The 72,089-nt window shown below is 39.8% G+C and overlaps 1 protein-coding gene across 1 annotated transcript; it reads left to right on the forward strand.

The window, feature by feature from the left end:
• The first annotated feature begins 13,574 nt into the window (after positions 1-13,574).
• LOC149258765 (uncharacterized) lies at positions 13,575-35,883 on the forward strand. Its single transcript, XM_089432289.1, has 2 exons — positions 13,575-13,662; positions 35,384-35,883. Exons 1-2 carry the CDS (start codon positions 13,575-13,577, stop codon positions 35,881-35,883), a joined length of 588 nt encoding a protein of 195 aa, XP_089288415.1.
• Positions 35,884-72,089: the final 36,206 nt, after the last annotated feature.

Consider the following 72,089-nt stretch of genomic DNA (forward strand, 5'->3'; position numbering starts at 1 on the left):
CTCACACATTCATGCAATAACATATAAACAACTAAAACTGTATATCACTTTAAGAATATAAGCAGAAATGGTCAAGAGATAAAAGTACCATTTATCACTGATCCTACTCATAAGCTTCAAGCAACAATGGTTTATCTCTCCTTGCTCTAACATCTACTAAGAGTACAAAAGTGCAACATCAGTAGCAGATATCAAATGCAAACATTAATAAACCTTGATCCATCCATTCATCAAAACCCCCTCCGAGGGTGCAAAAGTGCATGTTCTGAGGACAAGTTTTTGACAAATTTCTGGACCCTTCTCCAAATGCATGAGAAGGGTTTAAATACTGCTAACTAAATAACTTAATTACATAAATTTATGATACGGTTTAAATGACCGCCCTTCTTCTAAAGCAAAACTATTTCTAAAAACTAAATCTAATTCCTAACTATTTCTGCATTTGCTCCTTAAATGTTGCGAGCATTCAACATTTGTCTGGGAAGAGTCGGTTGGTTGCCTTCTGCTTTTGTTTGAGTTATGCAAACAGAATGGCAAGCGCTGGCACCACTTTTTAGTACACTAGAAGATATTTTTGAGAATTATCTTCTGGTTGGGCGAATTTACTACGTATATACTTGGCAACAACCCAAATTTCTCTCAAACTGCTTCTGCTTTTGCTATTTCGGTTTCCGGACTTGCGAATGACTAAGCAAGTTAGGGACTTTGCTTTCTGAACAATTTTCTCTAGCGCTAATCGCGCATCGAAAACTGCCTCTGTTCTTTATTCGGGCTTTTCTGGTGCGTTTTCCTTCTTTAGCGCCTTTTTCCTTTACCGGGTAGAAGTTTCAGGAGTTTTGGTAAACATGCTGCTTTGTGAGCTTTTTGACCCTGAATGTTGAATCACCTATCGACCTCAACATCTGTGGAGTGATACTCTGGAATCTGTGGTTCTGTTGCATGCGGCATCCGTTTATGAAGGCATCTCTTCTTTGTTCTCCGAGCATTGACGCTTTCCCCTTTTCCTTAGATGTTTCCTGCTCATTGCTTCATATTGTTTCCTGTTTTTCATTCATGCAGTTCACGCAAAGGAAAAGAGTAATGATAATAAATACTGATACGAAAGCTCTAACCTCTACGAATGTATAAAATCATGACACCCATCGTGAACTGACTCTTCGAAAAACACAAAACCGTCCTTCATTAACACTTTGGCATATGTTCATTAATTTCTTTTAAGGCGCGCGCCTAATTTTGGTTTATAGACAGCTTTTCTTGAATGTTGAGCCGAGGAAATTTGCGATGGGCGATAGCAGCATCGCGTCATCGCATTACCTAGATGTGTCATCGCAAATTTTTTCAGATCGGATTATCGCAGATCGCAGATATCGCAAGATCGCAGCATCGCGGATCGCATGAGTCATTAAATCATTGTGTGCTGCTTATGCGATATTGCGATATGCGACGTCGCACATCGGCCGTCGGAGATTTCTTAAGATTTTCATTTAAGAGCGCTTCTTAATGTGTGCGATGCGATGAATTTCGCGTCGCTTCTTCGCAGTTTTTATTATGCTCATAAGGGGATGTTTTATCTTCTCCACGCGATGTGACATAATTTCAAGGAGTATAATACAAAAAGTTATATAAAATGTTTTTTGAATTTCTTATTAAGGGTCCCAATTTGCTTAGTGTTATTGCTAATACTAAACAAAGAGGGGGGGGTTGTTGGTGGCCACAACAGCAACATATTGAATCTGTTATGTGGGCACTCTAATTATACTCCAAATCACTCCAAGATAGGCTTCTGAGTTTTCTCCAAAACCTGCTTTAAGAAGTGGTCCAAAGATTGTTTAAAAGAGCCCCAAACACGAAAAAATTCCTTTAAAAAGGTTGTGAAAAATAGCCCTTCAAACTTTCTTGAAAAACTCCTTGTTATCACAAGTTCATAAGGTATGAACCAAATCCTTTTCTCTTTATTCCTTAGATCCATGAGTTCAATTGTTTTTTTTTTTCAAATGATCTACACAAACATTTGTATTTATACACAATCTTGGACATCAACTTATGGGAGAACCTACCTATCCACATTATGTCTTAATGTATTTTTAATCTTAAATATTCTAGATCAGCCTTGAGAGGGACCCGATCTCATAGTCAATTTCAAAAATTAATTTCTCCTCAACCGTGAGGAGTTAGGAGACATGTCACCTATCGTTGGAAAGGTATTGATGAGGGCTACATGATGATATAGTCCTTTCTTGAATTTTCTTTGGATTTGACCACCTTTTCCTTGATTTTATTTTAATTATAAGTTTTACATTTAAGGGCTTAGACCCTTTTTCTCTTTAGGGCTTCTTGAACTATTACCATATGCTTTGATCACTCTAAAACTTAGGGCATCAAACTGAAGATTAGGGCCTTGACATTAATGAAAAAATAGTAGTGAATATTTATTACCCTCAAAATAAGCAACATAATGGCTTAGTTCACCTTAGCTAGTGGTTTATCAACTTTACAACAAGCACCGAGTGGTTTATTAGTCCATTTAGTAAGCACTAAGTGGTTTACCAGGTTATTCAACAAGCACTTAGTGGTTTATCAGATTACTCAATAAGCTCTCATGGTTTAGTCCTCTTGTGAGCCTCCCACTAGCTAGTCTGATATGGAAACGTATAATCTAACATCCTCAACACATCAATATAGGGGAAAACACTCCAATATAAAATCATAAGGCTTGGTTACACTTCCAACAATTTTCCTACACTCCATGTCTAGCATCTTGTGCTTCTTTCTATACTATCCTCCTTTCTCTTACTTCTTGCCTCTTACTTTTCCATGAGGCTTTTTGTATCTCATGAGACTACTAACTTCATCTTCCATCACATTATCGAACAAAACGTCCACACTTTCCTGCATACTATCATGTCTTCACAAATGTTAGGTGGTGGTTAGATTTTTTATGCCACCAAATGCCACTCTCTCTTAGATTTGGATCCATGCATCCCTCTCCTCACGCCAATATTTCATTTTCATTATTTTCAAGAAAATAGTTTAATATGTGAATTGTTTACAATATTTTCCTTTGCTAGTCATGGTTGCCACATTGGCCTTTACAATTATGACCACACATATAAAAACAGGGGGTAGAAAGGTGGGATTTTATAAACTCCAACCCCTTAAAGGAACATCATCCTTGGTGTTTTTGTAACTAGGAAGCAAAAGAACAAAACTGAGCTTTATAATCACAACTCTTACATCCACTTAGTTATTAAACAAAAAAAGTACAATACAATAATTTGTTCTGCTATCTCCCATGTTGCTTCATCAGGTCTACAGTTCTTCCATTGCACCTTGACTTGCTCTATTACTTAGTTCTAGATCATGGTCGGCCTTTGCTCCAGTATGCATAGTGGTTATGGTTGGAACTCTCCCTTGGGTTCCACCTATATCACAAACCAATCAAAAATATAATTAGTGTCATGTACATTCTTCTTAAGAAAAGAAATGTGAAAAAGATCATGCGCTTTCACTATGGGTGGTAGGGCAAATCTATAAGCCACTTGCCCCACTATTTCCAAAACCTTAAATGGTCCACAAAATCTAGGTGTGAACTTAGCACAAGACCCCACTTTCAGTGAGCTCTTCCTTGGTCTGATGTGGAATTATTTGTGAATTATTCATTGTTCTACATAACTCTTTTTCCTTTCCTGGGTTTATTTTAATTTATCTTTAATATTTATTACTTCTTGTTCCATTTCTTTCAACATGTATGGTCCAAGAACCACTCTGTTCATCGGGTCATCCTAGCTAATAGAAATGTTACATTTTCAACCATACATTACCTCAAAATGACTCATCTTCAATGACTCTCGAAACCCATCATTGTATGCAAATCCCAATAATGGTAGGAATTCTTCCCACTTCTTTGGTTGATGCATGGCATACATTCTCACCATGTCCTCTATAATTTTGTTTGCTCTTTCCATTTAACCATCTCTCTGAAGATGACATATACTACTGAAAGCTAGAATGGTTCCAAAACTAGTGAATAATTACTTCAAAAATTTGAAAGTGAACTTGACATCCCGATCGAAGATGATTTTCTTAGGTATGCCATGTAATCTGAATATATCCTTAAAGAATATATGAGGTATATCAATGGTTTTGTGGGTGGACTTGATAACCATGATGTGAGCTGCCTTACTCAAATTGTCCACTAGCACCATAATGACATCATGCTTTTTGGTTATTTTCAGTAATCCTATAATGAAGTCCATAGATATGAATACCCGCTTCTACTTAGGAATTGGGATTGCTTGTAGCAATCTTGCTAGGTTCTTGCATTGTACTTTAACTTGTTGGAATTTCAGGCACTTGGCAATGTATTCAACAATTATTTTTTTTAATCCTAGCCAATAATACATTTTATTTATGGTTGTTATCATTTTCTAATAACCAAGATGACCCGAGTATGATATCTTATGAAACACATCCATGATGAGCTTTCTTAGGTTAGCTACAAAAGGCACTAACCATTTTCCTTTGAACACCAACATACCATCATCAGTGAGCTTGTAAATCTTGCTCATTGATCCCTTTGGCTCCTTCTACAAATATTCCTTCACATGCTGGTAATTATCATTATGTAGCAATTCCTCTTTGATCCTTTCCTTGAAATCAATCCCATAAGTGCTCATGGCCGCCAAGTGGGCCATTTGTAAACTTCTACTAAGTGCATCAACCACCTTCTTTTCCTTTTCTATAATGTGGTTCATCTCAAAGTCAAAATTAATTTGTTGATCAAATCAACCATCTATCTTGTATAGAATTCAGCTTGGGTTGGTCAAACAAGTATCTCATCCCTCCATGGTCTGACATCAACACAAACTTTCTTCCAAGAAAGTAGTGCCTCCACATTTTTAAGGCATGCACTATTGTTGCAAGCTCCAAGTCATGAGTGACATAGTTCTTCTCATGTTCATTTAATTTCCTCGACTCATAACAAATCACATGTCCTCCTTGCATCAAGAATCCACCTAGTCCTTCCTTACAAGCATCTGTACAAACCAAAGAGTCCTTTTATGGATTTGATATTGTCAAAATAGGTGCACATGTGAGTATTTTTTCTTAGCTTTCTCAAAATTGGTTGCACACTCTGATGTCCATTTAAATTTAACTCGTTTCCTTTGTAAGGATATGATTATAAGCCCAATATTTGAAAATTTTTGAATGAATCGTTGGTTATATCCATCCAATCCCATGAAGGATCTAACCTATGTGACATTTCAGGTAGTATGCCACTTCATTATGGCCTTGATAATTTTAGAGTCCACAATCACTCCTTCATTTGAAATTACATGCCCAAGTATTGAACTTGTGTTTGGAAGAAATCACATTCGCTGAGATTAGCATACAACTTATGCTCCCTTAGAAATTGTAGTACTCCTTTCAAATGTTTTCCATGCTCTTCTTTGGTTTTCGAGTAAACTAGGATGTCATCCACAAAACCAATATAAATTTGTCCAAATACATCCTGAGCATGTTGTTCATCAAGCACATAAATGTGGTTGGTGCATTTGTGAGCCCAAATGGTACCACCACAAACTCATAGTATCCATATCTCATCGTGAAGGTTATCTTGTGGATGTCTTCATCCTTAATCTGAACCTGATGGCACCCATACGTCAAATCTAATTTTGAGAACATCACAACTCTTTGTTGATAAAACAAGTCATTAATTCTGAGAAACAAGTATTTGTTCTTCACTGTGGCTTTATTAAGCTATTGGTAATCAATGCACAACCATAGTGTGCCATCCTTCATTTTTACAAACAATGTTGGGGATCCCAAAGGTGACATGTTGGGTCTGTTGTACCACTTATCTAACATTTCTTGTAGTTTCATATTTAACTACATTAGCTCTAAGTACTCATATAATATGGGTCTTTTGAGGCTGACACTACTCCAGGAATAAAATCAATGGAAAAGTCAATGTCCCTCCTGGGTGGAAATATCAATATTTCTTCTGGAAACACATTGATAAAGTCCTTCAACACTGGGTAAGTTTCCATTTTGGCCTCACTCCTTTCTCATTCGTTGGTTACTTAGACCACATATAAGGTGCATCATTTTCTATTGCATCTTTTCACTTGTGATGCTAGATTTTTCTGATAATGACAAGCTTCCTTATATCCTGCAACATCACTTCCCTCCCTCGTTGTTGAGGCACTCCAATGACTTGATGTAGTAGCCAATTTTGGTTTTATAGGCCACTAACCATTTAATGTTGATTAGAATGCCATACAAGCCCAATGATAAAAGGTTGAGAGCAGTTGAAGTAGACATGTCGCTTATCATCACAAGGCATGATTCCACCATGTTTTTCAGCCATCTTTTGGTTCCCATGTTCAACTGAAACAACCATAATTTCTCATGTTTTTTTTGGAAAGCACATTTATTCGCAACCTTATGAATGATATAACTACAACTAGAATCTGGTTCAATTAAAATTGAAACAAATTAGTTAACGACCATACCTTCCATCTTGATTACTGAAGCTTGATGGCTTTCAAAACTATTGTCCAATGCACTGCAAATTCATGGTATGTTTAGAGCCACATCATTCACTATTAATTCCTCTTGCACATTTTACAACTTTGTGCCAATCCATTTTTGTTGAGGAAAGTCTCTTCGCAAATGGTTCTCTCCATATGTCCAAAACTACAAGGTCCTTTTGTAAACCTCTCGACCTCTTCTCCTACTTGTTTAGTAGGCCCATATTTGTTAGTAATAGTGAAGTTTTACTAATACTCATTCTTGGAAGGAGTGGTGAACTTCATACTCCTCCCTTGCTTATATCCTGAGGATTTCAACCATTTTCCCTTGAAGCTGGTATTATCTTTATTTTTCTAGTCTGTTCGGAACTCAACTTTGTGTTTGGATTGTTTATAACAACGTTTGGCCTTTTAAATAGTGTCCTATACTATTTTTGGCTCATCAAACTCAATCCTATCTTTATAAGCTTGTGGAAACCTAATGAGGTACCTTTGAATCTTCACCTTCTCATCTTTGATATATGACATATGCCTCAACAACTCCAAAAGTATGTTACCACATTCACCAACAATAAGTTACCCTAGCTTATGCTCATGGAATTTTTTTTTCCCCTGGGAAAAAGTCGTAATTTTCATTAAGATTAAGAAAATTACATTTTGCAAATGCCGAAGCATATTCATATGCAGGCTCTAGCCTGTCGAGTTCATAATAACTGCTGAAAGTATAAACAAGATATCTCCACGCAGGGAGCATCCAAAATAAGTCAACTGTGTTCAAAATTATGACTGGCTCTTCGCAGAGAGCAATATATACTGCTGAAAATAAACAAAAAGATGTACTGTTCTGCTGTTAACAGAGTCTATATACATACTATAAAAACAAAACTGTAAATGAATTGACTTTATAGCCCATCATTCCAGCGGTTCCTCAAAAGGGCGATGATAATACTGATAAAATGTGTCGTCAACTTCCTCTTGGATCCACCAATCTTCACCTACTCTGTGCGCTGCCTCTTTGGAGAGCTGATCTGCAATGGTGTTTTGCTCCCTGTAGATGTGATGACAGACAAAAGATTCAAATGAAGTTATCAATCTCTTTGCTTCATCAAGAATATGTCTCAAAGAAAAAGCATGACAATGTGATGCATTATTGAGCCAATTGCAAACAATTTTAGAGTCACCAAATATCTGTAAGTGTCTGCAATGATTATGGATAGCAAAATGAATTATGTGTTTGGCTGTGCTTAATTCTGCGAAGTTATTAGTGCCTCTGCCTAGGTTGATTTGGATCTTGTAGCAATGTCTGTCATCGAGATGGAGTATAGCTCCCCCCCCGCATCCATCATCTTGAGCTGAGCCATCAAAAAAATCCCAAGGTTTTGTTTTGTCAATGGGAACGGGTCTAAGAATTCGCGGCGGGTGGGAGTGGTCTTCTTCAGGTAACATATTGTAATCTGTGACCGTATGTAGAATGATCGAGGGCCAGTGAGGCACTTTGAGATTAAAGATAGACTGGTTACGGGCAATCCATATAGCCCAGCAAGCCAGCAGAGGCAGGTTTTTGGCCTTTCCTGTATGCTCAAGGCACCAGTTAGACCATGCCTCCAAAAGGTTATTCCCGTGCCAATCTTTCAAGAGCGGGATATGAGAAGATAGTGATTGCCAAAGGGATTGGGTAGAGCTGCATGATAGAAACAGGTGTTCGGTGCTCTCTTCTGCATTATGACAGAGGTGACAGCGGAAAGGTCCATAGAAGGACCGCTTCATGAGATTGGAGCCAGTGGGTATTTTGTCAAATAATATATTCCACATCAGAAGTCTCGTCCGAGGTGCTGCCTTGAGCTTCCAGATCGCCTTCCAGGTGGGTTGAATGTCTGGGGGTTTATAAGGTTCCATGAGCCTGAGATATCCCAGCTTTGGAGTGTAAACACCATGTTTTGCATATGCCCAGATGATCTCATCGGGTCCCTCAGTAAGTCTGATTTGTGCTTGAGTGAGGGCAGCAGTATACTCCTTCCATTCGTTTATCCATTGATTAGGCAGGTCTAGTGCTCTGGCGGATAACCAAGCCTGCTGGAGGAAAGAGGAGTTTGCTTGATCACCAATATGTTTGATATGAGTAATGCCTCTGTCATGGAGATGTCGGATGAGGTCAGCTGGTAATCTGTGGGTGTTCCCACATCCGACCCATGGGTCCACCCCAATACGTACTGCATTCCCTTCCTTAATACGCCATGTGATTCCATCTCGTAGCAGAGGTATGGTGTCAATGACAGCTTTCCAGATGTTGGAGATTTGGTGATTGTTTCCATGTCTTGTGCAGATCCAATCTAATACGGATTGAGGCTTAATATATTTTGCATATGCCACCCGTGACCAGAGACTGTCTGATGTGAGTAAGCACCATCCGAGTTTGGCAGCCAGTGCCTTTGAGAATATAGCCAGTCTCTTTATGCCCCAACCACCCCATCTTTTAGGCTTGGTTATGGTTTCCCATTTTACCCATGCAAATAAACGCCCCGGCTGGTGTCCTTTCCATAGGAATCTACAGCATATGCTCTGGAGCCTGTTCAGGATGCCCCTTGGAATCCAAGCAAGGGCCATCCAGTAGACAGGTGTGGCTTCAATCACAGCTTTGATGAGCACTAGTCTGCCTGCCCGCGAGAGGTATCGATGGTACCAGACCTGAAGCCTCTTCTCCACTTTTGTAATAAGCCATAACCAGTCTGCAATTCTATAGCCAGATGGTTTCAGTCGAAAACCAAGATACTTTATCCCATCGGTTAGGTTCGAGGTGACAAATGGGAAGCGTTGAGTGGCATAGGTGATTTCATGTACCGAGCATCCAACCGATGTGATAGTAGACTTATTATTGTTGATCTGCATCCCAGTGGCCTGCTGGAAAAGGAGGAAGGAGTTATGTAGAGAAGAGGAGTCACCGATGCTGCCATTCAAGAAGATGAGAATATCATCAACGAATAATAGGTGAGTGAGGAAGAAATTATCCACAATTTTGATGCCAGTTAGATGGTGCCGATCTCTGGTGGATATGATAATCCTACTCAGACCTTCCATAATCAGGAGAAAAAGCAGCGGTGAGAGAGGACATCCCTGCCTGAGTCCTCTCTCAGCAGTGAAGAAAGGTGTAGCTTCTCCGTTGAGTAAAACACTGTAAGATACATCAGTGATGCAGCTCATCGTCCATTTGATGAATTCATATGGGAAACCAAGATGCGTAAGCAGCAACCTAAGGTATAGCCAGTTTGTTCTGTCAAATGCCTTAGAGAGGTCTACTTTGAGTATCATTCCTTTCTGCTTTTTGATCTGTAGAGAGTGCATGAGTTCTTGAGCTGTAGCAATGGCCTCGTGGATCTGTCTATGATGCAAGAAGGCAAATTGCTCAGATGATATGTGCTGTGAGAGGATGGGCTTGAGACGGTTGGCAATAATCTTAGCAATGATCTTATAGAGGCAGTTGCAGAGTGATATGGGGCGGAAATCATCGAAAGAGATCGGGTCATCGGTCTTAGGAATGAGGGCGATGAAGGTGGATTTGATAGCAGATGATATCCTACCTCTTCTCCTGCTGTCCTCCACGATGTTCAATAAGTCATGGCCCAGAATGTCAAAGAAAGCGATATAGAATTCAATGGTCCATCCATCAGGGCCAGGGCTCTTATCCTTTTTAAACCATTTCAGTGTAGCTTCCAGTTCTTCCATGGACACCTCCTTCTGTATCTCTTCCGACATTTCCTGATCCACATATCTTGGAAATAGTTCTGCCACTCTCATGATTTCCAGAATGTTTATGTTCCCAGGCGCCTTGTATATACCCCTAAAGTGCTCAGTGGCAAGCCTGGCCAAGTTCTGCTGGGATGTAATGGTGTGGCCACGATCATCCTTTAATTCCCAAATAGTATTGATGGCTTTACGACCATTGGCAAACTTATGATAAAATTTTGTGTTGTTGTCTCCCTCAGTGAGCCAAATAGCCCTGCTTCTCAGTCTCCAGCTTTCTTCTCTTTCCTTCAATATCTGAGAGCGCTTGGCGAGAAGTAGGTTATACTGATCCTTACTCTCCTGAGTATTGAAAGTCCCTGATGTCGAATTTTCATACTCAGCGATGACCCTTTCCGCCTCATTGAGAGTGTGGTTATCCTGGATCCGCTTCTGGTGTGCCCAATTTTTTGTGATCTGCTTAAGGTCTGTTAGCTTCCTAACAAATCCAGCAGAGAGTTCCTCATCTTCCCGAAGGGGGTTGTTCTGCCAGTATTCATGGACCAGCTGAATATATGAGGGGTCTTGAAGCCAAGATGCATTGAATTTGAAAGGGCTCTTGATCTTGTGAGTGAGACTATCTGCTTCTAGGTAGATTGGCCTGTGATCGGATAAACCACCCGATCCTACCCATTGTCGAGTTCTGGGTAGAACATTGTATAAATGTTCCTTAATAAGGTAGCGATCGAGTCTCCTGGCCAAACTCTGTTCTCCACTCCTATTATTTGACCAGGTATACTGTAGCCGAGCAGATGGGATGTCCACCCAGTGGTGGTCCTCTAATAGGGAGGAGATGGTGTCAGAGAGTGAATCAACTTGAGCCATGTGCCCCCAGGATTCACAGAAACCCAGGGAGAAGTTTAAGTCCCCTCCCAATATAATGTTGTCCGCTTGAAGAAGCTCAGATCCAAGAAGGGATCTCCAGAAAGTAGCCCGATCGGAGCAAGGACCATAGACATTTATGATGCGAAGATCCCTCTCAATAGTATGTGCAAAAATGTCGAGGCCGATGAAACCTTTGCCTCCCCAAAAATTGCAGATGTCCACTGACCTGTTGCAGACCCCTATTGCCAGGCCTCCGGATCTCCCTGATGCATCTAGTGCGTGAAATGTCCAATTCGGGAGCCAAGAGGTAAGGGAGTGTATAAGGGAGTCCGCCTGGCAGAGGGTTTCTTGCAGGAAGATAATATCCAGATGAGCCGAGGTTAGCAACCTCCTAAGCGCTAGTTTTTTGGTTGAACTAGCAAACCCTCGACAGTTGAAAGAGAGAATCTTCATGAGGGGGGAGGAGGAGGGCCATCCTTTGCTCTAAGGGCCCCAAAGATAGTTTGTTGTCGCCCGAGGGCGACCTCCTCATCTGCAGTATGCCTCGCTTTAGTGATACGGGAGGGACGACCTCGTGAGGTCTTAAGAGAAATAGGGGAACTAACAGGGTCGAGCCCAACAACATCAGGGCCTCGGTCTTTTACCCGAGGACGAAGGGAATAACGTGGAGATGGCAGGGTAGTAACCAATGTCGATGTGATCAATGGGGGGGGAGCCAACGGAGGAGGGGGAGGAAGCGAGCATGAGAGGGATGAATGTGTGTGAGAGAGTGAAGCATGAGAAGCAACAGATGGAAAAGGGTATGATATGTCCGATGATATGCAAGATGCAAGAGATGACAAAGTGATTGGAGATAATGACATACCCGTAACCGCTGAGTCCACCGGAGGGGGCATTGAATGCTCAGGAGCCTCTGAAGATGAGGGCGGTGCAGAGGTAGCTGCATCGATGTCTGCGCCTGCGTGCCCTGGCTCTTCCTGGGGGGCATCATCCCCTTGGCTGCGCAATTGAATCTCAGGTGGCTGAACCGGTTGTTGCTCAGGGGGGGCCGTCCGAGAAGGTTCAGTGACCTCTTCCTTATCGTTCCTTTGCGATTTTCGGAGGAGTGGGCAATCCTTGTAAAGATGCCCAACTTTGTGGCATCTGCGACAGCGGTATGGAATACCCTCATAGTCGATTATCTGCCGACGAGCCGTGTCTCTCCACTGGATAGTAATGTGCTCATAAAGTCCGCCCCTGGTGTCCATGTATATAAGGATCCTGGCATAAGCCATCATGCCTGTCTGGAGATAAGATTTGTCGTAGCCCATATATGTGCCGAGTGCATTACCGATGCGCTTGAAGATTTCTTCAGACCAGTATTGTAGAGGAAGTCCGGGGAGCCGAATCCAAATAGGTCCGATCCCTATCTGCTCTGTCTCAGGATCAAACAAAGGTGTCCATCGCTTTAGAAGCACAGGCGCATGCTCAAAGTGCCAGTGTGAGGACAGAACCCAGTTTGTATGGTCAGCACGCGCGAATCTCAGTGTGAACCATCCCCTCACAAAAGTCTGCACAAATGGGATATCCACCAAGTGATGACCCCAAATCTCGGTAGCCCATGCCTTCAATCGTGCCGCCGAATAGCTGCGACCCCTGATGCGACCGACCAAGACCCGATCTGCAAAGTCCATCGCTTCGCCCCACTGAATGTCCTCTTCCAGTCTGAGGAAATAATCGTCCTCTCGTGATTTGAAGCACTTAGATTTCCTTTTAGGGCCGCCGGGATGGGGAGGGTTCTGCGGATGTCCGGGAGCCGGAGCAGAGGTATGAAATGGAGCCGAGGACTGATGGGAGGCAGGGATTCCGGCAGGGAAATCGTGACCAACACCAGAAGGGGGACCCGAAAGCGGGGGTACGGAGGTAAAACAACCGGAGGAGGGACCAAGATAACCCAAGGGACCGGATGAGGATGGAACCAGGGTAGGGTTGTGCGGTAATCGGTAAGATGAGCCAGCTGCCTGAGGGTCTAAACCTGGGTTAGGGTTTAGGCATCCAGTAACAAACCCTAGGGTCGCCGGCGAGTGAGGAGGCGTTGAGAGGGCCGGCCAAGTGGGAGGTTCATCCGGGAGGACCACAGGCAGAGATCTAGACGATTCACCAAGCGAATACTGAGAGTAATTCCCGGAGAAGTCATCGTAATACATACCTTCTGAGCTGGCAATTGGGGTTCGCCAGATGGAGACCCCCTCCAATGGGTCAGCGGAGTAATCAACGGCCTCCAGATCATCCATGGCCAGCTGCGCCTCGGAACGGTGAACACTTTGTGGAGCAGAGAATCCCGGAGAAAAGGACATGTAGCAGTTAAAGGTCCGATGAAGGGTGAAGAAACCGCCACAGGAGAGTTCGGAAGTCGCAGCTTCAGGTAATGCACATCCCCGCGGGTCGTATAGCAACCGGATGGTGACAGTAATCGGCGGAGTAGAGGACGGAGGATGCGGACGCGGTGAGGAGAAACGGAGAGCGGCGAGTTACAAGCAGCTGCAGGGTTACAGAAACCCTAACCTAACCCTGTTCGCACGATAACTCGACCCGTCTCCATCAGAGCCTCCTAAAGAATCCTCAATTCACAAGACCTTATGCTCATGGAATTATTTAGCCTTGCTATCATAATACCTCTGAAACAAGTACTACTCTTGGAAATATTTTCTCAAAATTTCTCCACGAAAACTCCTTCTCCCTAACATTATTAACATTTCTCAAATCATCCCACCATATATTAGCTTTTCCCTTCAAGCTAAAAATGGCTACTCTAGCCTTCACATTTTCAGAGTAGTCATGATCCAAGTGGATATTGGTGGTCACCCGCCTAATCCACCTGGACCTCCAGTTGGTTTCATGAATTTCCTTAATTATAGCACAATTTAATATTTTTAGCAATTTTTCGGGTCCTAAACTTCCGGAGTTGTTTTGACCCCTTAAACAACATTTTTTTAGGTCCATAGCAAGTCTATAATTGTAGTTGGGAGCCTGCCACATATCTTGTAGTACTCGGAGAGAAATTTATAGATATCGTACGCGCCAAATGAAGATCATATAACCAAGTTATGACCCCGGGAAGTCGGTTGTCATACTAACCCCAATGGGGCCCACAAACTCTTGGTGTTCCATCTCCTAGGGTTAGGGTTTTGGTTGTTTAGGATTTCGCTTTGCTCAATAATAGAAAGGCCCATGAGCCTCATTTTAACAAAGTTTAGATGCATGTAGCTGCCACATCTCTTCTTAGAGATAAGCTACCATTGCCTGAGTTAGTTTATTTCCATTTTGTATGCAATCATCTTTAAGTTCTTTGATATTAATGAAATAAAGGTTTATTTATGTTGCATCTTTCAATTAGTGGAATTTTGAGGCCTAAAATGGGCCTCCTAAGAAAAATGTACAACCAAAATAAACTTTTTAAGAACCAAAAGGATTAAAGATGATGATGTCAACCATGGGGGATGATTCACCATTTTTGGAGTAAAAAAAGTAAAAAGATTAAAAAATAATAAAACTTCTTTTTCAACTCGTATTTTCGACTTATCTCCCTAAGGTTTTACTCAAATTTCGAGTGGGAGTACTCATTCGATGGAAAATTTAATTCCTCATCCAAGGAGTATCCATATTGCATACTTTTGATGGACCCTGCTACACGAAAAATGAGAAATACATGAAAAAATGTGATTGCAATCACGTTTTTTCATGTATTTCTCATTTTTCATGTAGCAGGGTTCATCGAAAGTATGCAACATAGGTACTCATTAGATGAGGAATCAAATTATGCATCTAACGAGTGTTTCCGCTTGAAATTTGAGTAAACCCATAGGGAGATAAGTTGAAAATACAAGTTGAAAAATTAAATTTTCTTTTTTCCCTCTAAAATTTGATGATGTAATCTAATATTATTTTATTATTTCCACTATTATTTTATAATTTCCTTAGGAGGCCCATTTCCAACCTCAAAACGTCCCTAATGGTGTCTATGTTTATATCTATATTTTGTTTCATTCCTGCATAAGTCTAGATCAGTGGTATCATAGCGGTTTGCTCTTTCTTTGTTTTTCTGCGCATGTCCCCAACGAGGTCAGGTTATAAGGAGTTAGGGCTTGAACTGGTTGAACCTTTGTAAGACCGGCCTCACCAACCCTAATGACCTCACATGGCAGAAGAAAAGAAAGATGAGGGAGTGGGAGATCCTTTCAAAAATATTGCTTGAAGATGCCCTTGAGTGACAAAGGAACGTGATGGTGGACAAATTTTTCCGGATCCTTCAACGAATACCCACAGGCGATGCATCTTTATCCAACAACCACCCTAGAGGCACCACTTCCTTTAAGGTACAAGTCAACTTTGACATTCCCATATTTAAATCGCAGATAGATGCAGATGTCGTAGATAAACGATTAAATATGTTGGAAGGATATTTTTCGATTCGTGATTTTTCCAATAGGGAGAAGATTACTTTTTCATTCCTCAATCTGCCCCCCACTTCAAGGACTCGTGGGAAACCTGCTATGAACAGAGGGACAAGAGGGAACCTTCACTGTTTTCAGTTGCACCCACTTGGAACTCTTTTTGAGACACCATCAAGGAATAGTATTACCCTATCAGGAGCTATGAAGACAAGTACATAAAATGGACTATGCAGCGAAAACAAAGGGATTAAGATGTGCATGAGCTGACAAATGTTTTCCATACCCTATGCACAAATTTGGGTATCAAAGATTCTGAGAAACATCTGGTTCTCAAGTACAGCATTTATTTTCACAAATACATTCAGGAGGAAATGGAGTTCCTGGACATCTCCTTACTTGGTGAAACATATTGATATGCTTCCAAGATTGAGCAAAAATTCAAGCAGAAGAAGCGAGACTTTGGATATGTGAACCCAAATCGGAGGAAAGGCACCCCCAAGCCAAATAGAAAATTATAGATCCAGGCTGTGACCCCCAAGAAAACTCCTTGAATCTGCAAGATAAGAATAATGGGAAGGCTAAGAAGGACACTAGAAAGTGGTGTGAGTTCCATAAAACTCTCGCTCACAACATGAATGAATGTCGCACAGAGAAAGTGCTCGTGGCTAGGTTAAAATACTCAGAGACATATGAATGCTCTGATTCTGACTCGAAACCAGAAAAGGGAACCGATAAGGGAAAGAATATCATTGGTGCATAACCCATTGCTCCAAGCTCCAAAAGGAAGAACCTAAGGATCCAGAGGAGGGGGAGCACCTCTTCCACTTGCAGATGTGGGTAAAGGGTTCGCCAGTGTAGTTCATCGTTGAGAGTGGGAGCCAAAAGAACTTGATCTCGCCCGAGGTTGTTAAGAGATTGAAGTTGCCAACAATGCCACACCCATAACCATACGCCATTGGCTGGCTCAACAAAGGGTGAGATCTCTGTCTTTGCCAAAAGTGTCACCTTCCTTTGTTGGGAATCACAATTGTCATTAGACCAAAACCCGCAAGTTTTAGTCGATGATCGGATCACCAGAGATAAGGATCTACGAGAGGCGGTTAGTCCATGTCATGAAACACACAGGGATCGTTGGTTTATCTAATGTCCAACAATCCCCCCCCCCCAACGCGAACCGAGTGCATATCGAACTCATGACCTATGCTCTGATACCACTTATTGGGAATCACGATTTCTGTTAGACAAAACCTATAGGTGTTATTCAATTATCACATCACTAGAGATAAGGATCCACGAGAGGCGGTCTGCCCATGTCACGAAACACACGGAGTGTGTTGGTTTATTCAATATCCAACAACCTTATAACATCAAGCCCTTTGCAAATGGGGTATTGTACGATGTTGCCCCTATGGAACTTTGTGATGTTTAATTAGGTCAACCACACCTAAGGAAGCATCATGTTGTATGAATCCATACCTCGTTCTGTTATTATTACTTTTGGTCAGAAATTGTACAAGATACCAGAGGTAGCGTCACCTACTACCTTTTCTTTGATCTCTGCTAAACAATGCAGTAAGATCGTTTTCCAGACCGAGAAATTTGTCTTCCTTATGATTCACCCTCAGAGCAAGAAGAAGATTGTGGCCACATACACAACCTCCAGGCAGGGCTCCTCCACAAGACAACAATAGATGGAAAAGGTCGTGGAGGAGTACAAGGACATCTTCACCTCACCCATAGGGGTACCCCTACACTGTTAGGTCAAGCACTCCATCGATATGACCCTAGGCACACAACTATCCAATGGAACGATCTACCAACACTCTATTATGGAGAATGATGAAATCAAGATGATGATTAAGGAGTTGTTGCCGAAAGGGCACATCAGGCCAAGTTCCTCACCCTGTGGGAGCCCAATTGTGTTGGTACAGAAGAAGGATGGAACTTGGAGGCTCTGTATTGACTATTAGGCAATGAATAAGATAATTGTCTAGAATAGGTATCCAATCCCACAGATTGATGACCTTCTGGACTAATGCAAGGGGGACAAATATTTCATCAAGATTGACTTCAAGTCCGACTATCACCAGGTATCAATTGAACCCTCTGATGTGTGGAATACTACCTTCAAATCCAAGGAGGGCCTTTTCAAATGGTTGGTCATGCCTTTCGAGTTGACGAATGCCCCCACAACATTCATGAGGCTAATGGACGACATCTTGTTTCCCTTCACCAACTCGTTTGTGGTAGTATATTTGGATGACATCTTGATCTTCAACCAAATCTTGGAAGAACACCTACACAATATTCGACATGTCCTCCAAACCCTATGACAAAACAAATTGTGTGCTAATTTGGAGAAATGCACTTTTGGTACGATCCAAGTTCGATTTCTAGGTTACATCATTCATGAGAGGGGTGTGCATGTGGACCCAACCAAGATACAAGTTATTCATGATTGTATAGTCCCAACCACTCTAACAGAGCTCTGCAACTTTCTAGGTCTTACCGATTTATATTGCAGGTGCGTGTTGGGATTCTCTCATATCACTTGGCCTTTGAGTCAAGTCATAAAGGGCGGAGCGAAAGTAAAGTTCTTTTGGTATGAACCCCAACATAAGGCATTTGTCGAATTGAAGAAACACCTCTACTCTGTACCAGTGCTCACATTACCAGGCTTGCAACAACCATTTGAAATTGAGACATATGCCTCTAACTATGCTATTGGTGCAATTTTTACGAAACATGGGCATTCGGTGGCATATCAAAGTGATACATTTTCAGATACAATCCAAAAGTATCCCATCTATGACAAAGAGATGTATTCCATTATGAAGGCCTGCCGACAATGGAAGCATTACATTATGGGGAAGGAAATGGTCATCCACACAGACCACCGACCCCTACAGTTCATACAGATACAAGGAAAGTTGTAGATCGATCGCCATCAGAAATGGTCCACATATCTACAAAAATTTCATTTGAACATTAACTATAAGGGAAACACCAATAATGTTGCATACTATCTCAATCGACTGCCGATTATGGCACTGACCACTGTGCTTGACTCATGTGGACAAGAGACTTTGGGATGGACACATCTTTACAAGAGTGATCCAAAATTCAGCACCACATATCAAATGCTCCTAAAAGGAAAGAAAGTTCTAGAATTTCACCTCCATGACACACTACTATGCCACTTGGGACACTTCTTTTTTAATTCAAGTGAAAATGCCAATATGATTTAGGAGGCACACTACCATCGGGTCGTTGGACATTTTGGGGTAGAAAAAACATTGGTAGTGTTGCACAAGTATTTTTATTGGATGAACCTTCGACAGGATGTTGGGAAGTACATCAGATCCGGTACTTCCTACGCCATTTCCAAACCTACAATCAATAAGAAAGTCCCGTATACTCCTCTACCTACTTTTAGTTGGCCCTAGGAATCCATCTCCATGGATTTCATGTCAGGCCTTCCTTCTACCAAGTATGTAAACGAATATGTTTTTGTGGTCGTCGACAGATTCTCTAAGATGGCCATTCTGGCGGCCTACAAGAAGAGTATCACAACAAATTCCACTTTCAAACTCTTCTTTGAACGAGTATGGGTAAACTTTGGGATGCCATAGTCCATCATCTCAGATCAGGACAACAGGTTCCTAAGTACATATGGTCAAGCCTCTGGTCGTTGTTGGATACCAAGCTCACCAAGTCGACAACCTTCCACCCCCAAACTGATGGCCAAACAAAGGTCGTCAACATGATAATCATTCAAATTCTATGCATGTACACCTTGAAGCATCCATGCACATGGGACGAAAGCCTCCCCTATGTCCAACACAACTACAATAGAGATCTCCACAGCTCAATTGGCCACAACCCCTTTCAGGTGGGGTTGGGATTCCAGCCACTATGTCCCATTGATGTTTCCATACCACTTACATATACTCAGGAAAATTCGACTCATGTCTAGTCTGAAGCTAACAGAGCTACCAACTTCATTGAACGCATTCAACACATCTTCCAGCAGGTCCATGACATATTGGAGAGAGAAAATTCTAAGTAGAAACAATGCCATGATCAACATCTAGTGCCACACAAGTTCCAGGTGGGTGAAAAAGTTTGGTTACATTTACTGAAGGATCGCCTCATTGGGGCCAACCGCAAGCTTCGCCCGCTCCGATATAGGCCTTACACCATCACTAAGGCTGTAGGAGACAATACTTTCGAGATCAACATTCCAACATTCCTTGGCATGCACCCAATATTCAATGCGGATCGACTGCATCCATACTTTCCCCCATTGTTGGACACATCCAGTTGACACCAACAGAGCTCAACCCAAGATGTATCAAACATGCCATGACTAATAGGATCATGGGCACACATATCAAGAACATTAGCCAGAAGAGGATTTAACTATATCGAGTTTTCAAAGCAATTCAACTCCTTCACCAGGGAAAATATCTCACCAAGGACTAGGTTCAATAGAAATTTCCTCATCTCTTGGAGGCTCTACAAACAATGGGGTTCCTGAGGGGGGAGGAATGATCCAGGTGGATATTGGTGGCAAGCCACCTAATCTACCTGGACCTCTAGCTGGTTTCATTAGTTTCCTTGATTATATCATAATTTATTATTTTTAGCATTTTTTCGGGTCCTAAACTTCTCGAGTTGTTTTGACCCCCTAAACGACATTTTTTTGAGGTCTGAAACAAGCCCATAGCCATAGGTAGGGGCCTACCACAAATATTGTATTACTTGGAGAGACCTTTCTAATGAGGTATCGTACACACCAAACATATATTATATGACCAAGTTATGGCCCCAAGAAGTTGGCTACCCAACTAACTCCAACGAGGCCCACAAATTCTTGGCATTCCATCTCCTATGGTTAGGGTTTTGGTTGTTTATGGTATCCCTTTGTTGTTCAATAATAAAAATTCCCTTGAGCCTCATTGTAACAAAGTTCACAGGCATGTAGCCCCCACATCTCTTCTCAGAGATAAGCTACCATCGCCTGAGCTAGTTTATCTCCATTATGTATGCAAGCATCTTTGAGTTTTTGATATTAACGAAATCAACATTTATTTCTATTGCATCCCTGTGTCTATGTTTATATATGTATTCTATTTTGTTCTTGAATAATTCTGGATCAGTTCATGCATCCTCAATTATTTCTTCATTCAACCAAGGTTTTTCCTCTTTATCCTAATTTATCTCTCCATCGAAGATAGGGGGATTTGCTTTCTTGAACTCTTCCAGAATTGAGCTCTTCTCACTTATCCTATGATGATGGTGACTTCTAGTCGTAGTATCTAATGACTGCTCATGGCTACTTGACTCTCTTTCGGGAGTGTTAAGTGGAATTTCTCCTCTCGTTGTATCTTCAATTGCTTTCCTATATCTTTTCCTTGACTTGTTGCATTCTGCCCTATTGGTCTTCAATCCATGTTTCTGGATCTTTGATAAGATTTGCTTGGATTGTGTATGCGTAGATAGATGACACTGAGATCATGTTTATTCTACCTTTGCAGGTATGACAGGCATTGAAAAATAACTACATTCACCTCTACTTTCCTTTCTTGTGCTCTAGCAATTTTTTTCATTATTTTGCTTGCAACTTATGAATTCATCTCTCAAGGACCTAAGAGTATCCATCCAATCAGGGGAATTTTCCTCTGATTGCTTTCCAACTGAGTCCTCTTCATGATTATGATGGGATTTTTCCATGTTGTATTGTACCATTCAGTTTCTCATTCCTGTATTTCTTGCTGGAATTTGTGCCCTCTCTCTCTCTCTCTCTCTCTCTATATATATATATATATATATATATATATCTGTGTGTGTGTGTGTGTGTGTGTGTTGTTACACACACATGACTTCTAGTTAAATCAAATACAAGTATATATATATATATATATATATATATATAGAGAGAGAGAGAGAGAGAGAGAGAGAGATATACTCACCGCGTTAGTATATTTTCAATAAGCATGTTGATCTGAAATTGAATGTAAAATCAAATCCCATGTCAATATGCAAGTTAGAAAACAAAATAACATCATTAGCAACTTATAAAACCACCAATCATATTAGTTGTAAGTCTAAAATCAATACTCATGAGTATATAGCAATTAAACTACCAAATTAAGTTTTTATCCTATGTGTGTGTGTGTGTGTGTGAGCCTCTTCCGGTCCAACTCTGAACTTTCACTCTGTTACCACTTTGTAATAGTCCCTCCCACCCCCTAGTACTAACTTAGGCTATGGGAGGTGTTAGTAGACCAACCTAGATCCATCTTAATTCTGGATTTATCAAACACTGAGATGGATCAAATCTCTCAAGTTGCAAACCTATTTTTTGAGTGTAAAACTTTAGAAAATGCTTGCACCTTGAGAGATTCCATCCCTCGTGGAGCTTAATAGATCTGGAGTTAAGATGAAAATATGCTTATTTAATAATTAATAATTTTTTATTTTTAGTTTTATGTAATTTTACTGAGTCAAAATGTTCAGATAATATAACATAACAAGACATTACAACATCTCTTCCATATTGGGATGGAGGGTCCCTCTAGACGTATATATATATATAAACTATTTTGATTGTCAAATGAGAGATGGTTTTTGGGCATGTGGTATGGATGAGTCATGGTATTGACCCATGGTACCATAGCAAAGCCTATTTACAAGTTAATAATATCCATGGTAAAGTAGGGATGAATATCCGTGGTTAAAAATCTTGTTATATTGTAATATTAAGTTTTTATGTGCTTATTAATGAAATTCTAATATAGTTACAAAATTATTGTTTTAATTTATATCGTAAAATGGATCTTAATTTATAGCTACTATTTATATCTCATGTATTTTAATGTGATTGAGGATTAAGATATATGTCAAAACTAATTGTAATATTGTTTCTTTTAGATTGAATTAAAAAATATTATAAAATTAAATTCAAATAAAATATTTATAAAATATTTTGATTGTGAAATGAGAGATAGTTTTTGGGCATGTGGTATTGATGAACCATGGTATTGTAACAAAACCTATTTACAATTTAATAATATCTATGGTAAAGTGGGTGTGAATATCCATGGTTAAAAATATTGTTATAATGTAAGTTTATTGTAAGTATTAAAGTTTTTATATGTTTATTAATTAAATTAAATATGGTTACCGAATCATTATTTTAATTTATAAGGTAAAATGGATCTTATCGTATAACTACTATTTATATATTATATATTTTAATGTGATATGTATATTATGATTTTCTTTTATCTAAAAAGTTATTTGTAATTTTTTTTAATAAAAACAAAACTACAATATAACAAATCGAATTTTATTATTTTAATTACTTTTAACTTTTTATGGAACTACAACATCTCTCTCATACTCGACTCTATATCACTTTCAACCTTTTATTATTATTTAATTGAGCCAACATGTAAAAACGTTTATATACTTTCTTACATTACACCTACACATCTCCCCTATATTGGGTTGTAGAACGTCTCTCAGTGCAATGATTTAACCTGACCTCTAAGGTCTATTATAAAGATGGGGTTACAAAAATCCTCTTATTCCAACTTTGTACAAACCAAAAACAATTACTATCATTAGATTCAACTTGTCGAGATATTTTTGGTGATATAACTTTCATCTCAATCTGACTCTTGGATTGAAAGTTATGCCCATTTGAAGTTTAACCAATTAGATTATGCCATGTTAGCAAGAGATTCCCACGTGGAATCCATGTGTAATCCATGTGGCTCTTTAATGTTATTATAGTTAGATCCATGTCAACTGGGCCCCCCTTCGTGGCATCCATGTGACCACTATTTGGTACGCATGGCCCTTGCCACATTAATCCTAGTACATGTGTTCCAACAATCAAAGGTGGTTTCACAGGAGGGGTATACCTGATTTGCATATCGAGGGGCCATCATGATAGATCTCCATTATCCACTTACTATGGCAGTTTACTAGAGTGGTTCATCTGTGCGCCCCCCCCAGTGCATTAACCTTTAAGAGGACATGAGCCCACATAAACCGTCGATCTTGTAGACTCCACAATCATGTCTTAGAAAAGAAACTACTCAATAATGAGGTCGGTCTTGTCAATTGATGACCCTAACAAATCATAAAGTTTCATGACAGTTGTCACCACTACTCCGCTGCCACAATGCATACCATGTTACATTGCACATTGGTTACATAAGTAAGTGGTGGGAGGTGGTAATCTCAAGTGGCTTCCATGTTACTCTAATAAGTCATCATAAAGGGGCCCACCTCCACATCCGGGTCATGTTGCCTGAGTTTGTAACTATCAAAATGTTCAAAATTAAATAAAAGAAAAGAGGTGGTGAGCGGTGGGCAACAATATCACATGGACTCACTGTAGGGTCCACTAGTCCTCCCCTTTGGTGTTATGCAATAATTTCACTTTATATATAGTTCTGGAGCAACCTAATATTTCACACATTTACCCACTGCTAACACACCCTGGATCCTTGGACCTTTAGATTACTTGGTGTTTGGGAAGTCTTCTTTGTTATAAATGTTTTGGATCAAGATCCGATCCAATTCGGTCCATAAGTCCATGTCACGTAGGTCTAACACAACCCTCCCACTCTTCATCAACCACTCATCTTTACGAGGGGTATCGAGCTCAAATGCTTCTTAGCAGTGAGCGATGGGTAGTGGATATATTTTCAAGGTGGAGCCATGGCTGGGTCAACCCATCCTTCATCAGCATTGCCTGATCAAAATGTTAATCTACATGTTAAGGTTTGGCGGTGGCAACCTCTTGTGGTAAGGTTCTGGCGACATATGTGCATATGAAACAAAGAACCCAAGGTTGAGTTTGTGATATGGGAAGGAAATTTCCTTGCCTGTGCCTAGCTATTTGAATTCTTAAAGAAACTTATGGCCTAAGGGTCTGAAACACAATTTTTTTCAATTTTTCATTGTAACCAACACATGAACATGTTTAAACTATAGTTATTCACAAGCCTAGAAATCAACCAATTGCACATAAATATGCACTTTCTCATATTCATACCAAACATTGCAGTGGGTAGTATAGTCCATGCACGCATTAAAATCATGAACATAAAATGTATCCTCCACATCATAAACATATAGTGAGTTTCATTGCTCATGCATTCCTTTACACTTAGAAACACGTAGATTATTGCACAATTCACGACATGATAAAATCTTCACTATACATAAGGAAATATTGCACAAGTAATTTACACTTATATATTTTTTTGGAGATGGTTGAAAACTAAAAGAGCGACTTCAAATCTCCACCCAATGATAGGCCAGCTACACTGCAACTTTCTTCCAACCGACTGCCCTCGAGTTGGATCCAAAGTTTGAGGGGATGCTTGTTCAGGGAGTTCACCCAAGGCTCAACTGGGGTATTGTTTAGTTCCAAGAGCCTGAAGCCACTATCTAGGTGGTTTATCAAATGCATTTTCAAAGCAAGCAATATAGGAATCTATAGCCCAATTTCTAGGTGGTTTATCATCCTCATGGAAAGCATGATAGTGGATTGGTTCACCTTGCCTAGTGGTTTATAATATTTACAACAAACACTTGAGTGGTTTATCAACCCATTCATCAAGCACTAAGTAGTTTATCAACTTATTCAACAAGCACTTATTGGTTTATCAACTTATCAGCAAGCACTCGTTTTTCAATCCTCCCTTGAGCCTCCAACTGGCTAGTCTAGATTAGACACAAATAGTCCAACAACCTCAACACATCAATACAAGGGAAAACGCCCCACTTTCAAAGCACAGGGTTAAGTTTCACTTCCAACAATTCTCTTGCACTCTATGTCTAACATGTTTTTCTTCTTTCTCTATTGTCCTCCCTTCTCTTCCTACTTGCTTTTTCCTTCCCACCTCTTGTTTTTCCTTGAGGCTCTTCGTATCCCATGAGACTACCAACTTTGCCTGCCTTCACATCATGGACAAAGCATCTAAACTTTTATCCATCCCAATCATTTCGTCCAAAATGTTAGGTGGTGTTTCCATCTTTTATTTCACCAGATGCCACTCTCCCTCAAACTTGGATCCGTGTTTCCCTCTCGTCAAGCCAATATTTCATATTTTCATTATTTTCAAAAAACCATTTTAATACTTGAATTATTTACAATATTTACCTTAGTAAGTCATGCAATACAAGGAAAATACCTTCTACCGAAGGTTTTTGCAGAGGCCCCTATAAAAATAACCCAAAAATTTGTTTGTAGCAGAGCTCTCTAACAGAGGTGGGCAGTTAGATGTTTTAGCAGATGTTTCTTTGACGGTGCATCTAAATTATTCAACCGCACTAGAGCTGCATATAACATGGTGCATCATAGATTTTTTTTTTTGAAAAATAAAAAATCACGGTGCGCTAAATACCCAAATGCATTGATGCTTGAATATTCGCTAGCACCAAACTCCTTCATATAGTAAAACAGATCGGTGTTATTTGATAATGACGTCCCGGTGCAGTAAATGTATAACAACGGCTTGGGGCATCTTATAAAGTGTATCGATAGACGATTTGTAATTTCTAAAAAAATCCAGGTGCTATTGTAAAACCATAGCACTGGTGCATTACCAGTAATGTAAATCCCACCAGGCATCTCAATCAAGCATCAGGATAATTTTGAATTTAAAAAAAAACATGGTGCTTTTGGATATAGCATGCCCCGGTGTGCTTCGTGAAACACACTGGAGGAGGGTTAAATTAAAAAACCCCTCCCAGCCGTAATTTTCATTTTTACCATCTACAGTGCGAGAGAGATCTTAAGCACCAGTGCCACTCTTTCCACGTGCAAGTGCCCTGACATCAGTGCTTCTCTTTCTCACCACCTTTTAGTATCATGCTCACTATTTGAGTTTCCAATTTTTTAAAACGGTGTGAAAATTTGTTTTTTTCCATTACATGTCCACAATGCCTCCCCGACGACCAAATGTCTAGGTAATCTCTATATTTCTTTCTAATTTAAGTTTTTAGTGGATTATAATTGCAAATTAAGTTGAATTTCTCATTGTTTTTGGAAAAAAAATCTACGCGTGATGTGTTCCAAATATTTAGCGTGCACTGGGAGAGGTGCACCCTATAAATTTACAGGGTGCACCACAATTCAGTGCATGAAAATAACACATCGCCATTGTGGCAATGCATTTTGTAAATATAAACACATCGGGAAATATGCGACAGATTTCTTGTCGGTGCATCACTCTCGGTGCATTTATATTTACCAAATGCACCACAAATAAATATTTAAAAATATTCCTATATCTCAGTGCATTCCATAACCTTAACATATCGTACCGATGCCAACAATTTATACGTGCACATCGGTGCATAAGTATGTCGCATTGCTATGAAAAGTTAAATTTCCAAAACACCTACGGTGCATCATACTTATGTGTGCACCATCACCAATGCAATTATAGTTGAAAGTGCACCAACATCGGTGCATGACTGTATTTTGAGCGCACCAATATATATATATATATATATATATGAGGCTGATGTATTTTATATCTCAATCATGTAGGAGAGACATCAGTAGAGGGAGCATCAACAAGAGCAAGAGCAGCAGGCAGATCCATACAATATGGTTCGACCATGGCAGGCGAGAGAAAGGGAGAGGGATTTATACCCTTGCCCTATTACTCCAGTGACCTGAGCGCTCTTGAGGAATGTAGGCATGCTCAAGTACTATGAGGAGGGTACGTCCCTGAAGGCGCACTATGTCCTATTGGTGCATCTGATCTTCCGATGGAATATCTAACAACAAGCTTTATGTGTCGGCACTGAGTTGTGGTATAGGCCCACAGAGGAGGGCATATACTTTATCACTGGCCTATCCAAGAGAGGGGAGGATTTTCCCTGGTTCCCTGATGTCCCCTATGGTGTTTCAACTGAGAATCAACTTACATACACTCATAGAGGGGCATATATTTGTGTTTCAACTGAGAATCAACTTACATATATAATATAAGAGGGGCATGCCAGAGTTTCTGGCTAGGATTTTAGATGAGGCATTAGCGCTACTGACTTGTGTGGATGACCATGTGTTTATCATGTTGGGGTATTTGTACGCGGGGATTGATTGGACAGGGTGTCCCAACATCTTCTTCACAGCGACTGAGCCTCCAAATAATAGAGGTAATATTTGTGTTTTCTTTAAGTTAATCTAGTTTCATTTTCTTATTTTAATGAATTAGAATGAAATTTATTCTAGCATGTTATTTAACTTGTTTTATTAAATTGTTTAATGAATTTTCTTAATTATTTTTGTGTACCATATATTTTGCAGACATCGTCTCATATTATGGGGACATGCCTCCTACCCCACCGCTGGATGGATGAGATGAGGATATGGGTGAGGCCCAAGAGGGTGGGGCACATCCTTAGGGGGGCATGGGCATCCAGGGGCAGAGGACTGCTATGCTCTTTCAGATGTACTACTGTGATAGATTTCCCAAAGTTTTGGTTTGGTAGGGAGTTTGGTCTATAAGGCCTCGAGATATAAATGCATATATGATGTTCATGGATCTCTACAATGAATTTCCGCAAGATTTGATGTCTCTTATGCAACATGTCATCGGAGCTAGTACTTTACTAGCAGCAATGAGGACTGCAGGGCATTATGCAACAACACATCCATCAGATGAGGGTGGTCATGATGATGATGAGGGTGATGATGAGTGTGATGATCATGATCATGAGGATGGTTATGGTGATGCTTATGGCAGTGCCACCCCATTGGATCATGGTCATCAGGGTGTCGATGATCCTTCTAGTAGTACACTTGCTTATTAGTCAAATGATGATGATAAGATGCAAGAGCTAGAGGATGCGTCGTATGTTTCTCTCAACGGAAAATACCAACCATCTTCTCCTGCAGACCAGCCACCTCTTAGTCTTCCACCTCAGCTAAGTTCGGCAGACGTACTTTCCATCCATTGTCTTCTACTACATACCAAGCTGTAGGCACTACTACATTTATTGTATCGAATATTTGATAACAATTATTTGACTTCATGATGTAGTTGTTTATGTGTGTGTGTGTGTGTGTGTGGTACATTTTTTTTGTTCATATTTTTGTACTTAATTTATATGTTGGTGTTGATGTATATATTGCTAGGTCATGTTAGATATGCTCATTGAATGTGCTTGCAGATATATGTGTATGTGATAGTAGTTATTTGACATGAGATTTATATTAATTTGAGAATGTGTGTGGTGATGATGTTAGATTGCAATATTTGTGTTTTGTTAGATGTGATCATGATGATCATGCCCTCTTAGATTATTAGATTTGTGTGCTAGCTAATGGCGTTTATATGTGCTACTGAAAGTGTATATAATTAGATGATGGTAGTGAATTTGAATGTGTATCTTAGATGATGTTTATGTTTTTTAGATGATTATCACCATGATGTTTATTTTTATGAAATAATGTTTATTGTAGATTATGTATTGATGAATTTATATCAAACTTTAATATATGAAATTGCACATAAAACGACTTACTCTAAAAAAATGCAAAGATATTTTTATAAATTACAAAGTTTAGTATGGTTGAAACTATGATTGTAAAATTACAACAAATATTTTTCTATTGCATAGATAATTCATTGATATTTAATCTAACTTAATTAGAAAAATATTTCAATACTCACAATGATAAAATAATTAAAGGTAAAATAATTTAGTTAGTTCTTAAAAAGACAAAAATGTGTAACTCATTCAATTTTTAATATAAAATATTATTAATAATAAATTATTCAAAAATACAATTTAACTAATTCAATATTGGTTTATAAAATTCAATCTATTGTTAAATTTAAAAAACTTAAGTCAATTTTTTTTACAATCTACAGCCTAGATCCATCTTAACTTTGGATCTACCAAGTGCCGAGAGAGATCAAATCTCTTGAGATGCAAACATTTTTTTGAGTGAAAAGATATTTGATCACTCTAAGCGCTTGGTGGATCTGGGCAACTGGTATCATATATATGTAGTTGACATTACAATATTTTATTTATAATTCACCTTCTTTGTATTAAAATGTTAAAATATGCCCCCTCATATTTTTTTCCAGTATGTAAACCTTTAATTATTTTAATTATTAATATTTTTCTAAAATATTACATATCAAATCCATATTAAACATCGAAAATTTTTCAAATATCCCCCATACATTGAATTAGAAAGCAACTATTAATGAAATAAGAATTTTCTCAATCTTTCTCACTAAAGTGAAAATATAAGAAAATTTTCAATTTCAATTACTTTATTTTTCTCAATATAAAGTATTTATAAAATTATGTTATTTAATATGGACATTGAAATATTTTAGTTATGGTTGTGAGTAAAATATTTTTTGTTATAAATATATTTTTGTTTTAAATATCACATGTAAATGGAACATAGAATGAATTACACATAGTGTAATATCAATAATACTATTTCTTGTCATGTGAAAAAATTACATTTTTTCCTTGTAGTAAAAAGTAAATTATATATATATATATATATATATATATATATATATATATATATATATATATATATATATATATATTAGGAGTTTTAGGTTGAGAGCGGTTTGACTTGGTAGTGAATCCCTAGCTCGCTGCCTGCACTTCGACGCCTGCGCCCTAGGTCCCCCTGCCCTCCGGCGCTGAGGCCCTGGGCTTGCTTTCTTGCACTTTTCAGCTGAGAGCCTGTTGTGTGGCTCGTTTGTCGCTGGGAGGAGTTCACGTCCATGGAGGTCCCAGGCTCGCCCGAGGCAGCCCCCCTCCCCCCTCCGCCTTCTTCTCCTTCTGTCGAAGCCTTCTCTTGGCTCTTGGTCGGTTTGCCGCAAAAGAAAAAGAACAAAGCTGCCAAATTCATCAAGAGGCTCAAAGATATTCCTGAAATCTCCCTGCCACCAAAGACTCCGATCCAAGTCACCCTGTCCTTGGCTAAGCGAGCAGTTGTCGGTCAATTCACCGGACTATGGCCTTCTCCTAAGTCCACTGAGAACTGGGTCAACAAGAATTGGGCTCCTTTGATCAAGAATAGCGTCACATCTTATTTCTTAGGACAAGGGTTTTTTCTCTTCGAATTCACCTCTAAGGAAGACAAGGATCTAATCTTCCAGAATGGGCCCGCAGGGCCTCTATCTCAACAAATGGACGCCGGATTTCCACCCTGCAGTTGAAATTCCTATAGTTGTTCCAGTGTGGGTCAGACTTCCAAATATCCTAGTGCATTACTGGAACTGGGACTCGTTGAAGCACATCAACAACGTCCTTGGGAAATTCATAGATCGGGCAAACAACAAAGATTAATATGACTATGCCCAAATCTGCGTAGAACTAGATCTTGAGGTGGGACTCCCGAAAGCCATCAAAATAAAAGTAGAAAGTTGGACTCATTTACAAAAGCTTGACTATGAGCAGCTGCCCTTCAAGTGCCGAAAATGCCATGTCTACAACCACTTCCCCAGAGGATGCCCATCCAATGCTAATCCAAATAAGAGTAAAGAAGAAGGTTGGAATCAGGTCAAGTGTGCCAAGAAAACCCAAAAACATGTTGGTACAACTGAAACAGGCCCTCAGCAAGCCCCTCCTCAGCAACCCCCTGTCAGAATGGAGCAAGAAAATAAATCCACCCCTCTAAGCTCACAAATAGAGGAAACGTAGGAAGCAAATATCCAAAAATAAACCCCCCTCACAAAAGGTACACCCTCTTCTCCCAAGGGGGCAAGCCTTGCTAAGAGTTCTAAAGGAAACATTGTAGAAGTCGAGGAAGTTGAGTAAGAATCTAAAGGCTCGGAGGAAGAAGGTGAAATAGGAGAATCACAAGCCTCGACAAGGAGATCCACAAGAGGTCGCAAAACAGATCGGGAAAAAAGAGAGCTGGAAACTTTCAAAGAAAAGCTCCAAGGCAGCCAGCCAACTCTTGAGAAGCTATTAGCGACAAAACCTAAGATGGCGAGAAATCAGCCCCAAGGCTCCAAGGGAGCCAACCAGAAATACAAATGATGAAGATTGTCTCCTGGAACTGTAGAGGTATGGGGAGCAGAATCAAAGAAGAAGCCATCAGAAGTTTAATCAGGACAGAAGCTCGACACATACTTCTCATCCAGGAGACCAAACTGGAGGAATCCACCTTCCTTCAGGTAAGTAAGAAACTCTGGAATAAATGTGAGGTGAAAGCAATCTCAGCCCAAGGGGCCTCCGGTGGGGTGGGCACCGTTTGGAACGCTAACAAATTCTCAATCATTACTGAGACCCTCAACTCTCATTGGTTGTTCTTAAAATTGCAGCATGTAGAAACAAATCAGATTTTTAGTCTTTTCAACGTGTATGTTCCTGTGAATGTAGGGGAAAAAAAGGCCTGCTGGGACTCCTTAAGAAACCAAGCAAATCTAATTAATCTCGAGAATATCATCATTGCCGGAGACCTCAACCTCACTCTCCTGTCAGCAGACAAGAGAGGAGGCAGCGTTGTTCGTGATCCGGCTAGGGAATGGGTAGAGGACCTTATGTAGGATTGGGACCTGCTGGACATCAAGCCAACCTTAGGTAAGTTCACTTGGACTAATAAAAGAATTGGTCCTGGCCACATAGCTGCCAGGTTGGACAGATTCTTTATTCAAAGCTCTTTTCTTCTTCTTGGATTAGAGGCTAGAGTCCATATTCTCCCTTGTAGTACTTCAGATCATAAACCCATCAAGCTGGAACTCATGTTTCAGCTTGATCTTGGACCTATTCCCTTCAGACTTAGCTCGCTCTGGGCTAAGGAAATGGAATTCATGCAATTAGTTAAGGGAATTTGGCTGCAGCCGGTCAAAGGCTCCCCCTTTTTCGTCTGGGAAGAGAAGCTCAGAAGAGTGAAAAGGGCATTGAAAAGCTGGGTCAAATCTCTACCCAATCCAGCCAACGAAAGAAAAAATATTCAATGCACTCTGGAAATTCACCATCTTCAAGCTGAAACAGCTGACATAACAAAAGAGATTCTAGATAAAGAAGCCTTGTTTTAGCAAAACTATCACAAGGCTTGTCTAGCTGAGGAAGAATACTGGAGACTTAAGTCTCGTAGTCTCTGGCTTAAAGCAAGGGACAGGAATTCTTCTTTCTTTCACAAACAAGCTCAGGCCAGGAAATGTACCAATTCCATTTCTGAAATCAAAGATGGTTCTATCATTCACAAGGATAATGCAAACATCAAAAAAGTAGCCTCCCTTCATTTTAAAAGCCTGTATAGTGAAGATATAATTCTGGATCAAAATTCAGATATGATGGACATGGTCCCCTCCTTGATTTCTACTGAAATGAATCACCTCCTTGAAGCTAAAGTCACCAAGAATGAAGTCAAGGATTCCCTTTTTGCCATGGACCCAAACAAAGCCCCTGGGCCAGATGGATTCTCAGCCAGATTCCTCCAAATTTATTGGCCTATTGTGGAAATATCTCTACAAAATGGTTCTAAAATCCCAAATTTGCCAGAAAATCAGAGGCAGCACGAACTCTGCTTTTCTTGCTCTCATTCCCAAAGAGAAGGGGGCCAACTCCTTTAACAGGTTTTGCCCGATTTCGCTCTGCAATATTGGTTACAAATTGATCACCAAAGTCATCGCTAATATACTGAAGCCCATCCTCCCCAAAATCATACTGGAAAGCCAAGGAGGGTTCATCCAAGGTAGACAGATTGTGGACAATTTCACTCTGGTCCAAGAGGAAATCCACTCAAGCATGAGGCGCAATGAAAAAGGAATGGTTGTCAAAATTGATTTAGTAAATGATTTCGATAGAGTTAGGCATAGCTTTCTGCTGAAAGTCTTACACAAGCCTGGATTTGGAGAGAATTTTATAAATTGGATTCGGGCTTGCATCTTGGAGCCTTGGATTGCCCCTTTAGTAAATGACAAAGCTGTTGATTTTTTCAAAGCCACAAGAGGGCTCAGGCAGGGGTGCCCTGTCTCACCCCTTCTATTTGTTCTTCAAGCCTCTGTCCTCAGTTTCTACCTAGATAAAAAAAAAGGGTAGATTAGGATATCGTTGGACTCTGTATTGCAAGAGGTGTTTTTCCCTCTTTGCGGATGACACCTTGTGATTGGGAGCAGCTTCTATGATTATGGCCTCCAGATTTAAAAGATCTTTGGACGAGTTTTGCATGGTTTCGGGAAGCAATATAAACAAAGGCAAATGTCATATCTATTGCTGGAACACCATTTCTAGCTTGCTTAACTCCATTTCCAAAACCTTTTGTTTCGCTGCATCCTCAAACTGGACTTCCTTCAAGTACTTGGGCCTCCCGGTTTTCCTCAAAAGAGCCTATAGCAGAGATTGGCTCCCCCAATTGGAGAAATACAAGAACAAGTTGCTTGCCTAGGGCTTTTCCTAGCTTAACATTGCTGGTAAGTCTGTCCTCATTAAATCTGTTGTTTCAAGTCTTCCCTTATTTCAGTTTTCTGTCCTTCTTGCTCCCTCTAGTATTCTCAGAAAAATGGAGGCGATCATTCGGAAATTTCGTTGGAAGGGGGGCAAGCAAAATGAGAAAAAGATTCCGCTAGTTAGCTGGGAATCCATCTCCAAACCGTTGTTGGAAGGAGGCTTAAATTTCAAAAACCTTGGCTATCATACTATTGCAATGGGAGGTAAATTAATCTGGAGAATTATTGCTCCTAATCCTGGCTGGCTGCAGCTAGCTCTTTGGAAAAAATATTTCAAAGGCCAGTGTTCTCGCTGCCTAGATCACCCTAGGATGCATCCAAATATGCCCTTTCTGAAGCTTTGCAACAGAGCCTGTTCTCTCATCAACGCTCATGCCTTATGGGTTCCCGGTAATGGAAAAAGGATCAATCTTTGGACAGATCAAATATTGAACAATGAGCTGCTGGGAGACTGTCATTCACTTCAAGCATTGCGCAGATGGATGAATGAGGCTAGAATGCATACTCTATGGGACATTTTAGTTTGGCAGAATTCACATTGGGCTGGTTGGAATCTTCAAATGGCCCCAGATTTATCTATGGAGCATGAGATCCTACTTTCCAGGCTCCACGGATTGGCTCCATCGCTGGATCGAAAATGAGACTCAAGAGGATGGGGTACGTTGGCTAGTGGATACACCGTTTCTCAAGGTTACGCCAACCTGTGTGAGCGCCCTCACTTGGCCACGAACCCTGAACCGTGGAAAGGGATTTGGCATTATCCCTCCTTGCCTAAAATTGATTTATTCAACTAGCTGCTATGTCACTCCAAAATATTGACTGATGAAAATCCTCAGAAGCGTGGTTTCCACGGTCCTTCAAGGTGCAACCTTTGTAAGGTAAATCAAGAAAGCGTCATTCATCTGATGCTTTAATGCACCTTCACTTTGCAGATTTGGACTGAATTGTTAGGAACTTTGAGTTCCAGCTTCGCATTTCCTTCCTCCATTCCCAAACTTTTTGCTAAATGGCTACAAAGGTATCCTGGACCTCCCCCACAAAACAAATTATCGGAGCTGCTTGGTCTGCTCTTCCTAAAATAATCTATTGGCAGGTTTGGCTTGAGCGAAATAAAAGAATTTTCAGGAACTACGAACAGGATGCCAAGCTTGTGGTAGTTAAGATTAAATGACAGCTAAAAGAGTGTCTGAGAGACCATAAAGACGATTTAAATCTCAGCCGGCAAGATATAAATTGGGGCTTCTCTCTCAATCTTCAGTTCCAAAATATTACAAATAGTATCACCCTCCCCAATGATTGGCAAATAAGAGTTTCAGCAAAAAAATTCCAGGATTGGAATACAAATCAGCAGGGATACTCTCTCTTTTTGATGGGGCTGCAAAGGCCAATACTGGAAGAGCTGGTGCAGGAGGCGTCATATTGAACCCAGATGGCATAAGGATACATAGTTTCGCCTGGGGTTTGGGCATTACTTCTAGCATTCAAGCTGAGGCTTTGGCTCTTTTCCAAGGGCTCAAGTTGTTGAAAGTGTTGAACATCAGGGAGGCTAATGTATTTGGGGACTCTCAGGTCGTCATCAATGCTATGGTGATACATACTAAGCCAACGGATATAAGGCTTGCAAGGCTGATCTTCAAAATAATAGATCTTGGAGACTCTTTCCAGAATTTGAATTTCTACCATGTGTTGAGAGCTAATAATAAGGAGGAGGACGTTGAAACCAACAAAGCATCCCTCCTTACGGCTGGAGCCTTACTCAGAGGCATACAGGAAACATGGGAACCAATTCCTTATTTTAGATACATGTCATGTTTTACTGCTTTTTGTTAAACTAGTTCATATGTATTCATAAACTTGGAACAATCTCTGAAATTGACCTCATAGTAGCATCCAACAAGAGATGTGAGCTAAGCATAAATGCCATGGCCTTGCATGGTTACGTGGTACTTGTGAAAATAAACTCACCTTTTGTAATCCGATTTTTGGCATTAAGGCCAAGTATCTAATATATCCACTACCCGTTTCTGTAAAAAAAAAAAAAAAAAAAAAGTGTAAATTATATTTTTTTACTCGTTACATTTCTTCCTCGTAATAAAAGCTTAATTGTTTTTTTTTAACTTTCGGTTATATTATATCTCTATATAAAGTTATATAAGATTAAGGTGTAAATTGAAGTATTGTAATTATGGTTCACATTAATTTCTTTTCTTATTATTATTTTTCATTTGTTAATTTCAATTATTATTAGACTTTTTAAAATGTGATGTTATGTGACAACATCTCTCCCATGCTGAGTTGTAGAGCGCCTCTCAGCACAATTAATTGAGATTTAATACAACTTAAAAAATTATATTTTTATAAAAAATATTTTATTACTAGAGTTATGAGATTTTCATGCAATTTAAATTTAATCTTTATAACAACTCTTACCAATTTAAATTAAAAAAATTTCTCTCTAAAGATGAGGATAAAGAAATGTAAAATAAGGCTTTGATCAAGTTACTTGTAGTTGGGGATTTGCTCTATTGGAAGTTCTCCCTTAAAGAGGCGAGTGACTTTTTTTCTAGTAATAAAGATATAACATTTTGATGCTATTTTGGTTCTTTATTTTCTATTGTACCGGTTTAAATTTCACTCTTTTTAATAATAAATATGAGTTAACTACTACAATTTAAATTATCTCCAAATATTCACTAAAATTCACATTTTTCACATTTCTCCTAGCTAATATTACATCATGTTCACAATGATAAAGACATGTCTACTTTAAATAATTTAGTTACAAATACATAAAAAAATAGATATTTATTTTACATAATCTAAACATGAAACAAAAATGCATCACCAAGCCTATTTGAAACTCAAACAAATGCCTCTTAATCACCATCACAAATGTGGTGTGCTTGGTATGTTATGATTGCACCAGTGCTATCATATTTACCAAACACACCGCCTAAATAATATTTAAAAATATAGCTATATATCGATGCTTTCGATAACGTTCTGTTCTGTTCCAATGCGAAAATGTTATATGTGTGCACCCGTGCATACATGTGATGCATCGCTACAAAAATTTAAATTTATGAACCAATTGCGATATGTCATAAGTATGTTCACATCGTCTATGGTGCGGTTGTGTTTTAAAGAGCACCGAAGCTCGTGCATGACTGTGATTTTGGTGCCTTGATAATATATATATATATAAATTGAAATTTATTTCTCCATATTAATAAACACATTTTTTATTTAATAAAAAAATTGTATTATATGTATGAGGCTAATATATTTTATATCTCAATCATGTAGCAAAGATGTGTTTTTTTTTCTAAGTGAGATTAATCTATTAATATAATACAGAAAGTAATTACAGAGTTTCCTGGCCGTAAAGGGACCCGGCCTTAATCAACATGCAGCCATGAACATAGTCTGAGACTGCCCCAACAAAGGGGAAACCAGTCTGAAAGATAAAAAGAAGTCCAAAAAGACAACAGTTTTAACCACATTTTCCTGAAGAGACTACCCAGAAATCAAAAACAACATAACCGAACCACCCAGAAATCCACAGTTTGTCCGGACTGGACCACCACCCCTCAGAGAACTCTGAGGCCACACAAGACAAGACATAACTAAACCAAAGCTAAAAGAAGTGCCACCTGGCAGACGAGACCTGCGCGATAAAATCCTCCGTGGCAGGTTCCTCCACAATAGGACAAGCCCAGTCATCCGGGTTGTCCGCTTCGCCACGTCCCGCCGCCTGTTGTCCGCCATGTCCCGCCGCCTGATGTCCGCCCTCCCTGCTGTCGGCTTCCACCTGCGGACCCACCGTGTCCTCCATGCGTCTTTCCACCGACGGCGTGTCACTTTGAAGGCCCAAGTCATCATGCACACTGCCAGCAGTGGCCTTCCCATGCTGTCTGTTCCGGCCACCATTACCACCCTATTCTTCGTCGTTGCCTCTGTTCCGACTAGGACCGGCTCTGTTCGTGTCCTCCATGGAAAATGTCATAGGAATGTGCTGCTCATTCTCTTTAGTGATGGAGATGGAGATAGTGGCCACAATGATCGGGCAGTTCAGAGTGTTGCGGAACCGGAACTGCGTCGTGTGAGGGACCTGGTGCAGAGGCAGCGGAAAAGGCGCAGTGCGAACAGCCGCATCTTCTTGTCGAGATCTGTGGAGACCTGCTCTGCCGCGGCCACTTCTGGTATTCAGATACTAGGGATTTTCAGCAGAGGAAGCTGGGGAAGCCGAATTCCATTGATGCAGAGCCGGGGAGCGAGAGCTACCTCCTCGTGTGCCACCATGTCTGCTACGCATGCGGTGGTGAACCATGGTGGAAGAAAGAGCAGAGAATGAGTCAGGGGAAGTAGAAGGAGAATAGATAGAGGAATTTTGCACAGAGGTTACAAAATGCTGAGGAACAAAAGGCGAATTGCAGAGGTTTGAATGGGAATGGTGGTAACCATTGCCCAAGTCAAGGCAGCACACAATCCAGCAGCGGCGCCCTGTGCTGGTTCTCTCAGATGGCTCTTCCGCCTGCGGAGGGCAAGCACAGTGAAACAGGGGCAGAATGGCTGGAATGCTTTCTGGCGCCATGGTTAAACAGGGAGTGGCTCTGCCTCGACTGTAGCAGGCATTTAATGCCGCCTGCGAGGTGCCCTGAGTCTCATTAACGTTGATCTTGGGATGGTTGCAGAGGGCCATGTGGCCACCCCGTCCGCCGTCATCCCGTCTCATCACCGTATAAGGATTAATGACCACCCGCATCTGGGGGTTGAGCTTCCTGATGCACCAGGTCAGTGCAAATTTGCAGTTGATTTTGGTCATCTATGATATCGAGAAGACCATAGCGTAAGGCCTGGTCCTGATCTGTCCCAATGTTTGCCAAAAGATCAGCTACTTTGTTACTTTCCTGTTTGACATGAATAAAAGTTATTGCTCTCTTGTCTTTTATCCATTTCTCTATTGTTTCAAGCCTGGTCATTAGTCTCCAGCTGTTGGCAACTCGTAAGGCCGTGCTTCCCTGTTGAATTTGAATGGCCATATTGATGAGGATTTGAGTGTCCCCTTCTATAAGGATGGGATAAAAGTTATGTTGGTCAGCTAGCTTCATACCTTGCCACAAGCCTTCCAGTTCTACAGAGTTGTTCGTGTCCCATCTAATGGATCCAAAAAAAGATAAAAGAGGTTGGCCCTCATGATTTCTGTATATTCCTCCATATCCTACTTTGCCCGGGTTTCCCTTGGAGGCACCATCGAAATTTAACTTAATCACTCCTGTAGGGGGTGTTGAGATTGCAACAAGATGATGGAGCTTAGTGAAAAGAGTCGCCTTCACTAAGTGGGCCCGCAGGCAAATTATGGCGCAAGTTCTATTTTTTATCCCAGCAGGGATGATCACAGTGTGGGTGACCACAGTATGAGTGATCACAGTGTGGGTGACCACAGTGTGAGTGATCACAGTATGAGTGATCAAAGTCTATTTTTAGACTGGCTGTCAAAAATAGAAAAGTCAAATATTATTGTCTCATAATAATATTTGGACTATAAACTTGATCTTATTCTCTTGGAGCACTTCAGGATGAGCTATGGATGTGGTACATGCAGATCCCAGAGGGAAATACGTGGTTACCTATGGGATGACTAATATTTGCATGCAGGACTTCAGTTAGAACTCAAGTGAGTTGAGTTTAGTGGACTGGAGGTGCAGTTGATGGAGTTGTGTTCAGTTTAGCTTTGTTAAACTGGTTATATTTAGTCTAACTGGCAAATAGACTAGAGATGAGTTGGGTGAATTAGTTATTAATTAATTCACAAGTTATTAACTCATAATGCAACTATAGAATACATCAGTTAACTCAATTGCATGTCAGTGCATGTTCAGTTCAGCAGGGACAGGTGTTAGAGGATCAGATTGCTATCAGTTGTGACTATAGTTGTGCATGATGATTTGCACAATCAGAGGGATTGAGTATGCCAATGAATTGGCCAATATCAAGAATTGTAGCATGTGCTCACGTCCAACACAGTGTGAGTGATTCTTTGCAGGTGAAATACGAGTTTGGTAAACCATTCTCATCAGTTCTTGAGCAGGTATTGAGCTGGAGAGGCAGGCAAGCAGTGGAATAGATTTGGAGATCAGATCTGAGCTGTATTGTGTGTAACAGGTGGAGCTGGTACTGGATTGCTTGTGATAAGCATTGTACTTTGTAATGTTACATGTTCTCAATCATTAATATACAGATAGTGTGGGGTTTTTAGCGAGATGCTTTCCCCGGGTTACATACTGTGTTAATGTGTGAATGCTCTTGATGTTTTATTGTTATTGATGCTGCTATATTGATGATCAACGTAGAGGAGCTTATGTATTGTGTATGTATTCTGCAATAGTATATGATTAGGATAATCTCCATTGAATATGTGTTAAATTATTCAAAATTTCTACAGGGGGAGTGACTAGTGTGAAAGCTGCCTTGTTGTGATGCTGGTTCTACTAGTATTCAATAGAGCTTGTGGGAGCTGTAGGTTCCAGTTAGCCCATATGCTTAATTCCTGTGGCTGGGTCGGAAAGTCCTCCGTTGTCCATTGATGCAAAGCAAGAGTTTCCTTGATGTTCTGACATAGGTTAGTCCATATGATTTCTAAGGAAGTTTTGTGATTTTTGAAAATTCGTTTATTTCTTTCCTTCCAGATCGTCCATAGCAGGAGACCTAGCAAGATTTTCCATAACTTGTTGAGAATTTTGCTGTTATAGGGCTCTGGAGTCCAGTTGCGAATGGTACCTCTTATATACCCAAGAACTCTGCAGGGTCTGTGGCATCTGAAAGTGAGCTTTTCCCAAAGTTGATTGGCCATGTGGCAAGAGTCCATGAGGTGCTAAATAGTTTCTTCATTATTTTGACAGTTGGGACAGTAAGAGGGACCATGAAATCCTCTTTTAATTAAGTTATCCCATGTGAGAATTCTTTGATGATATAGCAGCCAGATAAACGTAGAGACCTTGGGCCAGATCCCCGTAGTCCATATACGCTGCCAGGCGGGATCTATTGGTTCCTGAGTTTGGCACATTACTTGGTAAGCTTCTTTGGTGGTGTATGTGCCTTGTATAACCCCATCTTAGAACATCGCTTCCTGTATGGACTCTGATTCTTCTACTAGTGAGCTCTTTATGTAGCTCCATGTTACGAGGTTCCATTTCTTGTTGTGCTATTTGCCTCACCGGTTTCCATTGTCTAAATCCCTATATAATGCTAGGAGTCCAGAAGTGTGCCACATTGTCTGCCTGGTTAATGTTGTTTCCATGATAATTTGTGTCTGGCAAGAATACTTCAATTTTGGGTCTTTGTTGCCAGGAGTCCGTCCAGAAATGGGTTGTCCTTCCGTTCCTTATCTCCCAGAAGCTATGCTGATAGATGACCTCTCTGTGTTGCTTGGCAATTTTCAAAATTATGGATCCTGTAGGCGTGGTGGTGATCCTAATTAGTTCTTGTTGTGGTCGATTATTTGCATACTTTGTTGTCCATAATTGCGCCCATGGCTTCTGTGGACAGGAAACCCATTGCCACCAAATCCTTGCTCCCATTAAAGTGTTGTTGTGTTGAGGATCACATAAGCCTAGGCCTCCCTGTTTTTTAGGCCTGTAGACTTTATCCCATTTTACTAGAGCCCATTTTCTATTTTGTCCTGTGGAGCCCCATAAGAAATTGCGTTGCAAATTTCGAATTCTTTTCAGTACCCATTTCGGCGTAGCAAGCACTGAGAATAGATAGAGGGGCATAGATTATAGAACTGCCTTTATCAGGACTAATCTGCTTGCCATGTTGAGAGTTCTATAAGTCCAAGATAGGAGTCGACTTTCCATTTTCTCTATGAGTTGATGCCAGGAAGCATGCTTTAAGGTTGAATCTATGAGGGGGGCGCCTAAATACTGAGACGAAAGCTTGGCTTGAGGGAATCCAATGATTCAAGTAATGACTCTTTGGGTGGGAATAGGAGGATGGAAGAAAAAAAATCTGAGATTTGGAGGTGTTGATGGTGGTGCCAGAAGCTTCTGAGAATGTGTCTAAAATAGCTTTAAAGGTTCTGGCTTCATGTACAGAAGGATGACCAAAGAGCATATTGTCATCAACAAATTGTTGATGGGTGATAGCAAGGGATCCATGGACAGAGAGTCCTCTGAGATCATGGGACTGAATGGCATGCTTTATGATATGGCCTAGACCCTCAACCATAATAATGAAAAGAAAAGGGGACAGCGGGTCTCCTTGACATATTCCTCTAGAAGGGTGATACGGTTTAGAGGGGATCCCATTGACAAGGACAGAGCAGAGTGGGGAGGTTATGAGTGTCATCATCCATCTGACCCAGGTCGGGCTGAATCCAAAGGCCGTTAGCAGTTGTTTTATGTAGGTCCAACTGAGTTTATCAAAGGCTTTGGAAAGGTCAATTTTCAACAACATTCCTTCTTGTTTGTTCTTCTTGAGAGAATGAATGGTTCATGGGTCAGAATAATACCATCCAAAATTTTTCGGCCTTCTATGTAGAGCTTTGAAATTACACCTCTCCTATACACTTTCCTAGAACTTTTTCCACTCACCTCGACCTCCTAAGCTATCAAAATCATTGCATGTTGATTCTAAAAGAGCATTTAACGTGGTTTTCTAACTATGTTTTATGTTTGTTGTTTGAACTAGATTTTTCTCATTAGCTGCGGAATCCAGTCACTTTCTGTAGCTGATTCAACTTTCCGCAGCTGTTTTTGTTAAACTCTATGTTGCAGGTGTCACCAGGAAAAACCAGCCACATGGGCAAGTTAGAAATGACCTGGACATGGATCAGGTCCTATTGGTTCAGTCGAATTCATTAAGGGAAGTTATGGTCAACGGTGGTCAAACGGTGGTCCTACATAAGAGTCCTACGGTAGCCAGATTTTGTTTTCCAGCACTTGAAGGATTCTGAAGGATGTGTGGTCATTCCTAACTCTCTGGTGTCTGTTGCCACCTGTAGACTGACCCATGACGAGAATCTAACAGCCACAGTTGATAGATTTAATATTTTCGACAACCAGTACGCTAAATCCATGGACGCTGTCTTTAACGTGTCCCTTGTTCATGTAGTTCTACAAGAAAACAGTTATGTAAACTTTGTTATAAATAATGCGTTTCGATAACGCACAGTCTTAGTTTTTGTGAATGTAATTTTGTTGTTCAAGCCCACTGTGCTGTGACACTAGTTTTATTGTTGTAACTGTGTTATGAAATATAGGAGAAGACTCTGTTTCTACATGATTGCGTGAACATAATCTTGGATTGATAGCCTGTTGGCCGAGGCTGTGCAGAGGGCCCCTGTACGCTGAGGTTTCGTTTCTCTTGTTGCTGTAAAGTTTTATGCATCGTTTTCTTATTTCCATTGCATATATTTCACCTGTGTATATTTCAATTGTCATGGTATTAACATTCCACTTTTGTTCATGATTTTACAGCTTTGTATAACACTGATCAGTGCATGTATGTTTCAGGATAGAGTAGGCAACCCGGGCATTTGCATATAATTTTCACAATGACTAATGACATGGGTTTAATTCTCTGCTGACTTTGCTTTTCCTAGTTTTTAATTCCATTTCTGTTTTTTTGATTTCAGTTTTGTTTCCTTGCTTTATTAGTTAGCTTAGATACTAAATTTCTCATATCATTGACGGTTACCTCCGAAAGCCGTAGCTAGACTACTGGCGAGGGATCAAATTATGAATGTGTAATTTGATTTTAGTTTTATTTTTCTGCAATTAGATATTAAATTGCTCATATCATTAACGGTTACCTCCGAAAGCCATAGCTAGACTACTGGCGAGGGATCGAATTATGAATGTGTAATTTGATTTTAGTTTTACTTTTCTGCAATTAGATATTAAATTGCTCATATCATTGACAGTTACCTCCGAAAGCCATAGCTAGACTACTGGCGAGGGATCGAATTATGAATGTGTAATTTGATTTTAGTTTTACTTTTCTGCAATTAGATATTAAATTGCTCATATCATTGTCAGTTACCTCCGAAAGCCATAGCTGGACTACTGGCGAGGGATTGAATTATGAATGTGTAATTTGATTTTAGTTTTACTTTCCTTGCAATTTTTAATTTCTTTGAGTGCAGTAGCTTAAATCATTTTTCTATATTTAGACAGCAGCAAAGATGATAGTTTCATGATCAGCAGTTCATTATTTACTTGTTTTAAATAACAACACATTATTTACTTGTTTTAAATAGCAACACATTTTCATTCTTGTTCAAGTACTACTTTCATCATTAGTATGTTCTAAGACCTTTTGAAGTGTTATGTTTTGGGAACCATTATAGAGGACACAATCGCCTTAAAATCTATAACCATATTTGCCTTCTAGAGACTCAGGAATAGGAATTCCATTCACATTAGGAGATAGATGAAAATAAAAACCCCCAAAACAAAATAAAAATTGAAAAACGACAAAAACATAAGAAAGATACTATCTTGCACATATAGTGCGCCACACTTCATCAGTTTACGAATCCCGTATTGATAATTAATGTATCAATTTAGGACACACTAAATTGACCAAACATTTTGGCGCCGTTGCCGGGGAAGTGTAACTAGGTAGCCAATCTCTTAAAAAAAAAAGGGAAAAATTGATAACTTCTTGAAGTATGCTTTCCTCTTGCACCTAGTGTGATTTGGAGGATTAGAAAAGAGAGTTGTTAGTTTAATAATTTCTTGATTATGCTCTCTTCTTGCACCTAGTGTGACCTGGAAGATCAGAAAGAGAATTATTAGCCCGACTTTGAAAAATAAAAAATAAAAAAAAAATGGCATGCATAGAGCAAGAGATTCTAGGGGAAGGTTTATAGCTAGGGCCAAAAGTTCGATTGTTACAACTCTAGCTACTTTGAGGCATAGACAAGATACACCTCCATCATCTCCGACTCACACTCCCAGCCTTAGAATTCCTGGAATTCAAGGGGCAGTAGCTGAATTAGGAGAATCTCCCACACTATCCATCAAATCTGACCTAGGATAAGAACCTTTCTTCACTTCTACAGGGGAACACATTGTAATCAAAGAAGTAGAATCACCTGAAGAAGAGAAGGGAGAAATTCTTCCTCGTTCACCATTAATAGAAGAACCAGAGGACTCTGAGAACTCTGGGGAAACTATCATGACAGAGGAAGTAGTGAATGGATTTGGAGGAGGGGGCAGAGGTAGAGGTAGAGGAGGAGGAAACAATGGAGGAGGTAGAGGTAACAATGGGGGAAATAGGGATGGAGATAACTCATTTGGATTTCCTATAGCCGATGAGGAGACCCATACAACAATGAAAAATATTTCACCATCTGTCCTCCCAAACTTTTATGGGTTGCGAAGTGAGGATCCTGAAACATTTCTATTTGAGTTTGAAGTCTTGTGCCGAACCTATGATTATATGGAAGACTCTCAAAAACTCAAACTGTTTCCTTCAACATTGAAAGGAGCGGCTTTGAAATGGTTCATGGGATTAGTCACTCAATCTATTAGAACTTGGAATGATATGAAACAAACATTTTTGGATAGATACTTGGATTATTGTACGCCCACCAATCATAAGGATGAGGTATTCAAGATGATGCAAAAAGAAGATGAAAACTTGGAGGATCTACTTGAAAGATTTCAATACAACTTAAAGAGAGCAAAAATGAGTAATTTAGATGAGGAAACCTTGAAAGCCCTTCTATTGAAAGCCATTAGAGATGAATGGATAGATATTTTAAACATGATGGGGAAGGGAGATATTTCTCAACTTCCACTTCATGACATAGCAGAACTATGTGTCCATCTCTCAAGGGGAAAATCTAAAACTGGAAAAGGGCCTAGAGATCCTTCTCTTATTAGAGCAAACAAATCTGCAACTGGATCAGTAAGTAGGGCAGAGATTGGCAATATGCTTGATGAATTCGAAACTGATATTTTAGGGAGCCTTAGTGAACAACTAGACACCCTTAAAACACAAAACAAGCCGAAAGCAGAAACCGAAGCCTTAGCCATCTTTTGTCCAAAATGTAGAAAGAAACATGCTTTAAGGGAATGTCCCTTGGATGCAAAAGTTGTAGAGACATGTGTGATTTGGTCAGAAAGCCATGAGACCAAGGATTGTCCTTCAATTCCTGGGCTCAAAGTTGTCTTTCAGGAATATCCAAATTCAGTAGAATCCCTTTGTTTTGTTTCAAGAAGACCATGGCAGGGGCCACAAAATCAAGGTTTTAACAATCCTATGAATTTTCAGCTCCCTCCAAATTGGAATTCTTGGCAACAACCTTGGCCCCAATCTCAAAATCCATACCAATCATGGGCACAAGGGATGCAAAATCCTTATGGGAGATTTGCTCAATTTTATCAATATCCTCCATCTTTTCAAAATCAACAAAATCCACAAATTCCAAATCAAAACCCACAACTTTCATTACCATTTCCACAACAACAACCTTCTCAACAAAATCCAAATTCTCAACTCTTTCTTCCATTTCAACAAAAGAAAAATCAACTACTAGCCCAGACATTGCCAAATCCCAATAAGAAAAATCCTCAGAATGCTTACATGGTAGAAGGAAAACAATTTCATACCTATATGATTGTTCCTCTCAACGATGTACAACTCAGGTCTGGTAGAGTTTTAGAAAAACCTTCTATAGATGTTCAAGAGCAAGATACCTCTGAGGAGGATTCTCTTAAAGCCAATAAAGGTTCTGAAGAAGCATCTCTTCAAAACCCAACCATTCAAAAAGAAAAAGAAAAAGAGTCAACCCCCACAACTCCTATAGTTGAGCAACCTACATCTTCGTCCACACCTCCTTTCCCTGAAAGATTACAAATTGACAAAGGGGTGGAAAAACAAATCTTGTTGCCTGACTATGATTTCCTAGATGAATTAAAGAATGTCTGTATCAAGATTCCCTTGCTACAAGCCATTAGAGAGATTCCTATTCTAGCAAAAACAATAAAGGAGTTGAGTCTTAAAAGACCAGGAAGGAAACCAAGAGATACAAGAAGAATTCACTTGGTAGGAAAAATTGCAGATATCATGATGGGAAAAATTACCATGCAGAAATATGTAGATCCAAGAAGTCCAATTGTCAAGACACATATAAATGGGATAGAAATTCCAAATACTTTGATTGACTTAGGGGCTGCTATCAACATTATGAGTAGACAGACTATGGAACAGCTTAAACTTCCTAATCTTCTTTTTACACCTACCTTACTGCAACTTGCAAATAGATCAATAATCAAACCAGATGGTGTATTAGAAGATATTTCAGTGTCCTTAGATTCTTGGGAATATCCAGTAGATTTCATGATTTTGACTCCCAAGAGTAATTTAGGAGGGCACCCACTCATCTTAGGAAGACCTTGGCTAGCCACAGCTGATGCTTTCATTAGTTGTAGATCTGGGGATATGTACATTTCTTATGGTAGCTCGACAAAGAAATTCAATTTGTATCCTCCAGCAAAAGAAATTACAGAAGTAGGAGACAATGAATGGGTCGATGATGTGGACACTATACAATCTGTCTTTACCATTTCTGAAATCAGTGAAGATAGTCAAATTCTGAACACATTAGAAAATTTTGAAACATCTTCAAAATTTGACCACACACAATTTCAGTTAGATTCTGACATTGAGTATTTATCATCAAGACAAATGTCTCTTTACTCTATGGAAGAGTTTGGTAGTTCTACCATTGAGATTTTTCCAGGTAAAACATTGAATATCAACAAAAACTTGGAAAAATCACAACAGGAAGAAATAACCAAAATCTTGCAAAAACATTCTACCGCATTTTCATGGGAGTATACTGATATGAAAGGTATTGACCCTAAGACTTGCTTCCATCATATCTATATTGAGGAAAACAACAGACCAATCAGACAACCTCAAAGAAGGATGAATCCAAATCTTAGGGAGATAGTGAAAGAAGAGCTCCAAAAACTACTCAATGTAAACTTCATTTACCCAATCTCAGATAGCCGATGGGTTTCTCATTTGGTTATAGTACCCAAAAAGAATGGTAAATGGAGGGTATGCATTGATTACAGGGAATTGAACAAAGAAAATTTGAAGGATCACTTTCCTTTTCCCTTTATCGATCAAGTATTAGATACATTAGCAGGCAAAAAGTACTTTTCATTTCTGGATGGTTTTAGTGATTATAATCAAATTCAGGTAACACCTGAGGATCAGGACAAGACCACATTTACCTGTCCATGGGGAAATTTTGCTTATCGAGTACTTCCTTTTGAATTATGTAATGCACCCGCAACATTCCAAAGAGCAGTACTAGGAATTTTTTCTAATCTAATCCATGATTGTGTGGAGGTTTATATGGATGATTTTACAGTTTATGGTAATTCGTTTGAAGAGGCATTAGAAAAATTCGAAAAATTCCTTATAAGATGTAAAGAGACAAACCTTTCATTAAGCCATGAAAAATGCTTTATGATGTTTACTGAAGGTATTGTTTTAGGACATCATATTTCAGGGGATGGGATTAAAGTTGATAGATCAAAAGTTGAAGTCATCTCCAAGTTGCCTATTCCAAATTGTCAAAAAGATGTTAGAATTTTTCTAGGATTTACTGGATACTATAGAAGATTTATAGAAAACTTCACTAAAATAGTATCTCCACTCTTCAAACTGCTTACAAAAGACTGTGAATTCAAATGGGATCCTGATTGTCAATCAGCATTTGAAACTTTGAAAACAAGAATATCTAAAGCACCTATCTTGAGAGGACCAAATTGGAAACTCCCTTTCCATATTTCTACAGATGCTTCAGATACAGCTCTAGGAGTTGTGTTGGGCCAAAAATATTTAGTTCCTTATGCCATTTACTATACCAGTAAAAATTTGACTCCCACTGAGTTGAAATATACTGTAACTGAAAAAGAGTTCTTAGCTGTTGTTCATGCAATCAATAAGTTTAAACATTATATAACAGGCTATGAAAGTTTTATTCATACTGATCATTCTGCGATTAGATATCTAATGAACAAACCTGTTACTAATGGCAGAGTTACAAGATGGCTCCTACTTTTACAGGAATTCAATATTACTGTGTTGGATAGACCAAGGAAGCAAAATACAATAGCTGATTTCTTGTCTAGGATACAAAATACTAAAGAAGATTCTCCTGTAGAGGATAAGTTTCCTGATGAATATTTATTTGCAGTAACTACTAAGACTCCTTGGTATGCAGATATAGCTAACTATTTGGTCACAGGGAAACTACCTCCACATTTATTTCTTGGTGAAAGAAGAAAGATTATTCAGGAGAGTTCAAAATATTCATGGATTTCTAACGAATTGTTTAAAACAGGGCCAGATCTTGTGATCAGAAGATGTGTTAGGGAAGATGAAATGCCTAATATCCTCAAAGCATGACATGATGGACCATGCAGCAGACACTTTGTTAACAAAAGGACAGCCTATAAAATCCTCTCTTTAGGATATTTTTGGCCATCCCTCTTCAAAGATGCAAAACAATATGTCAAAAGGTGTGACAGCTGCCAAAGAGTAGGGAAACCTACCCTATCAAATGAAATGTCATTGCAACCATAGGTACTCATCGAACTATTTGAAAAATGGGCTTTAGATTTCATTGGACCTATTAATCCACCATCTAAACAAAGAAAGTACATATTGATATGTACTGATTATGTCACTAAATGGGTAGAAGCCAAAACATTATTTTCCGCTACTGAAAATTCAGTTGTTAGTTTTCTTTATGAGGATATTTTTACTCGCTTTGGTGTTCCAAGAGAAATTGTGACAGATCAGGGAAGTCAATTCACATCCAACCTGGTGGAGAAGCTGATGGAAGAATACAAAATCTAGCACAGAAAATCTACTCCTTACCATCTGCAAGCAAATGGTCAAGTGGAATCTACAAACAAAGTTATTGAAGCCATCATCATCAAAACTGTTCATCTACACAGAAGAGATTGGGCAGAAAGGCTTCCTGAAGCCCTGTGGGCCTACAGAACTACATGGAGAAATACAACATGACATTCTCCCTATGAACTTGTTTATGGAAAAGACGTCCTGCTCCCCATTGAGTTCCAAGTCAAAACTTTCAAGATGGCAGTTCAGTTGGGGATGGATCTATCAGAAGCCCAAAAGCATAGAATGGAGCAGTTGAATGAGCTAGATGAGATTAGACAAGAAGCAATCCTAAGAACTGATCTAGTTCAATATCAAAGAGCTAAGTTGCATGACAAATACATCAAGGAGAAAAAGTTTCAAGAAGGAGATTGGGCATTGCTATTTGATTCCAAGTTTAAAGATTTTAAAGGAAAATTTCAGACTCATTGGCTTGGGCCATATGAGATTGACAAAATCTTTAGCAATGGAGTGGTAAGAATCAAAACTATTGATGAACATCAAACTCCTCTTATTGTGAATGGCCATAGATTAAAGATCTATCATAAGCCACTCTCAAAAGAGGAATTTGTCAAAATCTTTCAGGATAATTCTACAATAAGGCTGGTGAAGAAGAATCCTTCTTCTCCACCAGCCTAGCCATTGTTCTTTTCTGTTTCTAAAAAAAAATATGTATAAGCTTGAAAACCAATCACTGATTGGCAATCTATACAGAAAATACAGGGCGAAAATCAGGAACCCCTGACGCCCTATATTTTCCAAAAAAATTCTCTCTCATTTCACAGTTTTGTGACACTCCACTTCATTTCATTCCACTTCATTCCACTCCACTTCATTTCATTCCACTCCATTTCATCCATTTCATTCTTCCGCCAATAAAAAAAAATTTCATGACCATTTTCATTCAATCAGTCATCATTTATCCATCTCCATTCAGTCATATGATTGCTGTGTCAGTTTCCGCAGCTGAACCCAGTTTCTGCAGCCAGAAGCAGTTTCCGCAACCATCACTCTGTTTTTTAAAACTGACAGTCAGATGTTAGTTAAATGATCATGAAATCAAATGCAGGTATGACCAAGGACCTATTTTGAAGATATGAGGCACCTAAGAGCATCAACAAGTAGCAACTGATCAAAGGTTAATGGATGAAAAGTGGCAAAAATTCCAAGGTATGGGTAAGATTTATTTCAAATAGCATTTAGAGCACATTTTATATAGTTTTGAAACCACGGCTCCATTATATGCAATGATTGGCGTTGTGTTGAGGGCCCTGAAATCGGGTCAATAACAAGGGGGATACCCACCCGGTCGGGAACCTGGTTGGCGGCTCCGTGCCCGTTTGGTATAGCGGGTCCGACTGGGGATAACGGGACCAGCTTCCCGTTCTAAGGGGTGTGTGTGTGTAGAAATTGGTGATGTGTGTGTGTGTGTAGAATATGATAATGAAAATCTGGAATTATTTCTAAGCTAATTTAATTCTAAACTCTGAACTGATTTTATACTACTTTAATCTAACAAAAGACAACACATCTAATCTATGCTAGCCCGGGATAGAACCTTTTCCATTATGCGATCTAGAAAGATTTCACACAATAACTGGTAATGAAGATTATTCAGCTATTATGAGAATATAAATCAATTAAGATGAACCATCTTGCATAAAAAGTTAAGCAAAACGGTTGTGAACAGCATATCGCATAATCAGTTATTCATGTATTAAGCACAAATCAATGACTCCACCATACAAAAGTGCCAAATGGTAGTCCACTCATTCATACATTAACATATAAACAACATCAGCTGTATATTACTCTAAGAATGCAAGCAGAAATTAGTCAAGAGATAAAAGTACCATTTATGACTGATTTTAAACTCACAGACCTTAAGCAATAACAATCTATTTCTACTTGCTTCTAATGCCTACTAAGAGTACAGAAGTGCAACATCAGTAGCAGATATTAAAATGCAAACATAAATAAATCTCGATCCGTCCATTCATCAAAAACCCCCTCCGAGGGTGCAAAAGTGCATGTTCTGAGGACAAGTTTTTTGACAAATTTTCGGACCCTTCTCCAATGCAACGAGAAGGGTTAAATACTACTAACCGACTAATCTTAATTACACAAATTTAGGGAACGGCTTCAAATGACCGCCCTTTTACTCAAACAAATTTATTTCTAAAAACTGAATCTAATTTCTAACCATTTATGTATCTGCTCCTTAGTGCTGTAAGCGATGCGCTGTTCGCCGTGAAAGAGTTGGCTGCTTGTCCTTTCCTTTTGTTTGAGCTTGAAAATTAGAAATAACAAGAGTTGGCACCTCTTTCTGACAAACTAGAAGATATTTTTGAAAGTGTTCTTCTGGAGGAGTGTCTTCACGGCATGTATACTTAGCACAACTCAGATTTCTTTCAAACTGATTGTGCTGTTGCTATTTCGGTTTCCGGCCGTGCGAATGACTCAATGAGCTGGGGATTTTGATGCCTAAACAATTTTCTCAATTGAAACTTGTTTCCATTCTTTGTTCCAGGCTTTTCTGAGACGTCTTTCCCCTTAAGCGTTTTTCTTTTTGCTTTACCCAATTTGGGCTTCAGGATCTTTCATAAACGCTTTGCTTTTGTGCGCCTTTGACTCTGAGTCCTGGATAGTCTATTTCCATCAGCATTTGTTGAGTGATACTCTGGAATCCGCGGCCCTGTTGTATGCGGTATCCATCTGCGAAGTCATCTCCTCTCTGTTCTTCTAGCTCTGGCGCTTTTCCTTAGATGTTTCCTGCATATAGATTTATATCAGTTGCTGACTTATAGTTCACGTAAATGAAAAGAGACAGAAGAAAAGATTGACATGAAAGCATTAAGTTCTAATGAATGCATAATCATGTCACCCATTATGACTTGACTCTTCGAAAAACGCAACATAATCATCTTTGGATACAGGCGTACAATCATTAATTTCCCGTAAGGTGCGCGCCTAATTTTGGGCTCACAGATCATGCCGAGGAATGCCTGCGATGAATGGTTTCTGCGATTTGCATCGCAGCATCGAAGATTGCGATGTCAATAGGTGGCATCGCAGCAATTGATAGTTTCATTCGTCGCAAACCATAGATCGCAGGTCGCAGTTTTGCATGGTCGCAGATCGCATATCGCAAGATCGCAAGGTTTTTCGCTTTGTCACTCTGGTTGCTTATGCGACATTGCGACGTGCGACGTCGCATATCGGCGATGGGTTTTGAGCGCTTTTAATGAACGCGATGCGATGGGTTCTCGCGTCGCTCCATCTTAGTGTATTTATGCGCCTTGGGAGAGCGCCTCCTTTTCCTTTGTGACGCGATATAGCTCTTAGGGAGTTAATACAAAAGATTTTTTCAAAAAAAATATTTTTTTGGATTTTTTGGTTAAGGGTCCCCCTTTGCTTGATGTTATTACTAATATCAAACAAAGAGGGGGGTTGTTGATGACCACAACAATGGTGATTCACTGTGAAGAACCAGTTATCTCTGTATTTCTATTGACCTTTCACTTCCGAAACAGCAAAATTTTTATATGTCTAAATTTTGTTATGGACAGATAGAGTGGATTACCCCTCACCTTGTCAACGATATTTTGTCTCAACCTTTTTATATCCCAATTGCTTGCTTCCTCAGGCTTTTTCTTGCATTCGCACCAGACATTACTTGGTCTTGATTAAAGATCAAATAAGGTCTTCTCTGCGTACTGGCTTAAAAGTATACTCATTTGTCGTAGGTAGAGCCTCTGCTGCCCGCAAGCGTCCATAGCCTCGACAGGGTTACCATGTTATCTAGCAATGATCATTTTTCCTGCTTGAGGTTACTCGCAACATTCCAGAGAAAAATCCTTTTTGACACACTTTTCCTTTTTTAATTCTCTAAAGAACAATGTCTTGGTTTGGTGGCCAAATTATGACACAGTCATTCACTCGATTTACACTTTTGCTGAACAAGCCGGCTCGTGATGAGACCTCTTGTCTTTTGATTGCAACAATCTTAAGTCGTTGCCCTGTTGTGATAGACAGTATTGGCAAAGTCAGCAAGTTATAATATCCGTGATCATGATAAGCCGGCTCATGATGAGACCTCTTATTCTTTGAGATATAGTGTTTTCCTTGGATTGTTTCTCTGAACGCTGTAATTTCCTTTTAGCAGGGAGGAAGTCATTGTTTTTCCTTAAGAAAGCTCTGGACGACAATAATAGAGTTTTTGAAAACAACAGCTTTGCAGAGAGTATTTATTTTATTATTGATGATACCTTTCATTGTGCTGATACAAAACAATTCTTTTACCAAAGGTTGCCTTTGTCAAAGTTTCTTAGAGGTTGAAACGAGTATCGTAATCAAAGTGAAGTTAACTCTATTTGTCAATAATAAAATTCAGACTTTTTAAAAAAAATTCTATTTGTACAAGCAAAATCAAAATCTGATAGAGAATTGGCGTGCTCTTTCATGAATCCTTTTTAAATGATCATTTACAACGGGTTTTATTCATAAAAAGAGAAAAAACAAAACAAAATAAAAACTAAAAACTAAATCTATCCTACAAAAAATAGAAGAATTCTCTTCTATGGAAAATATAATTTAAGAATCAGTCCATTGACAGGTAAAGAATCTCTCCTACCTGCTAGATCCTGCAACATGAATGTAGACGGGCCTACGACTTCTACAATCTGAAAAGGGCCAAGCCACAGCTTTTGAAATTTCGTACGTTTGCCCTTTTCTTCATGAGCCTTATCCCATTTCAAAACTAAATCACCCATCTGAAAGCTTTTTCTGGTTATGATGCTTGAGTCAAAAGAAGATTTTATTAGCGCTTGGTGATGAGCATGGGTTTTCCTAGCTTGTTCTCTTTGCTCTTCTAGTTTGATTATTTCCATTTGTCTTAATTGTAAAGAGGAAGTAGATACTTCATCGATATATTGCACTAAAGACAAAGAGGGAATGACTAGGTGAGTCGGAAGAACCACTTCTCTCCCATAAACTAAATTAAAGGGAGAAGTACCGATTGAAGCTTTCTTTGTGATTCTATCAGCCCATAAAGCATTTACCAGCGCTTTGTGCCAATTCTTTTGGTTTTGGTCGACTGTTCTTTTGATAATTCTGATTAGGTTCTTGTTTGTTGATTCAGCCAATCCATTACCTTGCGGATAGTAGTTGGCAGAATATTTCAGTTTGAACCCTCTTTTAAGCGCAAACTCAGTCATAGCATTTCCAGAAAAATACGAAGCGTTATCAAACATTAAGGCCGTTGGCAATCCAAACCTAGTTATGATAAATTGATCTATGAATTCAATAATGTTTTCAGAATGAACTGTCTTGAGAGGAACTGCTTCTACCCATTTGGTAAAATAATCAGTTACCGTAACGATATACTTATGCTGCTTAGAAGAGTGAGGAACGATCTCACCTATGATGTCCAAGCCCCATTGACTGAATGGTTGGTCGATGTTGACCGGTTGTAGCGGCATGGATGGTTTCCTTTGTTTTCCTGCAGCAGTCTGGCAGACTTGGCATTTCCTTACGTGATTGTATGAGTCTTTGAACAGCGTGGGCCAATAATATCCTGCACGCAAGATTTTGTGTGCAGTCGCATCTCCGGCATAGTGTCCACCTGCTGGTCCATCGTGGAGTTCCTGCAAAACCTTTTCGGCTTCAGTTTTCTCAAGACACCTAAGAAGTACAGAATCATAATTCCTTTTAAACAGGACATCATTTATGAGCTGGTATTGTTTAGCTTTTAATCTCAGGGCTCTTTTCTTGGTATGATCCAGACGTGATGGAGCATACCCGTTCTTAAGAAAATAAATGGTGTCAGCATATAATGATTCTGCATCGTTTAGGCTTACCTCATATGCTTGTACCTCTTCAGATGACTTCTCAGGGATTTGCGATGCTCCGGCTAACATCTTGCAGAAGCCCTGGCCTCTTACGATGTTTGCTGGTTTGATCTCAAGATCATATTCTTGTAAAGCGGTAATCCAATTAGCTCTCTTTTCGCCCACGTCTTTCTGCACCAAAAGGTTTCTTACCGCCGGAAACGGTACTACGACTTTGGTGTGGGCTTTAAGCAAGAAAGGTCTGAAATATTTGATCGCTTTGAAAACAGCATATGCTTGTTTCTCGATGTCTGAGTAATTAATTTCAGCACCTTGTAAGTTCGAGCTAAAGAATGCGATTGGAGCTTCCGCCTTCTCTTGATTTGCTTGGGTCAAAATCGCGGCATAGGATTTCTCTGAGGCAAAAGTGTATCAGATAAAAGATTCTGAAAAATTTGGGGTGGCCAAAGATGGAGCATTGATGATAGCTTGTTTGATTAAGTTGAATGCTTCGTGTTCATCTAGACCCCATTTGAAATTTGAATTCTTTTTTATCATATTTTGTAAGGGAGAAACAATTCGTGAAAAATCCGGGACAAATCTTTTGACAAAATTGATCTGTCCAAGGAAGGATTGCATGGCTTTCTTGTTATGGGGTATGGATATTTCAGAAATTTCCTGGATTCTGTCGGGTTCTATGTGAATACCAGATTTCGACACTATGAATCCGAGCAATTTCCCTTCGCTTAATGCAAAGAAAGATTTCGTTGGGTTGAGCGAAATCCCATACCTCAGACATCTTTGAAAGATTTGCTTCAAATCTTTGAGGTGGTCGTTTCGTTTTTTGGAGTACACTGTTATATCATCCAGGTAAATCATTACTGATTTATTGACTAACCCTTTAAACGCGATGTCCATGGCTCTCTGAAAGGTAGCTCCGGCATTGATCAGACCAAATGGCATCTTTCGATATGCATAAGTGCCCCATTTGGTTCGGAACGTAGTCTTTAACTGATCATCGGGATGCACCAGTACTTGATTGTATCCTAAAAATCCATCCAGGAATGACATTAATTCTGAGCCTGCTACTGCCTGTAATATTTGCTCCATAGGTGGGAGGGGAAAGTTATCTTTCTGACAGGCTTTGTTGAGATTTCGGAAATCGATACAGATTCTAATGTCTCCGTTTTTCTTCCTAACGGGCACCATATTGGATACCCATTTGGAATGCCTGACGGGGAAGATTATTCTGGCTCTCAACAACTTATTAAGCTCAGTTTTTATCTAATTTTCTAGGTTAGGGTGTATTTTTTTGAGCTTTTGCTGGACAGGTTTTTCATTGTCAATCATAGGGATAACATGCTGAATGATAGAAGTGTTGTATGTCTTTAGCTCATCGTAATTCCAGGAAAAAACGTTTTTGTATTGTCTCAGAGGACGGATGTATGCTGATTTCTCTTCAGGGGCTAGGCCGTGACCTAGGTTAACGTTTTGTGGCTTCTGATCGGTCCCTAGGTTTACTAGTTCATAGTTCAGGGTAGAACTGCAAAGTTTAGCATTGGCGGACCTTTTAAACCAACTTTTCAAATCATATAAATCTTCTAACTTGACCACTGATTTTGGTATAGCATTGTCAGAGCTATTTTGTTGTATTTGGTGGTCATGATGGTCTTCGTTGATTATTTGATTTGAATAGGATCCCTCAGAAGTAAGGAAATTTATGATGTCAGGATCATCGTTGAACACTCTCCAATTGGTGATATTGTCAGGGATGGATGGTCTAAAGATTAATTCTATTGAAAACCTATCAGGACTAAAATCTTCGGAAGGGATAAGTCTAGAGGCTACGTTAGCTAACAGGTCTGCGCTCGCGTTTTGAATTCTTGGAATTGACGAGATGTTGAATGCTATGAAATGTGTAGTGAGATCTTGAACTAACAATTGATAATGCTTTAAATGACTTGACAGGCAATGTATGGTGTTACGTACCTGTTTTACGACGATCTCCGAATCTCCAAAGACTTGAAGATACTTAACGTTCAATCCGATTGCCTTGTATAGGCCTTGAACTAAGGCTTCGTACTCCGCTGTGTTGTTCATGCAATCGAACTCAAGTCTGCATGTGAGCATAATCTTGTTCCCGTCTGGGTTAATCAGAACGCATCCTGCTCCTGCTCCCTCATTGGATTTAGATCCGTCAAAATATAATTTCCAAAATAAAGATGTATTTACAGAATTATCTAAAAAACTAAAACATTTTGAGTCATCAGTTTGGGAGAAATTTTCAACTTGGGATAAAACTGAATTCTCTAAGTATGGTGAAATATGAGCATTGAAATTGCCTAGGAAAGAATCTATCGCGTAATTGCCTACAATGTTGCTATTGTATGTTATGGCTTCATTTTCTCCTTCCAACTCTGTCACTATGTATTTTTGGTGCAACTCTCGTTCAACCTTTATCTGATTTGGTTTACCATTGTATGGTAACCACATGTGCGACCAGTCGGTTGAGAAATATCCGTGGAGTTTCTCCGACCAATCCCTGCTAAGAATCAAACCATAGAACTCAGGGATATCAGCTACTAGAATGTCGATAACCTGACACACTTTTGGGTTAGACGACAATCTTATGGTCACCTGATTAAGTTCACCAATCACTTCGACTTGGGATCGATCAAGTTGAACTATACGTACTGCGGATTTTTGAGGTTGTACATTCAATTTGGCACATATTGACCTGGGTAAAATATTCGTTGATGCACCAGAATCGACCAAGCAATTGTGCACGTTTTTGTTGAAGATTCCATATGTGAGAAGAAAAGGAGGAGTATGAGACCTTGATCTTCCTCCAATCAAGGCGATGTCATTTGGATCAATTTTATTGATCGTGTTGGTTGGAGGCCTTCCCAGATTGTGGGAAGCTACAGCTGTAGGTAAAGATGTAGTAGGCACAGCATGTAATTCTTTCATCATGATTTTCTGCTGGTGTTTCAATTTACTCAATTCATACAGAGTGATATTAGCCCTAGTCTTCTTCATGTCATCAATGATGTTATACTCCATTTCATCCGACACTATTAGTGTTCTTGATGGAGGTGCTTGATCAGATTGGACTGGGCTAAGCTGGGTCGCTTTAGCAGTTGTCTTTTTTGTTGCGACCTTTTCTTTTGTTGTAGGGCTTGCGCCCTTTTGTTTTGGGGTAGTTTGGGGAGGATCAAGTTGAATTATGCTTCTCGTGCTAACAGGAAATGCTTCTTGATCCTCTTCTTGTGGGAGGATGAAGTCCCACATTCCTTGTAGTTCTACAACTTCTTCCTCGTCGGTCTGCCCTTCAGTGGTATTCTCTTCTTCTTCGTCTTCTTCAGATTCAACGTTTGAGACAACACTGGGTGGTTTTACCTCCATGGGAGGATTTCTTTTAAAAGTCCTAAAGGGCTTCTTTGAAGAAGTCTCTGCTACTTGTTTCTTAATATCAATCATCTCATTGGACATGGCTTTCAACACTTTTTGTAATCCTTCCAAATCGAAAGGATCTTTCGTTTGCTTCTTCTTGGTGTCTTCTTTGAAAGAGATCTTCTTGGATTTGCGTTCTTCTATAGCAGATCTCTTTTCTAGGGCTACCACGCATTTTTCCACTGCTAACGCTTCTGTCAAGTTGTCAACTAAGGTGGTCTTGTTTGCCCTATCTACGAAGATAGCCAAGTTTGGAGGTAAAGCCGTGATGTACCATTCACATCTTACTTCCTCGCTGGGTTGTGAGGTGGCGGGGATTTTGTTGAGGATCTTATTGAACCGTAAGTTAAAATCTTTAATGGGTTCTCTAGCCTCAGCCTTAAGATTAGACAGGTCATTGATCAATGTCGCTGTGGATTTGTCGTCACCAAACTTGGTGAGAAACTGACTCTGAAAAATGTCCCAGCTTGTGATGGATCCGGAAGGTAACGAAAAGTACCATGACCCGGCTATTCCTTGCATTGTATAAGGGAAAAGCCGGACAACAGCGTCTTCGTTAGTGACTCTGTTGAGATTAACAGAAAGCATGAAATTATTGATATGTTCCTCGGCTAGCATGCCTGCTTCCGGATTGAATTTAGGCAGCCATTTCTCAGGATGGGCCGGTATAGGGCTCAGGGGTGGAGGCATTAAAACCGCCCCAGGATTGTTCCATGGAGACTGGGCCATCGTTGAGCTGCTAGTTAATGGAAGTGCAGAAGATGATCCCTGATGCTGAGAAGATGAAGATATGAAGATCTTTGATGTTTGAAGAGGAAGGTTTGTAGAAGATGGGTGAGTGAGTTGGAATGAAAAAGTGGGTGGTTGACATCGCGGTGAGGGAGTTGATATGGACGAAGTGGATGAAGGAGTCTTACTGCCAGACTCTGGTGGTGTTTTCCTTGCTCTTTTCCTGGTAGGAAGAGGGAGTTCACTTGGTTGTATACCAAATTTTTCACTCTTTAATCTGGTAAGGGGATGAGCAGGGTTGTACTGCGAAGTCACGCTGCTTTTAGATTTATCAGACTTCTGGTTAAAGATAGAGAATCCCTGGAGTTTACGAATCAAAGTTTGAATTTCAGGGGGTTCAATGATAGATTGGTCTGATATATTCGAATATGTAGCAGCGGTGGATACTCGAGCGACTCCAAATTCCGGGTTTAACCGTGTTGGAGAAGTCGAGGGAGTTGATGAGGGTGTATTACTCTCAGAATGGTATTTGGATATTGCTTTAGGTGCCATTCATAGTTCGTGCCCTCCTTCTAGCGCCAAATATGTTGAGGGCCCTGAAATCGGGTCAACAACAAGGGGGATACCCACCCGGTCGGGAACCTGGTTGGCGGCTCCGTGCCCGTTTGGTATAGCGGGTCCGACTGGGGATAATGGGACCAGCTTCCCATTCTAAGGGGTGTGTGTGTGTAGAAATTGGTGATGTGTGTGTGTGTGTGTGTAGAATATGATAATGAAAATCTGGAATTATTTCTAAGCTAATTTAATTCTAAACTCTGAACTGATTTTATACTACTTTAATCTAACAAAAGACAACACATCTAATCTACGCTAGCCCGGGATAGAACCTTTTCCATTATGCGATCTAGAAAGATTTCACACAATAACTGGTAATGAAGATTATTCAGCTATTATGAGAATATAAATCAATTAAGATGAACCATCTTGCATAAAAAGTTAAGCAAAACGGTTGTGAACAGCATATCGCATAATCAGTTATTCATGTATTAAGCACAAATCAATGACTCCACCGTACAAAAGTGCCAAATGGTAGTCCACTCATTCATACATTAACATATAAACAACATCAGTTGTATATTACTCTAAGAATGCAAGCAGAAATTAGTCAAGAGATAAAAGTACCATTTATGACTGATTTTAAACTCACAGACCTTAAGCAATAACAATCTATTTCTACTTGCTTCTAATGCCTACTAAGAGTACAGAAGTGCAACATCAGTAACAGGTATTAAAATGCAAACATAAATAAATCTCGATCCGTCCATTCATCAAAAACCCCCTCCGAGGGTGCAAAAGTGCATGTTCTGAGGACAAGTTTTTTGACAAATTTTCGGACCCTTCTCCAATGCAACGAGAAGGGTTAAATACTACTAACCGACTAATCTTAATTACACAAATTTAGGGAACGGCTTCAAATGACCGCCCTTTTACTAAAACAAATTTATTTCTAAAAACTGAATCTAATTTCTAACCATTTTTGTATCTGCTCCTTAGTGCTGTAAGCGATGCGTTGTTCGCCGTGAAAGAGTTGGCTGCTTGTCCTTTCCTTTTGTTCGAGCTTGAAAATTAGAAATAACAAGAGCTAGCACCTCTTTCTGACAAACTAGAAGATATTTTTGAAAGTTTTCTTCTGGAGGAGTGTCTTCACGGCATGTATACTTAGCACAACTCAGATTTCTTTCAAACTGATTGTGCTGTTGTTATTTCGGTTTCCGGCCATGCGAATGACTCAATGAGCTGGGGATTTTGTTGCCTAAACGATTTTCTCAATTGAAACTTATTTCCATTCTTTGTTCCAGGCTTTTCTGAGACGTCTTTCCCCTTAAGTGTTTTTCTTTTTGCTTTACCCAATTTGGGCTTCAGGATCTTTCATAAACGCTTTGCTTTTGTGCGCCTTTGACTCTGAGTCCTCGATAGTCTATTTCCATCAGCATTTGTTGAGTGATACTTTGGAATCCGCGGCCCTGCTGTATGCGGTATCCATCTGCGAAGTCATCTCCTCTCTGTTCTTCTAGCTCTGGCCCTTTTCCTTAGATGTTTCCTGCATATAGATTTATATCGGTTGCTGACTTATAGTTCACGTAAATGAAAAGAGACAGAAGAAAAGATTGACATGAAAGCATTAAGTTCTAATGAATGCATCATCATGTCACCCATTATGACTTGACTCTTCGAAAAACGCAACATAATCATCTTTGGATACAGGCGTACAATCATTAATTTCCCGTAAGGTGCGCGCCTAATTTTGGGCTCACAGATCATGCCGAGGAATGCCTGCGATGAATGGTTTCTACGATTTGATCGTAGCATCAAAGATTGCGATGTCAATAGGTGGCATCGCAGCAATTGATAGTTTCATTCGTCGCAAACCATAGATCGCAGGTCGCAGTTTTGCATGGTTGCAGATCGCATATCGCAAGATCGCAAGGTTTTTCGCTTTGTCACTCTGGTTGCTTATGCGACATTGCAACGTGCGACGTCGCATATCAGCCGTCGGCGATCCTTTAGGTTTTCCCTTTTTGAGCGCTTTTAATGAACGCGATGTGATGGGTTCTCGCGTCGCTCCATCTTAGTGTATTTATGCACCTTGGGAGAGCGCCTCCTTTTCCTTTGTGACGCGATATAGCTCTTAGGGAGTTAATACAAAAGATTTTTTCAAAAAAATTATTTTTTTGGATTTTTTGGTTAAGGGTCCCCCTTTGCTTGATGTTATTACTAATATCAAACAAAGAGGGGGGTTGTTGATGACCACAACACGTTGATAGCCCCATAACCGTTCCACGACCTTTATATGATTCCTCCACAAACCTTGCATATATTTTCAAACGGCCTCATGATCAAGCCTCCGGTTTTAACTCGTGTTCGGCTGTACTTTGACACTCCACCTGTAATTATGGGACGTGGTTGATTTGATCACAGATTTTCTCCGCCGCACAAATTCCACAGCCATTTCTTGAGCATGTTTACGTCTACTTCAGTTTAAAACTCTGTCGGGCTCATTTTACTCCCCTACTATCCTATTCAAGTCGCGTTTGTATTCCTACCTTGTTCACATAAGCCTCTGCTCCGCTGCATAAACTCACTCCCGCTACCTGTTCTCTGTTTTCCGTTTACAGTCACTGGTTTTTTCCATAAATCCTGTCCATCTCCCGCTAACCCAGCCGTCTCACCTCCGTTCATCCAATACCCACGCAGACGTGTTAAGACAGGAGAAAAAAATGGGTCCTCTGTTGAGAGCAGAACCGGAAGGGCCCAAATTTATGGAAGGGTATCCACAAGTGAAAGGCATGCTAAGAAAGGCTCGGTGGTTACAATTTATTCAGAAATTCAGAGGCTACAACAAGGAATTTACGAAGACTTTTGTGAGGTCCTTTGACGGCATAGAAGCGGAGATTGGAGACCTTAAATTCACAGTCACGGAGGCATCCATAGCAGTTGCAACCGAACTTCCACAGGAGTGAGAACGGTGGTTCAAAAATAAGAGCTTTGACGAGAGAGTACGGAGGGTTATCCTACGAAATCCAGATATGGATGTAAGCATCTTTAATAAAGGAATCCCTGTCTCTGCTTTACAATAAAAATGGGCTAGTTTACTATTAATAATCCAGAAATTCATTACCTGAGAGGGAAGATTCGGGTCAATGTACATGTATCACACTCGGTTGCTGATGAATTTTCTAGAGAACCAAAATCTTAATTTTCCCTATTTCTTGCTAAATAGCCTGAAGAAAATGTCCACCATAGTCCAAAAGAATCTGGGGGACGTAGAACCCCACTTGTATCACCACAGCCTTGTGAAAATCTCGATAGAAAAACAATTAAAAGAAAAAAAGGACACATGGGAGCAGTTTTTGGTCAGAAATTTATTTAAAGATCCACAAGAAACCCCTGAAAGCAGCACATCACTGAGAAGCAGAAGAAAGAGAACAAATGATAAAATTCAAGGTACTCCTACTAACATAGTTGAATAAACTAGTAGGGAAGAAAGACTATCTGAAAGTAGGAAGGAAAAGACTGAGGGTAAGAAGCCAAGAAAATCAAAAGGGAAAAGAAGTATTGAGGTTATCCATCAAACCCCAGAACCTTCCTCAGAAGAGGACCACAAAATACTGTCTGAAAGACTAGTTTACCTTCAGGAACAGTCAGCTACAGCAAAGAAGAAAGGGAAAGAAAAACAGAGTGGGAAGAAAGAGGACACCAGCCCACAAAACTTAAGGAGAAGTTCTAGACTTAAGGGGAAGTTGAGAAAAATACAAACTAAAGGACCCCACTTTATTGATTTAGGAGGGGAAACACCGGAGCAGCCTTCAGCAATCCCTCCTAGTTGTGGTCCCCACCATACTCCTATCTCTCAGCCAGATTTTGACATGAGTCCTTCTCGGCCAGATTTTGAAATCAGCCCTTCTCAACAGGATTTTGGGGTCAGCCCAAGAAAGACCACACCTGAGATAGACCCGAACCAGCAAGAAATGTATGATTATATAGAGTCCTTGGAGAAAATGGTCGGAGACCCAGGCACTTCATCTGCCCAGCCTAATACAGCTCAAGAAGCTCAAATCCAATCACTGAAACAGGAAGTTTTTGAGCTGGAGGTCTTAAATAGACACATTAAAAATGAAAATGAAACATTGAAGGAACAAAGCACGCTAGATAAGATCATTCATGACAACACCATGTTTCATCTTCGGCTATGGCAGAAGAAAAATAGAAAATTAAAGAGAAAGAACAGAAGGTTGAACAAGGCTCTCATCAACCTCAAGTTCAGGTGTCTAATGAGGAAGCCGAGGATGGTAGTGGTCCCAAGAAAGAAGAAAAGAAGGCTGGATGTATTGGCAGAGGTCTTAGAACACATGTACTGAAGGAGGATGATCAAAGTTTTGGTTGCATGGGGACATGCAACACCTTCATAGTGGGGGTATGTAGAGATTTGAAATTACACCTCTCCTATACACTTTCCTAGAACTTTTTCCACTCACCTGGACCTCCTAAGCTATCAAAATCATTGCATATTGATTCTAAAAGAGAATTTAACGTGGTTTTCTAACTATGTTTTTTGTTTGCTGTTTGAACTAGATTTTGCTCATTAGCTGCGAAATCCAGTCACTTTCCGCAGCTGATTCAACTTTCCACAACTGTTTTTGTTAAACTCTATGTTGCAGGTGTGACCAGGAAAAACCAGCCACATGGGCAAGTTAGAAATGACCTGGACATGGATCAGGTCCTATTGGTTCAGCCGAGTTCATCAAGGGAAGCTGTGGTCAACGGTGGTCAAACAGTGGTCCTACGTAAGAGTCCTACGGCAGCCAGACTCTGTTTTCCAGTATGTGAAGGATTCTGAAGGATGCGTGGCCTTTCCTAACTCTCTAGGGTCTATTGCCACCTGTAGACTGACCCATGACGAGAATCTAACAGCCACAGTTGATAGATTTAATATTTTTGACAACCAGTACGCTAAATCCATGGACGTTGTCTTTTACGTGTCCCATGTTCACGCAATTCTACAAGAAAATAGTTATGTAAATAGTTATGTAAACTTTGTTATAAATAACGCGTTTCTATAATGCACAGTCTTAGTTTTTGTGAATGTAATTTTTGTTGTTCAAGCCCACTGTGCCGTGACACTCGTTTTATTGTTGTAATTGTGTTATGAAATATATGAGAAGACTCTGTTTCTACATGATTGCGTGAACATAATATTTGATTGATAGCCTGTTGACCGAGGCTGTGCAGAGGGCCCCTGTATGCTGAGGTTTCATTTCTCTTGTTGCTGTAAAGTTTTATGCATCGTTTTCTTATTTCCATTGCATATATTTCACCTGTGTATATTTCAATTGTCATGGTATTAACATTCCACTTCTGTTCATGATTTTACAGCTTTGTATAACACTGATCAGTGCATGTATGTTTCAGGATAGAGTAGGCAGCACGGGCATCTGCATATAATTTTCACAATGACTAATGACATGGGATTAATTTTCTACTGACTTTGCATTTCCTAGTTTTTAATTCCATTTCTGTTTTGTTGATTTCAGTTTTGTTTCCTTGCTTTATTAGTTAGCTTAGATATTAAATTGCTCACATCATTGACAGTTACCTCTGAAAGCCATAGCTAGACTACTGGCGAGGGATCGAATTATGAATGTGTAATTTGATTTTAGTTTTACTTTTCTAGCAATTAGATATTAAATTGCTCATATCATTGATGGTTACCTCTGAAAGCCATAGCTAGACTACTGGCGAGGGATCGAATTATGAATGTGTAATTTGATTTTAGTTTTACTTTTCTGCAATTAGATATTAAATTTCTCATATCATTGTCGGTTACCTCTGAAAGCCATAGCTAGACTAATGGCGAGGGATCGAATTATGAATGTGTAATTTGATTTTAGTTTTACTTTTCTGCAATTAGATATTAAATTGCTCATATCATTGTCAGTTACCTCTGAAATCCATAGTTGGACTACTGGCGAGGGATCGAATTATGAATGTGTAATTTGATTTTAGTTTTACTTTCCTTGCAATTTTTAATTTCTTTGAGTGCAGTAGCTTAAATCATTTTTCTGTATTTAGACAGCAGCAGAGATGATAGTTTCATGATCAGTAGTTCATTATTTACTTGTTTTAAATAACAACACATTATTTACTTGTTTTAAATAGCAACACATTTTCATTCTTGTTCAAGTACTACTTTCATCACTAGTATGTTCTAAGACCTTTTGAAGTGTTAAGTTTTGGGAACCATTATAGAGGACACAATCGCCTTAAAATCTATAACCATACTTGCCTTCTAGAGACTTAGGAATAGGAATTCCATTCACATTAGGAGATAAACGAAAATAAAAACCCCCAAAACAAAATAAAAACTGAAAAATGACAAAAACATAAGAAAGAGGCTATCTTGCACATATAGTGCGCCACACTTCATCAGTTTACGACTCCCAGATTGATAATTAATGTAGCAATTTAAGACACACTAAATTGACCAAACATTCTACATAACCAAATTGATCTGGTGAGATGAGAAGAGGGAGAAGCGGTTTGAGACGACTCGCTATGACTTTCGATATAATTTTGTAGATCACATTGCATAGGGCAATGGGCCTGAACTTCTCCGGAGTGCTTGGTTGCGCAACTTTAGGAATAAGAGCAATGAAAGTTGTATTGAGCGCGGGGAGTAGCCAATGCATTGCTCTTGATTCCTCAACCACATTCCAAACATCTGCTTTAATTAGATCCCAAAAGTGATGGTAAAAGTTGGACGTGAAGCCATCAGGTCCTGGTGCCTTCCCAGATTTTAGTTGATTGGAAGCCTCTTCGACCTCTATGATTGTGACGGGCCTTAGCAATAGTTGATTATGCTCCTCTGTGATGAGTTTAGGGATATGCTGAAGAATATCATTGATGGCACTCTGTCTGTCTGTGGGTTGCTCTTGATGAATAGTTTTGAAGTGATTTATAAGCTCTTTCTCTATGTCTTCTTGTTTTTCCAATTTGTCTCCCTAAGAGTTTTGAATGTGTGAAATTGTATTGTTCATTCTTCTTTGTATAGTTGTGCGGTGGAAAAACTTGGTGTTTTGTTCCCCTTCTCTTAGCCATCTGATTCTTGATTTCTATCTCCATAGCATTTCCTCTTGTTTGCCTCTTTCATATAGTTGTGTTAGTAGGCTTTGTTCCTGCTTGGCATACTCCTCTGTTCTGCCTTCTAGGATGATCTTCTATTGTAGCTCTGTCATGCTCTGCTCAAGGGCTTTTTTCTCTTGAAAGATGTTGCCAAAGGTGGTATAGTCCCAGATTTTGATTTGTTTTTTAATGTGTTTCAGTCTTTGCTGGAATTGGTACATAAGTGAGCCTCCGTTGGAAATGAAACTTTCCCATACTGATTGTACCACTGTATTGAACTCAGGGTGAGTTAGCCAGAAAGCTTCAAACTTGAATGGTTTTCTGTTGGAGTTTCTAGGATTTTTCCATTGTAGAGAAATGGGCCAATGATCTGAACCAGCTAAGGGTAAGATAGAGGCGCTTATATCACCACCAAGATGAACAAAATTGTCTGAAATTAGAAATCTGTCCAACCTGGATGCTATTTGCTGAGTGCCGACTCTTTTGTTGTTCCAAGTAAAGATGTCGTTGTCAAAAGGTATGTCCATTAGACTATTGTGTTGAATGTAATCTTTGAAGTCATTGCTTTCTTTGTCCAGCTTTCGTCTGCCTCCCAGTTTTTCCTCCATCCGGGTGATCATGTTGAAGTCTCCTCCCGTTATCCAAAGTGGATAAGCTCTTGGAGCGTTAAGGATCTTCAATGTTTCTAATTGCTTTATTTTTTGCGTACTTTCCTGAGGGAAGTAAACATTGGTTAAGTGTCCATGTATGTTGGTGCCGATCAGGTGGAACGTTGCTTGAATGAGATAGTGTGAAGCATGGAAATTTGTTAAGGATAAATGCTGAGAATTCCATGCTATGGCTAATCCTCCCGAAGCACCGGTTGCGTCAACTGTTGCTGTTTGACATCCTGCCCAGGCTTTGGATAAGATGGATTCTAGGGTACTAGTGCTGCATTTTGTTTCTTGCATGAATATAATGTATGGTTGTTCCTGCTGGATCATGTTCTTCAACATTCTGTACTTCCCAGGACCATTCAGTCCTCTTACATTCCATGAGATGAGCTTCATGGTTGACTGGTAGGTAAGGATCGGTAATATTTGGTCAACTTGGAGCATCTTCCCGACTCCACTAGCATTTCCCCAATTAATATGGTACGTTGTAGATCTGTCTTTCTGCCTCTTTTCTTTCCATATTTGATGATATGTTTCCCATCCCATTTGCCTCCTTGCTGTATGCCCAAAGTATTGTGTTGATGCACTCTTGTGAGCACTACTTCCAAATTTTTCAATTGTCTTTCCGGTATTGTGTCAAACTCTTTCCTTTTACAGGCTTGCTCTAGACTGAAAATGTCTATTTCCCCGGCATCAAAGCTTTATGGTTCTTCTTCCATTAAGCTTTGCGGAGTTTCTCCTTCTTGGTGGATTTGTGGCTGAGAGGATTCTTCTAGAGTATCATAAATGTCCATACTTTTATCAGACCAAAGGGCTTTGAGGCCGACTTTTCAGAGGAGATAGCTTTCGAGGGATGACTAGTGTTAGCTTGGATGAAAGTGGGGGACAGAGGGGTGGATGGAATAGGGCTTGGGTTTGCTTGCATAGGCGTATCTGATTCAGGTTGTTCTAGATTTGTCAGGATGTCAAAGCTGTTGCTGGAGGATGGCAAAGTAGAGGATGGAGCAGCGTTTTTGGGTGCTGAGGGAGGTTTTTTGTTATGCCTTTTTCGGCTGGTAACCTTGGTATAGCCTTCTGGATTAGACTTGTTTCCGGTTTCGGTGGTTTTGGCCGTCATGTTTAAGGGACAGTCACGAAAGAGGTGACCGTGGGCATGGCATTTCCTGCAACGGAAGGGTACATGTTCATAGTCAAGGGGTTGAATCCATTCAAAGTCGTCGTGAAGAAGACTTACCGTGTCCGGTAGCGCGTGGCCCAGCTTCATGTAAACGCAGATCCGTGCATAGGATGTGTATCTTCGAAGCTTAGTTTCCTCTGTTGCCTTTATGAACTCACCTAGTCCATTGCCAATGGCTGTTAGTGAATCCTCGTCCTAGTATTCCAGTGGAAGCGAGTACAAGTAGATCCATACTGGCGCCCAGCTGAAATCTTCCTTATCGGGGTTGAATCTTTCGACCCAGTCTCGTAGATAAAGACCTGCTGCATTGAAGAAGTAAGGTCCTCCATCCAGGACCCGGTTCCGGTCTTCAAGGCAGTTGAAAGTGGCTGTGAAGAAGCCCTTAGGGCCCAGCTGTAGAGTTACATGACCTTTGGGCTTCCATTTCGAGGTGATCCAGCCTTGCAGGGCTTTTTCAGTTGGCCAGAAACCTATGAATTTGCCAATCAGGGCATGGTCTTTCATATATTGTATTTGCGCATTGATCCTATGGCTAGGCAACTCGATCTTGGGCCTTTCCGTGGCGATGAGCTTGCATGTGGGTGATGAAGCTTTCTTTGGTGTGCCTGATGTTGCTGGTTTGTCCAGCTTCTCGTATTCCAGATCTTCTTGTTCGTTCTTCTCTGGCTGCTGCACAGGCTGTGCCTCGGCCTTCTCTACAGTCTTAGTTCTGCTCTCAGTTGGGTTTTCGTTGTTGTAATTTTTGGGGGGAGGCGTTGATGCCTCCCCCATTGGACTGTTCATTGTCCTCTGCGTTCAGAGTCACAGAGTCAGTCCTGACAAATTTTGTTTGGGCTTGTGAAGCTATGTGCTCAGACTGTGCGCCATGGAAGGGTCTGTCAGGAACCCTAGTTCCTCAGTGCGCCATCGCTCCTCCCGCTTGTGAAGTAGATGAAAGCACTTTCAGGTTTTGCAGAGCTCTTCAACTTCAGGAGCGATCATTCATGTAGCAGAGATGTTAACAAAGGGAGAAACAACAATTGGAAATACTTAGCGAAATAATGAAAACAAAAACATACAACAATAGTATAAATGATGAAATAACACAAGTACATATCACTCTCCATTGTCATCACCTTGATTATCTTCCTCGACGCTTGGCATGATAACATTGTTGTTCTCAAAAACATGTTTTGATCTAGGGTCATGTCTTAATACAAACCACCAATCCCTATCTAACACATCTGGGTAAAAAAAAACTTGGTTGCAGTGTTTTGGGAAAACATAAGGCTCCCTAGCTTCATGCCACATCTTTCTAGAGTTGATAGATATCAACCCACTATCACAATCTTCCTTTACATTATTCCGATAAAAGGTGTCCCACCACTTGAACCTAAAAATAACACATTGGAATGAAGAGAAGTCCACTTGAATGATCTCTTGTATCTTTCTAACGTAACCTAATGTCCCATGCATTAGGTTTTGATCGCAGTAGCTAGCATGAATAGATTGGTGAAACTAGACTTCCACTCCACATGCATTCATCATCGACATCCTCCGTGCGAAAATGATGTCCATGTGCCAACATAGATGGGAACAAATGCACCTTTAAAAAAATGAAAAAATCACAATGTCATGTGTCTAATAACCGGAACATAACTATATGTGTGTGTGTGTGTGTGTGTGTGTATGTTACAATTCAAAGGATTAATATGAAGTTAAAAATATATAGAAAGATATTACAATTACCAAGTTGTTGCACCCAATCCCTATTTTAGCGCATCCCCTTCAACATGCAGGTAACGACCAGATGCACCATATTTCTCTCTCACTTGATCAACAACACAACTGTTAGGGCATGTCATTGGCATATTTTCTTTTAAATGGTCAAGATAAGGCATGCATCTACCATTCAACTATTTGAATTGTTTCCTATCATTGTCCCATTTCCTACTCTTCTCTTCGTACAATGTGACCCACAGTTATGTCACTTCCATATTGTAAAGAATGAATTTGTTGGTGGCTTCATTTTCTGAATTCATTGTTGAAATCACACACACACACACACATATATATGAGATCAGAATATGCATTAATATGAAGTTTAGTGTGAATAGTTATTGTGTAGTAATTTGACAAATGACAAGCATGCATTTACTCTTTATCATGTTCCTCTTTCCATTCGTTTTGAGAAGCTACCCTTCTCTTTTGTCTTCACCCCTTTTGTCATCCCAAATCGCCACACCTGGTGTGTTGTCAATCCGCTTGATGTACTCACTAACATAATAGAAAGGCTCATATGATATATACCCCTCTTCCATAGACCCCTTAAATTTTTCCCTTTGTCAAACAAAACCTTTCAATTTCTTCATGTACCTCCCTAAGAAGAACATCCAACAACATTAAATGACCCCAACTAATTCAACCTCATCTACTAGGTGAAAATTAGAAGATGAACCACCAATCCATGAAACTCGTCGACAATTCCTTCTCAAACATATAAACAATCTCAACTATCTCTTGATGCCACCCTGGAATTCCATCCATATGAATCTCCTTTGATGTGATCCAATTTACAAATGCAAATAATTTAGGTAT

Source organism: Pinus tabuliformis, chromosome 6, assembly GCF_031772625.1.
Source record: "Pinus tabuliformis cultivar Carrire ecotype Pingquan chromosome 6, CPIR1, whole genome shotgun sequence".
NCBI lineage: Eukaryota > Viridiplantae > Streptophyta > Pinopsida > Pinales > Pinaceae > Pinus > Pinus tabuliformis.

Excerpts from the sequence above, each read along its gene's own strand:
- LOC149258765 (XM_089432289.1), top strand. The coding sequence starts at position 13,575 with ATGGTGACAGTAATCGGCGGAGTAGAGGACGGAGGATGCGGACGCGGT. Across the intron at positions 13,663-35,383 it reads GAGTTACAAGCAGCTGCAGG|GATTGGAATACAAATCAGCA; the intron begins GTTACAGAAACC and ends AAAAAATTCCAG.